This window comes from Carlito syrichta, unplaced genomic scaffold, assembly GCF_000164805.1.
Source record: "Carlito syrichta isolate Samal-C Ts95f unplaced genomic scaffold, Tarsius_syrichta-2.0.1 Scaffold288990, whole genome shotgun sequence".
Lineage (NCBI taxonomy): Eukaryota > Metazoa > Chordata > Mammalia > Primates > Tarsiidae > Carlito > Carlito syrichta.
Genome location: NW_007233086.1, coordinates 190,883 through 262,971, shown reverse-complemented (window position 1 = coordinate 262,971; position 72,089 = coordinate 190,883).

Sequence of the window (72,089 nt, the reverse complement as noted above, 5' to 3'; positions counted from 1 at the left end):
CATCAAAGCTGGACTGGTTAAAAAAAAGTGGTACATAGACACAACAAAATATTATGCAGCCATAAAGAAGGACAAACAAGGACTTTGCAGTAACTTGGATAGATTTGGAGTTGATCATACTCAGTGATCTATTACAGAAACAAAGAACAGAGTACCATATGTTCTCACTCATAAGCAGACCTTGAACAATTATAATACTATAAGAAAGGGACTGGCAGTAGTGGGAAACTGTCAGGGTGGGGGGTGGGATTGGCAGTTAAAGGAAACTGCTAGGGGAGGGAGGGGCACACTCCATCAACAAGGGTACCTTCATAATCAACGTTTGTACTCCTAACCCTGAATTGTACCCCACATGTGTATCATAAAAAGAAAGGAAAAAAAATGTCAGCTATAAAATTAACTCAAAAGATTGACCTGGATAGTAGCAAGCTCGACAATGGTGTAGAGGACAGCTCAGTGTCGTGTCTTTTCCATGAGCTTCTCCTGTGTTCTTTCCCTGCTTATACTGTCAGCTTCCACATCAGCCTGACCAGAGACCTTGTGATCCTCTACAACTCGGGTTCCTTATCTGTTAGATGGATCTGTCTTTCAAAGACTTCTCATCTCTATCTCCCTCTTTGTGTCACTGCAGACACACAAGTTGTAAATTCCGTCTTCTCACAATTGGGCCATGCAAGGACTTCAGGTTCTCTACAGTCTTCCTCTCCATTTCATTCCATGCCCCAAGAACGATCTTTCTTATGTACAAGTGTAAGAACTTGTTGTTGCTTAAGAACTTTCAGTAGCTACACAATCTGGTGTAGATGTTTAATATGCATAAAATTTGAATTTACCAGGCATCTGACCTAGCCTAAACGCCTGCTCTGTGGGACCCACCCATTCTACTGTGGGGGTGGGGGGAGTCAGATCCATGGCAGTGCCACATGTGGTTGGGCACTTCTCTTCTGTGCCTTCTTGCTGATTCCTGGTCATCTTTTGATGGTTTTGTCAAGTGTTCCCTTCTTTACAAGCCTTCCCCAACTCCCCCAGTTTGTTCTACAGCCTCCTGGGAGCTCGCTAACGTGTGGCTTCTATTAGAGTACTTCCTGTGGTACACTGTGGTTGTCTGTTGACTTGTTACAGTCTTCCCCAGTAGGTACAGAGTCCTCAGCCATGGTCAGATATATGGTAAGAATCAAGTGAGTATTTGTTGAATGACTATAAATAAAGAAAATTTCTTCCTAGAACACGGTTTTGATCTGGCTGAATTTTATTTCTCGTCTTCTGATTTCTCTCAGGACAATGGAAAATAGAAATCGGACCAGAGTGAATGGATCACATATGGAGCACAAGCTACCAAATAGAGTAAGAACAAAGTAGGCTGTCCCATACGTAGCAAGTCAGACTTCTGGGAAAATAATATAGGAAATGAAGGTGGAGGCTTCAGTTGACTCGAAGTCCTGGTGTTTCATTAATTTTTGCTGACAAACCCTGTCCCCCCACCTGGCTCTCTGGGTCTTCTGCTTACCAATCCTGTGGCCTGGAGGAATTCAGACTTTCTGTCTCTAATTTTGCATATGTAAGATGTAGGGAAAATGTCTGACATGCCTACATCAGAAGTTTGTTTTGATTTCCAAAAAAGAGGGACCCTGCTAGCCTAGTTTGACCTGGTCATAGCATTTCTAATAGTAAGTCAGGGTGGAGAAGAAATGCTGATTCTGTGACTGTTTGTCATATATTGACTAATGTTACACTTCAGAACATATGATTATACTTGAACTCATCACTGAGGTCGCCATTTTGTGTTTTCAAAGAAAAATTAAGAATGACCTAAAATACTGAGGGAAGTCTTTGCTCGTCCAAAGCTATCTGACTACTCTAGTTCAATCAGAAATGCAATCATGCAGGTATTTACAGTTTGTATTTGGAGATTAGAATTCATCCCAGGAGTGGTTTTTCCAGAAGGCATATCATGCACAAAATTGTATAAGATTTTGATGTAAAAAAAAGTGGTTAAACATAATGTATTTTATTATACGCTCACTTTTTAGTGCTTAATGTTGTAAAACTGGAGTTTAATTGAGAGTGTGATATAAATTTACTTTTTAAGAAAATCTATAGGAATTTGATTGCTATTATCATTACAATTATAAACAGTATCAGGCCAAGTTAACAGAGAAATCTCTTAAAACTAGATTTCTTTAAATAGGTAAGTAAAAATAACTAGTAATTCACTGCCAATAATTTACATGTAACTGGATACAAACGGCTTTTTGTTGTGTTTTCCTCATTTCATATTAGTGGCTGAGAAATGCTTCATGGCTGAGAAGTCAATATGTGAGTAATACTTATTAAACTGTTTAAAGTATTTGGAGTATTGAAATATCTTGAACTCCTTACCCTGTGATCTTATTTATACTTTCCATTTTCATTAGCCAGGTAGATAAAGCTTGTTAAATAAAGATAATCTTCCTGTCTTTTTTCTTATGAAATCATATTAATGAGACCTCCATTTAAAGTCATTTTTGGAAAGAGATGTGAATTGTTAGCTTTATAAATAAAGCTTGTTTATGTTTTTAAATAGGCTATGTTGCTATTGAAGATCACAAGAACTTGAAATGTCTTGAAATGTGAGGAATTTTAAGCAAGAAATTAGTTGTTTTACAAAGTTCATTCAAATGTGCATCAAGCTTTCTTCAAGCTGGGCTCGGTGGCTCAGCCTGTAATCCTGCGCTTTGGGAGGCTGAGGTGAGTAGATTGCCTGAGCCTGAGGGTTCGAGGCCTACCTGGGCAACTTGGCGAGACCTCATCTCTACAATAAATAAAAAAAAATCAGCCGGGTATGGTAGTGCGTGCCTGTAATTCCGGCTACTCGGAAGGCTGAGGTGGAAGGATCACCGGAGCCCAGCAGGTAGAGGCTGCAGTGGCCAGGAGTGGCCACTGCACTCCAGTCTAGGCGACAGAGTGAGACTCCAACTCAAAAAAAAAAAGCTTTCTTCATCCGCTTATGAATGAGGGTAGGACATATGCAATTTTCTGCAGCTCTCTTCCAGCTAATACAGGATTGTGAAAGAACTAAATGAATGTGTTTGTGTTGTCAGCTTTGAGTACCCAATGTAATAAACCCGGGGTTCTAATTGGAAACATAATTCTGATATGCTTCCTCTAGGAGTTTGGTTGTGTTACTTATTTTATGAAGCAAGAAATGATAATAAAATGTTTAGTTCTTTAATTAGGAGCCATTTGAATACCAATAAATTAAAGACACTTAGATGTCAAGGCAGTGAAACCTATGGAATGAAAAGGACCAGATAAGTAGTTAAGAGAATTTCCATGTGTCAAGTTGCACAAATAACAGCCTAGAAGTGAGGATTAATTTTCTCTCAGATAACACGTTATCTTGTTTTAATGTGATTAAAAACCCCTGTTGCATTCGATGCAAATCTTTCCTCTGAAGGCTTGGCTTCTATCAAGCTTGGGAGCTACTTGGGAAATAAGAGCGTGCTCTGTGGAAGAACTCTTGAGAGCTGGGATCAGCTTTGATCATCTGCTCTGGTTCCTGGAGAGGAGCTGGGTTTACACAGATGATCACTCCTGGCTTGACACTCTGCAGGAGGAGAGCTCAGAACCCAAGGAGGCTCAGACAAGGTCAGACTGGGAGACACTGGAGGCCATTTTTTGTGGTTTGCCTTAATGCTTTAGGTTTCATTTTGTTTATGTATCCTATCTTCTCCTGATGCCCCAAACATTTCCCTCTTTAGCCAAAGACTTATACTATATAAAAAGTCCTTCTATAAATAAAGATTCACTCTATCATGCATTCAGCAAATATTGATCGAGTATCTGGGAGGGAGCGGTGACTGAGGAAAGTGAGGTTCTTGCCCTCCTAGGACTCCCAGTGTTGTTAAGACTGGCACTCATGAGACCAGTGGTGGGGACTTTGAACGTGTGTTTCTTTCTTAATTACTTTCTCCTGCTGCATCTTTCTCTGATGGGATTTAAAAGTTGTGTTTAATCCTCCTGTTACCTTATGTTTGAATGCAATGAACATTTATTCATTCATTCCTCTTTCAACAAATATTACTTGACTCCATCATCTTTCTGACAACAAGGGACAGAAAGAGTCACTAGTCCTGCCTTCTGGCATCTTAGAACCCTAGTGTGGGAGATAACACCTGTAACACATTACGAGGAAATGCCTCTGCACAGAACTGTGGGAGTCCTGGTAAAAGATGACTCCTGTGGGCAGGTTAGGAAAGTCTCCATGGACACAGAGCCTGTAAACTGGGTTTTGTGATGAGTGAGGTTGTAACCATTTGGCAAGGGGAGAGAGGTTATCCCAGGTAAGACAGGAAAATAAAGCCATAGTGTTGGGAACTCAGAAGGAATCAACAAAGGAAGAGGGGACACTCAGTGCTGACTCCCTACCTTATTTATTTATTTTTGAGTTGTAGTCTCTGTCACCCAGGTTGGAGTGCATGATCATGGCTCACCACAGCCTCAACCTCCTGGGCTCATGTGATTCTTCTGCCTCAGCCCCCGAGTAGGTACATGCCACCAGGTCAGCTAATTTTTATTTTTTATTTTGTAGAGATAGGGATCTCTAATATGTGGTTCAGGTTGGTCTTGTACTCCTGGGCTCAAGTAATCCACCCACCCCAGCCTCCCTAAGTGCTGGGATTACAGATGTAAGCCACCATGTCCAGCCCCCACACCCCTTTGGAGGGGTGGGGGTTGGAGGTATGTAGAGGTATAATGAGAAAAAAAGTGTTAAAAGCAACAAGCAGTGTTTGTTGCCATGGACCACCACAGAGTCCATATGTATGCAGAAGCACCTTTATGGAACACACTTTGAAATCTAGAATGTTCCACAACAACCCCATCTCATGGTGCTGGTCCTCTGAGTTTCAATTCTCCTATGTATTATTCAGGGATGCACAACATTAAAAGCGACAGATATGGGGCCAAATAATCAAGAGTTGGGAGCACATACCTTGGAAAGGTAAGTCCTTATTTTGATACTGAATCTAGGCAAAACTCCTAGAATTTCAGAATGGGTTACCCATGTTGACCTTGTAAAAAGTTTACCAAAGTTCACCTCTAAGGAGCCTAGAGTGAGTTAGGTGTGATCAAAGCCAGCCAAGGCAGTAGCTTGCATAAGCATACTCACAGGTGCAGACCCATGTGCCCTCATCCTCCCTGGCTTCAGATGGATACCGCGGAGCCCTGCATAGCTCTAGTCAGAAGCCAGCTCCATGTCTCCCACCGGTGTTCTGTATTGGACTTTGTTTCCAACTGATAATGGGCTCACTACAGAATGCCCCACCTGCCCACAGGAAAAAAGATGCTGGAAGAGATTGATGGGTCCAAACTATAGAACCATCCTTACTCCCCAAACCTGTGCTCTTTACAAATTACAGTAGATGCAGTCACCTCACATCTCTGTGTAAATTAGAGGGAAGCTTGCTAAGTTGGGTCTTCTACTGGTGGTTCTTCCAGTGGGCACCAGCTTCTGTTTCTAGAGGAAATCATGAGATGAAGACAGAAGAGAGTGAGAGGGAGTGTTCTCTCTTATTTCAGCAGGCTCTGTGTTAGTGCAGATTACGTAAGCATTTTGAGTCACCTGTAAAATCATGCCTTTATTACAGTTTCTACTTATTTTGTGAATGGTATTGAGTTTATAAAAGAATAAAAGGAGTAACTACTAATGAATGCTTTTAGTGCACTTTCCTGATCAAATACATCTTGAGAAAATTCAGTTTTGCATCCACTAGCACTGTGCTCCTTTATGAAAACCAAAGGTGCAAACTTTAGAAGCAAGTAGGTACTGAGGAGCTTACTTGCTTCTAGAATTTCAGGATGGGATACCCATGCTGATCTTGTAAAAAGTTTACAAATGTGCTTGAGTTATCTGCATGATGCTTGGTGTTTTCTTCAGGAACATCAGACAGAGTCTTGTGCAATATGGCCTGGTGGGTATTTCTTACATGAGCTCACAACACAGCTGAGTTTCATGTCTTTCCTTTATAGTACTGGGACAAGTATTTAGGTCCTGAAATGATGCCAAAAATTTTTAAAAGCACTTCTTTTTTTTTTCTTCTTTTTTTGAGTTGGAGTCTCACTCTGTCACCCAGACTGGAGTGCAGTGGCCGCTCCCAGCCACCGCAGCCTCGACCTGCTGGGCTCTGGCAATTCTTCCACCTCAGCCTTCCAAGTAGCCGGAATTACAGGCATGTGCTACCATACCCAGTTGATTTTTTGATTTATTGTAGAGATGAGGTCTCACTGCCCAGGCAGGTCTGGAACCCGCGGGCTCAGGCAATCCACTCACCTCAGCCTCCCAAAGGCGCGGGACTACAGGCTGAGCCACTGAGCCCGGCTTAAAAGCACTTCTTATATCACATGAATAAAATGTACAAATGAAGGCAGTGTGTTTTGATATTGTAAAGTGAGTTTGAACAGTAGGCATCAAAATGAATGTATTTTTAGAGGTCTGCATCTCACATTTGCAAGGCTGGCTACAAAGGAGTGCAACATCCTCCTGCACCATGCTGCAGCAACCTGTGTATTTCAGATGTGTTGGCTCCACAGGAAGGAAGAAAAGGCTCCTCCTGTGTGCTCTAATAAGCATCATTTCAATATCTAAATTGTCCATCACTGCGAGAACAAAGTTTATTGTGCTTTTTTTTTTTCCTTCTTCTTCTTCGGTGGCTTGCCTTTAGTTTAAACCATGGGATTAAAAGAAAAAAAAAAGGAAAAAAGCCTACCTTTCCTTTCAAAGCAAGGTACAATCATTGATTTTCCAGGCAATGTTCCGCAAGAAAGTGGCTCCCCGCAGAGAGATCTACACCTTGGGCGGGCCCACAGCTGGAGGGCAAACACCACCTTTTGCCGGTGATTGACAAATGACACATAATGAGGAGAGAGAGGCCATTCCAGCTTTAGATCCCACTCTCTCTTTGACTTTTCAGGGCAACTGGGCAGGGCTGTTTTCATTTGGTAACTTTCCAGGTACAGCCAGGAAAGGGACCCGAGTGATGGTTGCTTCCCTCTTTCTACCATCCCCCAAAGCTCCAGTGAACAGTGCAGGCTGTGCTTTGTGAGGACACCCAACTGCTAACCAGCTACTGTTTCTCATTCCTCCTCAGGATCAAAATTCTGGAGGTCTGGAAATGGAGGCTTTCCAGTTCTGATGACCACAGTCAAGTGAAGCTGAGATCAATAGTCCCCAAAACTGGCATCTGTAACCGAGGAGTCCATTGGTCGCTGATGACTAAGCAGTTGGAGAAAGAGAGAGCCTAGTAAAACAAAAGTCACATTAGAGTTCTGTCACAGGTGAGCTTTAGGAAGTATGCTACATGGAGGGTATTTGAAATAATTTTTATATTTTATAAAATTAAGACATGCTTCATGTAAATCGTTTAGAAAACATGCAAGAAAAAACATCAATGACCTCATAAATGAAATAGCTGATGTTAATGTTTTGGGTTTCTTTTAGATTTTTCTGTGTGTATGTATCTCTGATTCTATATTTTCCACTGTGCCAATAGCCACATTTATATCTTCAACCCTCTTCAACAGAATCTATATACAATGCATGTCCTTGTACATTTACATTTATCTATCAATCTCAGTGGCTGCCAGATGTGGTCTTTCCTCCTAATTCTTCCACTCCCAGCAAATCTTTTCTCTCCTTGTGTTTTCAATCACAGCAGTTGACCAGGTCCCAAATCTTGGATTCATTCTCCACTCCCGCCTTTCTCTCCTGCTCCACTTCTAATGCTTCACGATACTTACTGACTCTGTCTTAAGTATTTAATGCAGAATCCATCAGTTTTATCTCCTTCTTCCCAGGTTGTATCATTAGCCATCATCATCTCTTACGCGGGAGACTGTGACTGCCTCATCACTGATCTCTGTGCTTCTGCCTTGGTCTCCTTCACCTTGGCACAATAGCTAGATTGAACCTTAAAAAAATCTAAATTAGACCATTCATTCTTGTGCGCCAAGGCCTCTGATAGCTTCCCATCTCATTCAGAGCAAAATCCGGAGTTTACAGAATGGCTAAAGTTGTTCAGGGTCTCTCAATGGGGATATTGTTGGCATTTTGGACAAAAGAGCCTTTCACTGTGCAAAAGGTCCCTCAGATTGTAAGGTTTTTGATATCCCTGCTCTCCCCCAAGTGCCTGTGGGGTCCCAGAGTCAGTGTGACAACCAAAAAAACTCCGATATATTTCTAAATGCACCCTGGAGGCAATACCACCCCGGTGGAGAGCCACCTTGGCCCCTGACACACTCCTCTCTTAGCCCACCTCCACAGGCCTTGCTGCTCCTCAGGAGGTAAAGATTTTTGCCATGTCCTTGCAGCTCTCTCCGCCTGGGGGCTTTCTTCCCACAAGGCATCTTCGTTCTTTTATGTCTTTGCACACATGCCAACTTCTCTGTGGAATGGCCTTCCCAGATGTCCTTGCTCTGCTTCAGTTTTGCTCTTTAGCCCTCAAACCTACTACATATTTTCTTATTATTCTCAGTCACTGTGATCTAGTGTTCTTCCTCACTGGAATGTAAGCTCCATGTGGGCAGAGACTTAATCTACTGTGTTCACATGCCTGTCCTGAGTATCTAAAGCAGTCCCAGCACATAGGAGGTACTCAATTAATAAGCGTCGTTAGAGATTTCAAAAATATAATTATTTTATATATTGTATGTCAGCAGAATTGACTAAGTTAATGCTTCTAAAACTTTTTCTTTTTTTTTTTGAGTTGAAGTCTTACTCCGTCACCCAGGCTGGAGTGCAGTGGCATGCTATGGCCACCCCAGCATCAACTTGCTGGGCTCTGCCGATCCTTCCGCCTCAGCCTTCCAGTAGCTGGAACTACAGGCCTGCACTACCACACCTGGCGAATTTTTAAAAATTTATTGTAGAGATGAGTTCTCACCATGTTGCCCAGGCTGGTCTTTACCCCGCAGGCTAAGGCAATCCTTTTGCCTCCCAGATTGCTGGGATTACAGGCTTAAGCCACCGTGCCCGGCCTCTTTTCTTTTCTTTTTTTTAATGTCAGGAATTGTTCTAAAAGATCCAGTAAGAGCTATGGATCCTCTCCTGAGGAAAGTGCATCTTTTTTTTTTTGAATTGGAGTCTCACTCGGTCGCCTAGACTAGAGTGCAGTAACCGCTCCCAGCCACTGCAGCCTTGCCTGCTGGGCTCTGGCAATCCTTCCGCCTCAGCCTTCCGAGTAGCCGGAATTACAGGCATGCGCTACCACACCCAGCTGGTTTTTTGATTTATTGTAGAGATGAGGTCTCGCCAACTTGCCCAGGCGGGTCTCGAACCCGCAGGCTCAGGCAATCCACTCACCTCAGCCTCCCAAAGACGCAGGATTACAGGCTGAGCCACCAAGCCCGGCGGAAAGTGCATCTTGATATGTGTGTACCTACATGTGCACACATGTACACATACATACAAATTTTTGTATAACTCATCCTCATCCTATGAAAATCATCCTTGTATATGTTACTTTTTATTTCATTTCAGCAAGAAATCCAACAACTTTTTTCACAGTACTCTTGAAAAAAAAAGTAAGTAAAACAACAATAGAATGGGTAGATTATCAATAGGCAAATGATTATTATAAAAAAGTATTGAAGGACTAGCTTTAATCTTGAAAACTGGAGAGAGGGCACTAGTAGCCTGAAACTAGGCTTCTTTTGCTTTGCTTGTTTACTAGTGGCCTGGAGGAAAAAATTAATATTATGTGCATCAAATTTACAGAGACAAAAATCAAGAAGAGTTCTGGAATCAAATCCAAAAAAAGATTTTGACAGGTTGAAGTCATGGGCCAGAATAAACACTGTGAGATTCCACAGAGATAAATACAAAGTCCCAAAATCCAATGGTGGACGGACGTACTGAAGAAGATGAGATGTAACAGAACTTGAGGGTTCCAGCTGACTGCATCCACCATGTGAGTCAACAGACTGTAGCTGCCAAAACAACTAATTAAATGTTGAGTTGCATAAATAAAGCTGCAGCAACTAAGAGGTACAGTGGAGTTCTTCTATACTCTTGGACCAGCTGATACCTTCAATGTTATGTCTAGTTTGGGGTGCCACCATTTTTGGTGGACCTGAACAAACCAGAGACGACTTAATCTAAATAATGAGTGCACTACAAACTGGAAACTGGAGTATTTTGCCTGAAGATTGGGAGACTAGGAGGTAACATGGTCATAGTCTTCAGTAGAAAGCTAACTCACTTGTAAAATGCATATTTTTTGAAAATACAATAATAGATAGATAACTTTCCAAGTTGAAGAAGCACAAGAGATTGACAGGAAAAAATAAGTCTCATCTCTTTCACATCCCCCAGCCGCCCAGTGACCTTTCCCAGGGGCAACCACAATGACCAGTTTTTTTTGTTTTCTCCTAGAGATTGCCCCATATTTATAAAAAACCTGTGTATGAGCAATTTCAGTTTTGGAGCTCTCTCCACTTCAGTTTAGGAGGAGACCTTCATCCTAAGATGTGTGAGGCTGTGTTTCATGTCAGGCTGACATGGCTATGCCGGACTGTGTATGTATGGACGTGAAGGAAGCCACCCGGGCTTGTGGGATGTTCAGGTCGTTGCAGCGTCTCCTGTTTTCTCCCTGGAGTAGTCTGACCCAGGATTTGAAAAGTATTAACCTCTTAGCTATTAAGAACATGTCTACACTTTTGAGTTTAATCTAAACATCTGAAAGATGTTGGGTAGTCTCTGGTGGTTCATTTCAAGTGCTTTGAAGTTTAAGAATTCAGCTGAAAGAAGGGAAAGAGAGGAGATGAGAACTTAAACAGTTATTTTATGCCAAAAAATTGTCTTGTGTACCTCACCAATGCCTTTATTAACCTTTATAATCCAACCCCATTGGATGTGCACAATCTCTTCTCCCCCTACTACTTATCCCATACTTTAGACTCAGTCTGGGCAGTTTCTTTAAGTACCTCAATATATATGATGTACTGCAGTGATGATGTCCTCCACTGATTCTCCTTCCTAAAACACCCTTCAATGTCCTCTTTGATCAAGGACTGCCAAGTCTACAAGGTACTCACCAATTTTGTCTTATTTCACAAAGTCAAAATACCTTATTAGATAAGTGACTAAATTATGGTATTTGACTTTGTGTGCTCAATTCTTAAACTACTTTTTATTAACTTCTTGGCTTTGAGCAAGTTTATCTTTCTATGCCTTAATTTTCTTGTCTACAACATATTGATTATGATGAGAATTTGTAGGGCTGTAATGAGGTTAATTGGCATATTCTAGAACATACCTTGTACATGACATAGATATTAGTGTGATTGTGAAGACTTTTCCTCATTTGAACTTTTCTACATCAGTGTACCCTGACTCGCAATCTAGTGGTTAATTAAATACTATGTTATTGTTTACTAACTGTTTTAAACATTTTTGGGTGACCCTTATGAATAGATTTTAAAATCCTTGAGGGCAGAAACTATGCATTATAATTATTTCTGGACACAGAGTGTCTGTTTTATAATTACTTAAGTAATCAGTTAATATCAACAATTAATCAATTTTCCATCTTAAATTAGTTTTAGAATTGCTTCTTTGAAGCTCACATTAGAACAGTTATAGGGCAGTGAATCAAAAAGAAATTCTAAATAAACTAAAATAATACAGTTATAGTGTCCAAAATAACATTTCCAGAAAGTCTGTATTTTCCTCTTGGCTTTATTAGAACCTGAAAATCCCTCATTTTTCATTATTTGAAAATTACAGTAAACATTAACAGTAGTAGGTAAAAATCTCATTTCCAGGGAAGTTCTTTTTGTTACTGGGTTCTGAACAGGAACTGCCTAAAATTAATCTTTGGGTTGTAGTAGAATCTGGCATTATAGAAATCTGAATACTGCACCACTCCCAGTGCCTTGTCCACAGGCAGAGTGCTTTTCATGAGAAACCTCATTTTTCCTTTTTAATGTGCGTTTGCATGAAGTCTTCTGGTTTACATTTTAAGAGGAAATGTGCACCATTATATATGTATAAAACATATCTGCAGAGACCTGTTTTCCTCTACTTGGACCTATCCCAGTCATTGAGCTTAAAGTTTGATCTTGTCCGTGCCTTGTAATGCAGTCTGTTGCCAGCAGTATAAAAATTTCATAGCTCAAGCCAATTTATTTAATATATAAAACATTTGTACTGACTTCTAAGGGCACGTCAGAAGAGGTATTTGTGGTTCAGGATCTTAACTAATTTAAGTAATACCCCTTAGAAAAATGAATGGGTAGATATTGGAAGAAGAGATGCTGATGAGCGCTTATAAAGTAGTGCGTGCTCGCCACTTTCTCCTTGTGAAGGGATCCCAGTTTGTTTTGTTCATACTTTTCTGCCAAGAACCTCAGGGGAAGGTGACGTTGGGTGGGCTGTGATTCCACCACCCACTGCCTCAAGTGCTGATGCATTAGGGGGCATGCAACTCGATTTGACCAAAGGAATTTGAGGGTAGGGGAGTGGCTGGGAAATTCGGAAAGACATTTTATCTTTTATGATAGAGTTCTGAAATCTACTCACCTTCCCCTCACCCCACCAGGCTGTGGTCATTGATGGTTTTGGTGTTTGCATCCTCTAAAGCCACCCTGCTCCATTCGGATCATATTATACGTGAAGAGAACTGTAGGGAAACCCACCCAGGGCTGTCAGGTTAATCTCTCCTGGAAGTCCATGTTATCTCTCAGTTTTCAGCTATGCAAATCATTCCTTAACATCTAAGTCATTTTTGAGTTTTCTATTACTTGTGACTGACAGCATGCTAAATGATATAGAGATATTCTGAATGTATGTACACAAGAATGTTAGTGAAATCATCAACACCCAATATTGGTATTAAGAGTGTGGGGTCTCTTTGAATGAATTCTTTGGAATTAGGATTGAGTTTCTGTCATTTACATTTGTTACTACTGTATCCAATCCTAAAATTTTGGGGATAATAACAAAATCAAAAGGAGACAAAGATAAAACAGTTGTTTATTGTCAACTATGATTATTCTTTTTTTTTTTTTTTTTTTGAGTTGGAGTCTCACTCTGTCACCCAGACTGGAGTACAGTGGCCGCTCCCGGCCACCGCAGTCTTGACGTGCTGGGCTCCAGTCATCCTTCCGCCTCAGCCTTCCAAGTAGCTGGAACTACAGGCGCGCGCTACCACGCCCGGCTGATTTTGATTTATTGTAGAGATGAGGTCTCGCCAAGTTGCCCAGGCGGGTCTCGAACTCGCAGGCTCAGGCAATCCACTTACCTCAGCCTCCCAAAGGCGCGGGATTACAGAGTGTGCCACCAAGCCCGGCTAACTATCATTATTCTATCAAATACTATCATGATTTACTTGTTGGCACACATTCAAGGGAATGGGCTCAACTCATAAAAGGAAAGAAACCTTGTAGCCTCTGGAAATCATTATCAAATTAAATCACATGATTTAAAAAATACTTATACATTCATGTTGTTTGAGATTTGAAATCTAAAGTGATTTCCATCCCTTTTGAGTAATGCCAAATACAATCACAAAGCAATGGCTTCTTACCCCACTGATAATTCTAATGCTACTTTAACTATTTGTTGATCAAGAAAATCCATAATGGAATTCAGCAAAAATTTTTGGTAAACTCTAAATTGATTTATTATTATAAGAGTGAGAACCCAGAGATAAGAGGGAGTCACATGGCTATGGAAGATATATTATTTGTTCAGTCCTAGGACCTTGCAATAATTCCAAGAGGTAGACTGTGAATACCTGGGGAAAAGGTTTCTGTGTGTGCAGCATTTTGTGTGTGACGAAGCCTATATGGGTTTTCATTTCCTCTCCTCCAAGAAACTTTTATATACATATTGTCAATTGCTGAGCATTACTGGGAGAAGAGACATCAACTTAAAGTAAAATGCTATTAGCAATGATTTATGCAACACTTACTGCAGCTGAGAACTTTCTTATTTAAATTTCCTTTTTTTGTTGTTTTGTTTTTTTGTTTTTTTTTGAGTTGGAGTCTAACTCTGTCGCCCAGACTAGAGTGCAGTGGCCGCTCCCGGCCACCGCAGCCTCGACCTGCTGGGCTCCGGTGATCTTTCCGCCTCAGCCTTCCAAGTAGCCGGAATTACAGGCATGCGCTACCACGCCTGGCTGATATTTTGATTTATTGTAGAGATGAGTTCTTGCCAAGTTGCCCAGGCGGGTCTCGAACCCGTGGGCTGAGGCAATCCACTCACCTCAGCCTCCCAAAGGTGCGGGATTACAGGCTATTTCCTAAAAATCTCCATGTGACAGATGAGGAAACTGAGAGAAAGACATGGTCTTGCCCACACCCTCAAGCTAGTGATAAAGGAAGTGATGTTGGGAGCTATGCCTCTAGGCCATGCCCTGAACTGTGGTGTCCTGTGCTCTGAGCACACAGACTCCAGCTGGGGCATTGAGACAAGAACGCGGAGCTTCTGATCTCAGGCTGGTCCATGCCTGTCACACCTGACTCTTCAAGTGAACACAGCTTCAGAATTAGAGAATGTGGGGGCGTGAACACCCTCAGCTGCACAGCAGAGCAGGTGCCAGGATTCATGCAACTCTGCCACTTTCTGACCATGTAACTTCACATAGTTTACTGAGCTCCTATTTCTATTTTGTTAGCACGGGAAGAATACAAACATCACCGTATATGTCATGGAGTTTGAGGAATAAGCCAAACTGTATACACTATAAAAATACATCATCATTATTTTGTGATTTTTAAGCATTCCTTCTGTGTTTCCACACCTGGAAACAGTAAGTTGTTACAACAAGAGACACCTATTGTTGTTTTTATAATTAATCCTACATAAAGTGACAAGATTGAGTATGTATTTATTGGGGAAGGGGTAGGAAAAAGGAAAAACTCATGGTCATTTGGGGAAACTTGATAACCTAGTCCTGGAATAAAACTTTGGGATTGACCTCAGCAGGACAGCCCAAGGGCTGTGCCACTGTGAAACTTAGAAAACACCTTTTATAAAAGGGAAGCATTCCATTTCCATTTTCTCATTTGTCAGATGTAGAGCAGATTTTAAAAGATACCTTTCCATTCTCCTTCAAAAAAGAAGAATAAATCTTATTAATGCATAATATGCATGAGACAATTTTATTCTTTTTCTATACTTGAATGAACAAAGGGACCATTTTTATAACTGGATAATTGCTTGGAATGGAAAGATTATGGAGAAGGTTACATGTAAAATAATCAAAAAAGCAGAAAATGAAATCATTTACAAAGTCAATTAGGAAAAATCCATTAATAAAAACATTCCATCAAAGTAATGAGGTCCAGATCTATTGAATTCTTTACCACATTGGTATTTCAAGTGTAATGTTAACATCTTTGTTTTTAAGTGCTGACATTTCTTTTCTTTTTTTGAGTTGGAGTCTCACTCTGTCGCCCAGACTGGAGTGCAGTGGCCACTCCCAGTCACTGCAGCTTCGACCTGCTGGGCTCCAGTGATCCTTCCGCCTCAGCCTTCCGAGTAGCCGGAATTACAGGCACGCACTACCATGCCCGGCTGAATTTTTTTTTTTTTTTTTTAATTGTAGAGATGAGGTCTCACCAAGTTGCCCAGGCGGGTCTCGAACCTGCGGGCTCAGGCAATCCACTCACCTCAGCCTCCCAAAGCGCGGGATTACAGGCTGAGCCACCGAGCCCGGCTAAAGTGCTAATATTTCACGTGGATAGATTTTTCTAGGATTGAGTGCAGTTAAACTCTAGGTCCCAAATCCAGCTACTTAAGGACATAACTGGTTGGATATTCAGTAACTTGTATAAAGATAGCATCAAATAATAATACAGCTCTGACCTAAGACACAGAAGTTCTAGGTTCTAGTACATACTAGTTCTATGAAAGCAATTATAGCATACTGTGTTTGCCAATTTCAACTTTATCATCTGCTAAATGATAATAACAATGTGTGCTTGAATTACTTTGCATTTATTATAAAGGTAAAATAAAATAGCTCCATAGTGCTTGGTAAACTTTAAGCACCAACTTAAAATTGTATTAATCACCTTCCCAAATGTTTTTACATATATCTCAAATTTTTCTTTTCATAATATAAATCATTGTTTGAAGTTTTTAATAAACAAAAACTCTGCTAACTCTTTAATAGAAGGCATTCTGAACGAGATGTGGGCTAACATGAGATGACTAGATCAAATGGTCATTCGCACTTTTTTTTTTTTAGGAGCACTTATACCGCCAATTATTTGAAAATCAACTTTTTTTGAAAATCAATTTTTAAAGCAGTCTATGAGCACTTAATATTGTTTGCTGTTGTTACTTAGAAGAAACCCTTAGCAGAATCTTTTGACTGTGAATTATTATAATGAGAACTATATCCCAAGAGCAAATTAATTCTAATATTCTTTATGTATATTCAGGGATGATCTGTATACTTTTAAAAAAAGACCCATAACTACTTTGGGCATTAAAATATTTCTATTATTTCTTCAAAATAAAACAAAAATTAAATTAGCAAGCCTTTTTCCTTTCACCATGCTGGCAGGCTAATCACATGAACTGAAATACAGAGAAGCAAGCATGTCTGGTTCTCATTTCTGAACTCGACACCAGATGTTGTTTTCAAGGTTTGCCTTCTTTAAAAAAGAAAGAAAGAAAGAAAGAAAGAAAACTTTCAGGAAGCCATTTCTGCCCAAGGTTGGGGGGCAGGAAATCACTGAAGAATAAAATTCTGAAGTTCATATTTTACTATTAAGTCATGCCTCTGAGGAGCATCTACAGTGTATATGTGATCAAAGGGACCTCTTTTGTAGAAATCTAGAATAGAAAACACTCACAGATGATCATGTCCTGGTAACCTAGAACACGGGGTAAAATATGTGTCCTGGCAGAAGTACCATGTTCCTTAGGGAGCACCCACATGTGCAGGGAAGAGGGAGAGCCCCAAGCAGAGGTAGGCCTCACAGGAGCCTTGGCAGACCTCCGTTTCTGCAGTTTGAGTTTGTGTTTCTAAAAACCTGTGCTGGGGACAAAAGTGAGTCACATGTTAGTGCTGAGTCCACATTCAGTCATTCATAAAATTAAAAAATATTTGCCTTAAAAAACTACGTCCAAGGTGTTGCCCAAAGGTCTTTCTTAGGTTCTTGTTAGTTGAAAGAAAATACAAGTTCTAACAACTGCTAACAAACCATTAGACCAAACAGAACGCCCAAAATGCTAAAAAACCTGAAGGTATATTCTCAACGTGAGGGACAAACCCCTGATTTACTCTTTCTTTAAAACAGGTTTTATGAATATGGTTATGACAATACATATACATCATTTGTTTACTAATATGACATCTTATTTGTATGTAAGGAAGGGATTTGGGAACTGTGAATAGGGCTGCATATAAACACAAAGAGGATCTACCGACTTACCACCTCAGCAGACGTGTCTGGAGCACTCAGTGTACACCAAGCACTGGGCAGTGGAGACCTAAGCTGTGTACATAAACTCAGAATCTGTAAATGAAGAGACATGAGCATGAAACCCAGCAGTAAAGCATCATGAGCACACTAATGGAGGCCTGGCCAGCCCAACGTTCGTCTTGTGTCCGTGCGGCTGCACCTACTGATCATACTTGACTTGGAGACACGACAGTGGCAAGTGAGACCCCACACAGACTCCTCCTCAGCACCTGCATACCCAGCTGTCCCGCAACCCTCCCCAGATGTTCTGTCTCACAACAGAAACGACATAGGTGAGCCTGAGCTGGACCCTGCCACCCTGGAGCCAGTTTTCTTCTGGTGTCCTCACCTCTGTGATGACACGTTCCTCCCTTTCGTTCCTGAAACCTCATTGACCTCTACCTCTCACAAGGGTCAGTAGATTTTGCTTTCCAGGTACCTTAATTTTTTTTTCTCTTCTCACGTCCTTCTCTTTTTAATATACTTTATCATCCCTTTTACTGGGCAGAATCTCTTATCTGATTTCTGATCTTCTGGTTTTTTTTCCCCTCTTTTTTAAATGGACAGACTGCTGGAATATTTATCTCAAGAAGAATATCAATCACATCACCCCCTGTTCAGCAGCTTTCCATGGCTCCCTAGTTCCTGTCTAATCCGACAAGATCTTCCCAGTCTGTCATTTGTGCCTACCATAATAGCCCTGATCGGCCGGGCTCAGTGGCTCAGCCTTTAATCCCGTGCTTTGGGAGGCCGAGGTGAGTGAATTCCCTGAGCCCGCGGATTTGAGACCCACCTGGCCAACTTGGCGAGACCTCATTGCTACAATAAATCAAAAAATGAGCTGGGCGTGGTAGCGCGGGCCTGTAGTTCCAGCTACTTGGAAGGCTAAGGTGGAAGGATCGCTGGAGCCCAGCAGGTCGAGGCTGCAGTGGCTGGGAGCGTGCCACTACACTCCAGTCTGGGCGACAGAGTGAGACTCCAACTCAAAAAAAAAAAATAGCCCTGATCACGCTAAGCAATGAATATAAATTGTATTTATGCCCAAATTATAATGGTGCTGAGCTACCCCCTGTGGAGAATATTCCTTAAACTTCTGGTCCTGATTATCTGACTGTGTGCATTTTTTAAAATGGAAAGCTGTTTTCAACTTGAATATTGGGTTTTTCTGGAGACTGCTATTTTCCATTCCATTCCATAACAGTGCTACAGGCCTTCTGCTACAGGCCTTCTTCTGCCTCTCTGACTATGTACTTTTTGCCTATCATTCCTTCTTGATTGTGAGAGACAGAAAGCAGGGCCCTGCTAGAAAACTGGAGAAAGGGAAGAAGCAGTACAGAAAAGTCAATCTTCTCTTGAGCAGATGAGCAGACAAGGAGGCAGGCGACAGGCCTATGCTGATAGCTGGGGCCCCAGTTTGCCACCTGCAGTTAGCAGTCGGACTCCTCCAGTCTCTTCCTCTCTGGTTTCCTCTTGTCCTGCCCACTGCAGGGAAAGCTCACAGGAGCATGGCCGTAGTGCCTTCATGGGACTCCAGCCCTTGTGACAAGGGGGGTTCCCTGGGCTGACTGGGCTCTTGCTCTCCAGGTGAATAGACTGCAGGATCTTCCCTAGACACACTGAGTCTTCTCTCTGCCTGAAGTGATAGCCTCCCACTTCTGCCTGTTATGGTCCTGCCAAATAAGTTCCATCTCATGATAGTTACTCTCTGACGCTCGTTTCAGCTTCCTAAATAGTAGGACCATATTGTCTTTGCCTAAGAAGCATTCCTGAGTACCCTGAGTGATGTGCATAATTCAAATGAGTTTTCTCATATGAATCAAGAAGGATGACAACTTCTGATTGTCGGCTAAAGTGGGATTGCCACGTAGTAACTACATAAAGAGAATTTATCATTCATCTTCATAGGATGAAAATACATAGTTCCTAGGCCAGGTGTGGTGGCTCATGCGTGTAATCCCAGCACTTTGGGAGACCAAGGTGGGAGGACAGCTTGAGCCCAGCAGTTCAAAAGCAGCCTGATCGATATAGTGAGACCTCATCTCTACAAAAAAAAAAAAAAAAAATAGCTGGGCATGGTCCCAGCTACTTGGGAGGCTGAGGCGGAAGAATCCCCTGAGTCCAGGAGGTTGAGGCTACGGTGAGCCATTATTGTTCAACTACACTCCAGTCTGGATGACAGAGTGAGACTCCAAATCAAAAAAAAAAAAAAAATGCATTGCTTGTCAGGCATAGTGGCTCATGCCTGTAATCACAACACTGTGGGAGGCTGAGGTGGGAGAATTGCTTGAACCTAGGAGGTCGAGGCTGCAGTAAACTATGATTGCACCACTATACTCTAGCCTGGATGACAGAGCAAGGCCCTGTCTCAAAAAATAAAATAAAATAAGATATTGGGGAAATGGATCTCTCTATGGAGTGTTGGCTTTTTGTCCTCTCTGTCCCTCTCCTCCCCACCCCTTGCTTTTTCTGCTTTTCTATACCTTTCTGACAGAACTAGGGAGTTCATTCATCCCATCCTGCAGAACACTATGAAGGAAATCTTACTTGCTCCTTAACACCATGAACTTTTTCTGAAGAATTTCAGTGTTCTCCCTGAAAAAAATTCTGGTAAACACATTTTTTTTCATGTAATACTAAGGTAGGTAAGCATTCCCATGGATTACAGAAATACCATGGGATTTTTTACTTACCTTAGCACTAAAGGTAGGTGGATACACATAATACATTGACATATGGAATGTGCAGTGGCATGAAGATATAAGAATTTTTATTTCTGAAGCAGGAAGAGAGCACAGTGATTGGTCTCCATCGTGTGGTGCCTGATTCAGTGTTATGAAAAGGAGGCGTGGTTTTTACTTTGTAGTAAAATGCAGAACTGCTGAGGGACTTGCTGATAATTCAGACATCAGATACTCATAGCATTTTTGAATGTGGTTCTTACTGCAGAGATCGTCCACTGCAATGACTAGGCAAGTCTGCTTGCTAGGATACGGTTTAAAACACGAAGGCTGTAATCCCGCGCTTTGAGAGACTGAGGTAAGTGGATTGCGGGTTCAAGACCTGCCTGGGCAACTTGGCAAGAACTCATCTCTACAATAAATCAAAAAATTAGCCAGGCGTGGTAGCGCGTGCCTATAGTTCCAGCTACTTGGAAGGCTGAGGCAGAAGGATCACCAGAGCCCAGCAGGTCAAGGCTGCGGTGGCTGGGAGCATGCCACTGCACTCCAGTCTGGGCGACAGAGTAAGACTCCAACTCAAACAAAACAAAACAAAACAAAAAACCCATGAAGGCTGTCTACATTAAGTTTCCAGAAGAGTGAGCCAGTAGGTTAAGGTGCGTAGACTACCTCCCTGGTTGTTATCAAAATTATAATATGTCTATCACTAGGTTCCTCAATAAGGCTGTAGGAAAGTACTCACTTGGGGCTGCTCTTCCCCTACAAGGAAAGGCTGAAAGTCTTAAGTGTTTGATGTGCCAGGAAGTACTAGAGTTTCCCCATCTATACTGCCAACCCTCTGAGGAAAATGACTCTAAACTGATATCCAGTTGCTGTGTAATGGGTGAGGGAAAAAGAAATCTTCCTGAGTCTCATGTTTAAATAAAGCAAGAAAAGAGAAGGATTAGAGAGGAAAGAACTGAAAGACAGCCCATGTACCTGTTCAGGCATTAAAATCTCTGTCCTTGGTGAATGTTTATCATTATTTAAGAATTTACACCTGAGCCCATGGGTTCATGACCCGCCTGGGCAACTTGGTGAGACCTCATCTCTACATAAAATCAAAAATTAGCCGGGTGTGGTAGTGCGCACCTGTAGTTCCAGCTACTTGGAAGGTTGAGGTGGAAGGATCACCGGAGTCTAGCAGGTCGGGGCTGTGGTGGCTGGGAGCGACCACTGCACTCCAGTCTGGGCGATGGAGTAAGACTCCAACTCAAAAAAAAAAAAAAAAAAAGATTTACTTAAAAAAGAAAAAAAAGAATTTACTTAAAAAAGAACACACAAGGGGACAAAGTGTTAACCATGAGGACATGAAATAAATATAATAGTGGCTGTTTTTTGTCTTGAACAAAGAATTCACTCTTTGCCATGGAGAAGGCAAGTGACAGACACAGTAAGCAAACAGGAGAGCCATGTCCTGCGAGGACATTGGGAGGACAGAGAGGATGGCTCTCTTCAGTACCACTGCATTCAGCACCACTGCATTCATTGCGTGTCTTCACACTCTTAGTCTCTGATTTTCTGTGGAAGTTGTGGCAAGAGTAATTGTACAAATAAAAAAAGAGCCATCAGATGTAAACTAAGCTGTCTCTGACTGCTTTGGAGAGATTGTCTCTGCAGCTGTTATTGATCCAAATTCTATCTGCTGCCTGAAGCTACTCTAGCAGATGTCTTTGAACACCCAGTCCTTCCCTGACAGCATTGTAGCTGAGGTTAGCCGAGTGCCTGTGGGAATGGTCAGACTGGTAGCATTACCAAGAATCTTTTAGTTTGCATATTTGTATTGACTTGCAAAAATTTTAATGTGGGCTGTATTCCTGAGCTCATGGGTCAACTATAGATGTACATTTATGTGCAATAGGCTTATATGCTTAAATGCAGATGGATTTGATTTAACAGTGCCCATGTCAGTGCTTGCCTTTGGAAGAAATGTAATTCACCTGGAGCAGTGTTGGTCTACACACTGTGCCACATTTGTAAGCAATCATTAATCTGTATGAGAATGGCAAAGCCAATGTGTAAGACTACAGGGCACTTAGGAATAAGCATCTCCTAGATGCAAGTATTATTTGTTAGGGCTGCCTTGGGTTATAAGTACAGAAAACACAACAAGCAGTGTGTGAAACCAGTAGGGGGCTTAACTTTTTTATATATAATAAGAAAATTGGTGTCTGGAAAAATACTGGGACCAAATGTCACCAAAGAAGCCTTGCTTTCCCGCTCTTTCATCCCTCCAGAGATTTTCCTAGCAATGGTCACAAGATTCTGCTGATGAGGCAGCATTGAATTTGAATACCTGGCTGGAATAAACTGAAAGGAGGAGCTAATATATCTGGATTATCCAGTGCACAACACAGAAGGCTCTGATCAGAAGGGTCTGCAAAGATGCGACCATAGTTCCACTGATGCTGCAGGGAAAATCTCCAACTGAGCTCTGCTGTGCATGTCTCTTCTTCCTCTGGAGAGGTTTGGTTTTGTAGCCACTTTTGCCACAGGCCCTTGTACTTTCTTCCTCTGGCAAAACATGTTCAGGGAAGTGTCGAACAGGAATGTCACTTGGTTGGAAACCATTTCGTTCTCCCCTTTTATTTAATAGTGGGAAAGAACGGGATATTTTTGGGGGTGTGATGCTGGAGGACTCGGGAGGATCTTCTGAAGCAGGGGTCACCCTCAATCTCAGCCTAGTACCCAGGTTCTTGACACCATCATGAAAAAGAATTCAAGGACAAGTCAGAGTGGAGCAAAAGCAAAGGAGGTTTATCATAAAGGGAAAGTACATACTTGAGAGGAAGTGAAAGGGAATCAACCCAATGGAGTTTGGGGGTTTTTCTTTTTATTGCTCTAAGTAGGATATCCGTGGGTTTTCTGGGAAAGAGGTGGGGATTTCCTGGAATTGGGTTCCCTCACCTTTTCTGTCCTTATTTGGTCAACATAGGAACTGTCATGGCACTGGTGGGAGTGTCATTTAGTATGTAAGGAGGGTACAATGAGCCTGGAGGTTGTTTGCAGGTCAACTCCATCTCTATGTTGGTCTTAGCTGGCTTGACTACGTCTTTTGTTTGTTTGTTTGTTTGTTTGTTTCAGTGTCTTCTCAGTTAATTGTCTTTGTAGTTGGTTGTTACAGTCCTTTCCTTATTAGTCATGTGATTTATTAACCGCTGCTTGTTATTTTTCCATCCTCCTGTAAACACTCAGTACTAATCCCAACTCAGGTGGACATCTGATATCCCTTCTTCCAGCCTTTTGTTTTTCTGTTCTGATTCCTTTTATTCCTTCCTCAAATCTAGGGAACCAGCTCCATCCCCTATTCCTGCCAAAATTCATCTTACCAAGCCTAAATATCATCCCATGAAGGCCAATATCTTCTGTGTTCCAAGATGACAGTCAACATAGGAGGCCCCCACCCATCTCAAGTTTGCCTGACCCCAAGGTTTGCCATTCTTTCTTTATAAAAGTTCATTTAAACTTAATTTTAACCTTCCAGTGAACATTTCCTCACAACTACTCCTATCTTAATAGTTTCACCTTGGTTATTATTGTTATTATTATTATTATTATTATTATTGAGTCAGGGTCTCACTCTGTTGCCCAGACTGGAGTGTAGTGGCATGAGATCATAGCTCACTGCCGTCTTGACCTCCTGTGCTCACACAATTATCCTACCACATCCTCCTCCCAAGTAGCTGGGACTACAGGCACATGTCACCATGTCCAGCTTATTTTTTGATTTTTTTTTTGGTAGAGACAAGTTTTTTCTATGTTGCCTAGGCTGATCCCAAACTCCTGGCCTCAAGCAATCCTTTTGCCTCAGCCTCCCAAAGTATTGGGATTACAAGTGTGAGCCACTGCACCGGGCCAAGTGGTAGCTGTTATATTTTAGAGCAGCTATGCTTCATGGCGCATTCCAAGTGATACTACAAAGGCCTAAGGATATTCTGAAACAATTATTAAATATCATGCCAATGACTGTGCTTGTTAGAGAATAAGGACAGGCGCCTGTTGTTCTGACTTTTCCCTTACAAGGTGCACGTGGAGGGGCAGGGAGTTTGGGGTCAAGCAGATCAGGGCTACAACTCTGGCTTTGCTGCCTTGGGCAAGTCACTGAACTGCTCCGAAACTTACTCCTTTCAAAGTAGTACTTTGATGATTAAAGATAGTACACAAATGAATACAGATTTTGGCACTAAAAACAAAACAAAAAACCAAAGTAAAGGTAACACATGTAACGTGTCTAGCAAAAATGCCTGGCACTTAGTAGATATGATTGTTTCTATAGATTCAACGATTGAGTCTCCTAAGACACACGTAGGAACCGGTGATTAATACCATGTTAGAGGAAAAAAAAAAAACCAGCCGGGCTCGGTGGCTCATCCTGTAATCCCGCCCCTTTGGGAGGCTGAGGTGAGTGGATTGCCTGAGCCCGCGGGTTCGAGACCCGGTTGGGCAATTTGGCGAGACCTCATCTCTATAATAAATCAAAAAAATCAGCCGGGTGTGGTAGCGCACGCCTGTAATTCCAGCTACTTGGAAGGCTGAGGCGGAAGGATCGCTGGAGCCCAGCAGGTCGAGGCTGTGGTGGCCGGGAGCGGCCACTGCACTCCAGTCTGGGCGACAGAGTGAGACTCCAACTCAAAAACAAAAGAAGAAAGAAAAAAGAAAAAAAAAAACCATCCCAAACTCTAAGAACTCACTATAAAGAGTTCTGTGATAATTCCCAGCCTGCATTTCTTTATGGTTACTTTGTGGCTAATGAGCCTATGAATCTTAGAATTTCCTTACTTTATCTGGAAAAAAAATAGAGCACTCTTTACAATTAATGCTCTTTTCCTCCTGGGATACTAGAAGAGTTACACTGTCAACATTTGCTAACTGGTTTGAAGATTCTGAAAGATGCTAAACATTAATTACACATAGTTACAAAATAGACTTCTTGATGGAAAAGTTTAAAAAATGAATAGAAGGGGGAGGAAATTAACAGCAGAAAGGAAACTCTATATTTTGGCAAGCTCTGAAACATGGAAACATTATTCTTTCATGGTTTTCCATGAATGGAATCTCTTGACAGTTTCTCAATTATGGCTTGTAAGTGTGGGCTTCAAAGCGATTCTGCAGTTGAGTTCACCTCAGTCAGTCAATCAATTACGTTTATTGAATTCCCATGGAGGGAAGGAGACTGAGTGAGGGGCCCATTTTCATTTTCCCCAGCACAAGGGCCTTGATCCCGAGAGTCTGTCATTCAGTCAGTCAGACCTGCTAATGGTCTCTCACTTTGAATCCTGGACAACAGTATTTTCTCTGCGTTCTTCTGAGCCATTAACTGCTTGCTCACCCATCCCCCCACCAAATTGCGACTCTTCCTTCCTGGGCCAGATGAAAACCCTTTAGGCTGGAAGCTTTCCCAGATTAATACCAGACCCCAATCTCATACCACCTCCTACCCAATGCTGCTCAACTTTATTTTATAAATATGTGTATTGTTCTGGCTGAACTGAACCAAACTGTAATCTCACCAAGTTTAAAGCTAGGCCCACTTAAGTGTCACATGGAACCCACATTCAGAGAGGTCTTTATGGCTTAGCCCAATCACCTTATTTTTTAGATTAAAATAAATCAAAACTAAAACCCAGGAAAGGAAAATTACTTGTCATGGTATAGTGAAAGGTAATAGGTTGGGAATGAGAAAAATAAAACCCAGAACTTGTTACTGGCTCAGCAAATTGCTGTTTGGACTCAAGTAGGTCACTGAACCTCTCTGTGCCTCATTTTATTTTAATCGGCATGATGGGACTCAATAAACATTGTCGAGTTACTGAGATTTTTAGAAATGAATGCAAAATGCTAGACAAATTAGTGGTGTTCAGTATGTTCAGTAAATAGTGACTGTTTTAGACTGTTCCAAGGTCACAGATGACATATGGCTACCAGAACTGGAACCCAGAGCCTCTAAGTTCGGCACTTATACTTTTCATCCCGCTGATGCAGGGCTTGTTCAAACTGTCCTGCAATTCCTCAGAGCAGTCGAAGGAGTACTGTGTCCCTGGGGGCATCCATAAACATCTCTTGGCCATGGTTATTTCCCAGACAGATTAGAATTCTTCCGAGACAGGCAGGTAGGAGGGATTTTGTTATTGTTTCTTGCCTCGGGGAAAGATTCCATCAGCAAAGTAGCAATAAAAATGTTCCCTCTATTAAGTGGAAATGATTAACACTCTTTTAGTTAGGCAATATTTTCCCACCCGTTTTTGAATCCGGCCTCACACGAACCAAGCCACACAGACAGGGAATGAGAAACCTAAGAAAACAGCAACAAATTGGTGTGGTGAGTGGATGTGGTTGAAATCTTTCATCTGGTTTGTCTCAACTGGTTGTGGAAGTTATATGGGTTTTGAGTAAAGCTGGAAATCCAAGCAAAATGTTATGAATATTAAGCCGCAGGTATCAAAGCTTGGAGAATCTGATGAAAAATGAACCAATGTAAACCAAAACACAGGGACATTACACACCTACCTCCTTTCCTGAAAGCCATATTCTGGCAGGAAGAAACACTTAACTTGTAGGAAAGGAAAATGCAGCCTCTAATTAATTATCACCTCCATGTTTATTTTTCAGTGAGTCAGTGGGTTGGAATGAAGAAAGCATATGCAGCTCAGAAACTCAGGCAGGAAGGAGTGAACCGGGACTCTAAGCTGACTATGCTGTGCCCAAGTTGGCTATTCCCGTGGAATCCTTGAGTAAAGGCGTTTCTGAATCCTAAGGACTTGCATACCTGCCAAATTAGTCCTCCATATATTTGTGGCGATTACTTGGGAATGGTAATTCCAGATGGAAAGTTATGGAGAATAAATCAGCACAGAAGAGAATATATGCTGCTTGCTTCCTTTGTAGAGGATCTCAGTTATACAGGCGGCAATGTTACTTGGTGTCTTGTTTTGACTCCTATAAATGAAACAGAACAGATATCTGAGAGAGAGCACATGACTGATCTTGTTTCTGTCAGGCCAGTGAGTGAAACTGCCAATGGGTGACATTGAGCAGTAACAAAAAGCATCTATTGTAAGTTCCAGAGTGACAAGTGAATTCTTTTTCCCCCTTACCTGCTAGCAGTCCTTTGGTCATCCCAAAAGGGTCATGCCTTATGGAATCTTTCAGACTGAAGAAACCCACAGGCTTGTTTTTTTTTTTTAATTTGGTGTTTTAACAAAGCAGTGGTGGAACTCTTAAAACTCATTCAGAAAACTCTGGAAGTTGTTTTGTCATGGACCTTTTTTCAAATGCTTCTATGTGACTACAAAACTGCAATTTCTCAGCCTAAAAAAACCTGAAGTTGTTTTTGAAATGTAGCAAAAGAAGATCCATTCTGAAAATTTTAGTGGCCACGTTCAATCATAATGAATGTTTACAATTAATAATACAAAATGTGTTCACCTATAAAGATCTTTTAAAATTAGATTTGTTTTAATGGCAAATACCTGTGAACAAATCATCACCTGAATGATTTAAAGCTCTTGCATTTAGTTCAACAATATAAATACAAAAAACAGATGTTAGGCCATTTAAAAGTCTCTAGTTAAAAGAAAAATCATGCTGAACAGTTAATGGGTACTCTTGAATTATTCTATATAAAGTAACACATGATAGCAGATTTGAATTTCACATTTCATTTGAGAGTAGAAGCAAATGGAAGCGGAACTACTGATGGATTCCTGAGGAAAGGGGTCTTGGAGGAACAGGGTGTGTATTGCAGTGGTCCCCTGAGAACCATCTTGCCCTTGCCTGTCCTGGAACAGAGAGAATGCAGGAAAGGAATTCTCTTGGGACAAAGTAGGTACAAGGATTTTGATTTCTTGGGTTAAACAGGCAACAACAGGTAACTAGCTTGCCAATGCAATTAAAATGGATTCTCACTCCGTCACCCAGCTCTTAATGGTTGAGTCATTGTCTTTCATACCATACATGGCAACATATGAAGTGACTCAGCACAATGCAAAACCCTGGTGAAAGCTGGCATCAAAATTTTTTTGAACATAAAAACAGGTGCAGTGCAAGTTGTAAATGGTTTTTTGTTTAGACCAGGGTTCAAATATCAAAATGGAAATGGGCAGTTATAGTTAAATGCACATCATTGTCACAAAGGCACCACTGCTATACGCTAGAACATGGAAGACTGTGTATGGACCAGAAAGGTCCCAACTACTCTATCAAATTACTTAGCTAGGGAATACTGGACTTGAAATAGAGGGTGGACATATGACTTCCTATATGACTTTAAATAGCAGTTCAATGGTGCTTTTAAACTATATCAACATTTTAATTTTATTTTTTATTTTATTTTATTTTTTTGAGTTGGAGTCTCACTCTGTCGCCCAGGCTGAAGTGCAGTGTCTGCTCCCGGCCACCGCAGCCTCGACCTGCTGGGCTCCGGCGATCCTTCCGCCTCAGCCTTCCGAGTAGCCGGAATTACAGGCATGTGCTACCACACCCGGCTGATTTTTTGATTTATTGTAGAGATGAGGTCTCGCTGCCCAGGCGGGTCTCGAACCCGCGGGCTCAGGCAATCCACTCACCTCAGCCTCCCAAAGGCACGGGATTACAGGCTGAGCCACCAAGCCCAGCTTTATATCAACATTTTTAGATACTCATTTCAAGATGGTGGTACGGGGACATGCTTTAGTATCCTACTCTTTATCCTCCAGAGACATCAGGAAAACAACCAATCTGAGTCCTTTAAGTAAAAGGAATTTAATACAGGAGATTTGTTCCCACATAATGGAAATGCAAAGAAGGACAATGGGACAGGGAGAGAAACAAAAGATCTAAATCAGCAGGGAGCCACTATTTCTAAGCTCTGCTAGATGCCAGAGGTAGAGTCACTCAGCTGTAGATCTAGCTTTGACCTTGGAACTTAAAAGTAGTCAGTGAGTGGGTGCAGAAGTCACAGAGAAAACAAAGCTGGCTGGCTTGGTGGCTCAGCCTGTAATCCCAGCCCTTTGGGAGGCTGAGGTGAGTGGATTGCCTGAGCCCATGGGTTTGAGACCAGCCCAGGCAGTTTGGCGAGACCTCATCTCTACAATAAATTTTTTAAAAATGAGGCAGGCGTGGTAGCCTGTGCCTGTAGTTCTGGCTACTTGGAAGGCTGAGGCGGAAGGATCTCTGGAGCCCAGCAGGTTGATGCCAGGGAGGCCATGAGCATGCCACTGCACTCTAACCTGGGTGACGGAGGGAGAATCCAACTCAAAAAAAAAGAGAAAAAGTCATTGCTAGAGATGCCAAAAGAAACAGAAAGAAGGAAGAGAAATAACCTGGTTTTTCCCCTCCTTTGATCTTCTAATCTTTGCAAGTGTCTGTTGTTAGCAAACCGATCCAGAAGTAGGCAGAAAACCTGGAAACTGAAGTTCCCTGAAACACCAAACAGAGAAGAAAAAAAGAGAAGCATTCAATCTTCCTTTATCAAATCTCTAAATACACATGTATGACATGCAAACATACATAGCTCTCTTGAAAACAAGGTGTAGCACTCAGAAGATCAAAACCTGTGATGAATTCATGGTCATTGAGAGTGGGTGGGAACAAGTTGAGCAGAGAAATTGTGGGTCAGAATGTGTAAAGGGGCCCACTAAAGTGGGCCATAGATAGAGGCCATAGGTAGAGGAAGCCAAGCACAGTGGGGTCCTCGGCATTGGGGAGGACCGTCTTTGGGAGTTCATTAGTAAGGAACAGAAATGCACACTGTGCTCTGTTCATCTCTTACTTTCAACCACAAAACCTAGACAGGAAGTCTGTCACCAATAAGGGACAGTGAAAAGAGGCACCCTGGCTGAAGAGGAAGGCAGTGCTCCTGACGGTTGGTGTTGCTTAGACAAAGAGGGGTACCTGTGACCATGACAACAGCTACTCCCTCGGTAAAAATGTCATGGCATGCAACCTACAGCAGCAGTTCCTACTTTCTGCCAAAGAAACACCACAAATAGATGCTTCAGACAATCTTACAAGAATCCTCAGTGATAAAGATGAATGCATAATCCAAAATGTAATCTAAATAAGAAACATCCAGAGCATAAAAGGAAGCTGTACACTCAATACCAAAGTAAATGGTTAGTAGAGTAACCAGAATAGAATTCAAAATAAGTAAAACTGGGCCAGGTGTGGTAGCTCATACCTGTAATATCAGCACTTTGGGAGGCTGAGGCCAGAGGATCATGTGAGGCCCTTGGAGTTAAAGACCAGCCTAGGCAACATAGTGAGACATCATCTCTACAAAAATTAGAAAAATTAGCCAGGCACTGTGGTTCATGTCTGTAGTTCCACGTTGATAGGTCCAAGTGGGAGGATTGCTTGAGACTAGGAGTTCGAGATCAGCCTAAGCAACATAGTAAGTCCCTGTCCCTACAAAAAATAAAAAATTAGCTGGGTGTGTTGGCATGAACCTGTAGTCCCAGCTACTTGGGAGTCTGAGTCAGAAGGATCGCCTGAGCCCAGGAGCTTGAGGCTGCAGTGAGCTGTGATTGTGTCATTATACTCTAACCTGGGCACCAGAGTGAGGTCCTGATTCAAATATACATATATATTTTAATATATTTATGATGATTCATGTCTTAAATAAGAGTATTGTGGTTATTAAATTAGCATGGGTAGTTATGAAAATAAAAGGACAGAAAAATCCAAATGTTTCAATATTCACACTGAATTTCAAGGAGATTGAATGAAATGTCCAGAGTGCGAATTTTATAAATTTTTTTTTTCCCAGTAATTACTCTTCTACTAAAAGTAAAAAATTTCAGTTTAAATCTTGGCTTTTTGAAATGAGACCAACTAAAAGCAAGTAGCCCAACAAAAAATATAATGCCTACATTTTTGGTAAAAGAAATGGTAATATGAAACCCATTAAAATTAAATTCTCTCACATCAGCACACAGCAACAACTGAATGCCACCCTTGTGAAAAATCATTTTTTCAAAATCATGTTTTGCCTTCAGTGTTTTGCTTCTCAGTGACCTCTAGGGTGTGTGTGTGTGTGTGTGTGTGTGTGTGTGTGTGTGTGTGTGTGTGTGTGTGTGGTGTGTGGTGTACATCAAAGTCAAACCTGTAGATGAAGGGCCTCATCCTGTCATCAGTTTTAACCCAAGCTCCCAAGACACCTTGGGAGCTAAGAGCACAGCAGGATGGATTTCTAGTTATCAGAAAAGTCTTAGAAGTCGATGCAGATGAGACCCACAGAGATGTCTTGCTAGAATGATTAATATGAGTTTTCCCTTTTCCTAATATCCTAGCAGCTAAGCTCCCTCTTCTACTCACTTTCAACCTGGCAGGCACCATTGTAACTCCAATTACTACAGTAGAATTTACTGTACTTCATCAATTTTAAGGTACCTGTTTTTATCATCTTTAACTCATAAGGCATCTTATATCTAATGACATGTCGGCTTAATTAGCAACTTTCTTTTTTTTTTTTAAGTTGGAGTCTCACTCTGTCACCCAGGCTGGAGTGCAGTGGCATGCTCACAACCACCTCAGCATGGACCTGCTGGGCCAGTGATCCTTCCGGCTCAGCCTTGCAAGTAGTCGGAACTACTGGCATGATCTACCATGCCCAGCTAATTTCTTTTCTTTTTTTTTTTTTTGAGTTGGAGTCTCACTCTGTCACCCAGACTGGAGTGCAGTGGCTGCTCCCGGTCACCACAGCCTTGACCTGCTGGGCTCCAGTGATCCTTCCACCTCAGCCTTCCAAGTAGCTGGAACTACAGGCGCGTGCTACCACGCCCGGCTAATTTTTTATTTATTGTAGAGATGAGGTCTCGCCAAGTTGCCCGGGCGGGTCTTGAACCCGCAGGCTCAGGCAATCCACTCACCTCAGCCTCCCAAAGGCATGGGATTACAGGCTGAGCCACCGAGCCTGGCTTAATTTCTTTTTTAAAAAAAATGTATTGTAGAGACGAGGTCTTGCCAAGTTGTCCAGTCTGGTCTTGAACTTGCGGGCTCAGGCAATCCATTAGCCTCGGCCTCCCAAAGTGCTAGGATTACTGGCTGAGCCACCGAGCCCAGCTCTTTTTTTCTTAGTACATAAAAATGGTGCATCTTACAATCAAGGGCATCTTGGAGTCCATGATAGTTGGATGTTGTTCACATGCTTGCTTTTCCTAATGCAAAGATGTGATTACTTGTCTTGGTAACCATTTGCCCTCATCCATTGTCCTCTGAAGGCGTGTGTTTGAGTAGTTTTGTATGCTGGAATTTTAATGCCCAAACGTTTCCAATGCATGTTTTATAAAATGTTGTAGAGATGTACTGCTTAACCTAGAGCACCTAGCAGAATTAACAGGGGAGTTTTTAAACAATACAGGCAACTGAGCTCTCCTTCCAGCTTCTGGTTTTAGATGCAACTAAGAATCTGCAGTTTTAGAAAGCTCCAGGATTGATTCTGATGATTAGAGAGGTTCCAATGAAACATACTACAAGAACAAAAAACACGCTCTTTAGAAAGCACATAAAAATGCTTTAATATTTAACTATCACTGTCTTAAAGCCAGTAATGTCTACCAAAAATTGTGGGTTTTTTTTAATATCTAAAATTTTTGTTGTTTTACTTCATTTTACTTTATTATGGAGATGTGGGATACAAGTCAGGATTAACTACACAATTAGGCTATATGCAGGTGAAGTTTGATCCTCCAACTGGTCTTCATTTCCCCTAGTTTAGAACCAGGTACCCTTTGTGTCATTGTTTTCTAAATGCAATCTACATTGTAGCTCCAACAAATTTTCCCAGCATCAAGTCAACTTTATGATCTAAAAGTATTTAAAAATTAATTTTCAATGACTATCAAAGTTCAAATAAAATTTTACCCCAGAAAATTATTTCAATTTGCATTGAGACTTGAAAATCAATTCAGTTCAGTTGAGTGCCCTTTCTATGCTGTCTTCATGATTTGTGGTACACTGATTGCGCTGGACACTGTGAAATTGTACTGAGTTTCCTGAAATACTGGGCTTTATTTATTTAACTGTGGTAGGCTTCATTGCACACGAGGAGGCATGATTGAATAGAAAGAGCCAGGAATTATAGGACACCTACCATTAACTGCATGAACTTAGGCAAGTCACTTAATTTCTTTTGGCTTCAATTTTTCCATCTGTAAAATAATTAAGTAGGATTACATGACCCCTTAGGCCCCTTCCACCATTAACATTATCTGGCTTTTGTGGTCTGAATGGAGGCAAAGACATATTATATTTACAGCTTACTGGCAGGAACTAATTAATTTGCAACGTGAAGAGGCAACTTTGCTACTAGTGACCTTGAACTATGATAATTAAGTGCACTCATCAATGCATTTGAGGGAAAGAATTTCAAGTGAATTTAACTTAGAGTAAGGAAAGATTAGGAAATTAGAGAAACTAATTTGAATGAGCTTTTATTTTTTATATAATCAATATTTTTTATTATGATATTGTGGGGTACAGTTAAGTGTTAGGTATACAAATATGCTTTGTTCAGGCAACCTTGTTGATAAGAAGTGTCTCCCTGTCCCCAGACAGATGTTTACTACCATTAATCCCATCTCCCTCCCCCCCCCATAGTTTCCCACCACTGTCAGTCATTTTCTTATGGTAATATGTTAGATGATCAAGGTCCACTATATGAGTGAGAACATGTGATACTCAGATCTTTGTTTCTGTGAGAGGTCACTCAGTATTATAGACTCTAGTTCCATCCAGGTTGATGTGAAATTCATGATTTAGTTCTTTTTTGTGGCTGCATAGTATTCCATCATGTATATGAAAAAAACAAACAACTCCATTATAAAATGAATGAGCTTTTAAAACAAAGTCATTCCTAGGACAGAATTGGACTTAGAAGGTATCTTTCAAAAGAAGAAATTTGGAAGACATCTTCTCGATCAAGTGAAAGAAATAAAAAATTTAATGCAGATCTAAAAGTGAGAGTGGCTGTATCAGTTCATCACACTGCTAGAGCCAGAGAGAGGGCCTTTTCCCCCTCTGCCATAGCATCAGTGCCAGGATTTTACTCTGGACCAGCCTGAACCAATCACTGAAATCAGACAATCTGCATGTCCTGATTGACTTTAAATTACTGATCCTTCCTCACTCATCAGGGATTAGATTAGCAGCTAGATTAACATCAGCCAGAGTCCACCCCTGGAACTAGCAGTGAGGTTAATTCCATGCAAACCACACACCTGCTGCACACTGGGGAAAGCTGACTCCCCAAAGGTACACCTACTTGGCTACTCTTAAGAAGGGGAAGACTGGAACAGATGCTTATTTGTCCAGTCACAAACATCTATTTCCAAGCTGAACATGAATTTTTGCATGAAGCTTAGAGAAAAATAAGAACCTTGTGATCCCAAGGTTTTGCTGTGATGTAGAGATTAACAAAGGACACAGAAGTTAAAATATTAACCAAAGATAGGAAAGGAAAGACAGCGTACATAAACTTGGTCTAAAGTGTGTGACAATAGCAGACAGATCAAGCGTCTGGATCAGAGCACCAGAGTACTCAGTTCACTATAGCCGTATGACCCTGTCCTCCATCTGTATTAAAATCGCTGTAATAATTTTTGTGTCATAAGGGTTTTTTTGGTGAGTATTACATGAGAAAATGCACGCAAAATGTTTTCTAGAGTTGGCTGCAAATGTTTCATTTTTTTAGTGTTTAAAATTGGTTATTTATTTTAGAGTTGTAGGGTACATGTAAGGATTTGCTCCATAAGTGAACTGTGTACAGGTGAGGTTTGGGCTTCTAGTGAGCCCTCTCTCCCCCAGTAGTGGATATGGTACCCAGTGGTGTCAGCTGTAGCAATATATTGATTGAACTGATGGAAACACCAAAGGTGGCCATTCTGAAAGAGCTCCAAATTAGGGTAAGGAAAATACTTCTTAGCAGCAATTATGGCAGTGAAAAATAGAAAAAAAAAATGCCACGATGCTACACCTAAACAGTCATTGTGCCTAAAACTAGAAACCTGCTAGTTCCTTGCAAAATGACTTGAGTTTGTGGCTGACTGGAGTATATTGTTGTGTTTGGGGCATACCAGACTCTTCAGAAAAGATATGGGTTAATTGTACATTGATCAGTAAAGAACAGCAGAGCAGGAAACTGAAGGATGGAGTTGTGAGAGAAGAGAAGAAGAAAAATGAATCCTTTAACTATCAGGGAAATCTTCCTAACTGTGAGAATTATTTATCTCTCTAAAAAGTGAACCTTGAATATAAAATTGAATATCTAACTTACCTGAAACTAGGCGGACTTAAAATAGGTATATAATAAATGTGTGTTGGATAAACAAAGCTTTATAAATCATTGTGTGCTAACTAATTTGGCAAATATGAATTAAGTAACTGCCAGACCCTATTCTAGGAGCTTACATATATTAGTGAACAAAGGAGACCAAAGTTGCTGCTTTCATGTAGTTTATATTTTTTATTAGCTAAGTAATTGTGTAATTTCAGAGTCCTAACTAAGTAATTGTGTAACTTCAGAGTTCTTTTCTCTTGGAAATGCAGATTATTTGAGGGAATTTCAATTTCCTATATGCCAAAAATCAAGTTTTTTGTCTTAGCTACAATCCCCAGAGTTTAAATTGTATGCAATATCATTGAAATAAAAATAAAAGTAAAAGTCTGTTGTTGACACAATATCCACAATCAATTTGAGTTTTAAAACATCTTCACATTTTGTTTTGAAATTCTTGCAGATTGATTGACTTCTTGATGTTCATTGTTGCTACACTGAGATGTGGCATGACTTCATTTGTGGCAGATTTGGGAGCAGCGGCAGCCCTGCTAGAGGGGGCATCTCTGGTGTGGCACCTTTTCCTACATGGGGACAGCAAGTGTTTCCTAAGTGGGTGTTGGTTATAAAGTCTGACTTATGTCAGGGTTAAATATAGTGTTTCTCTAACATCTGTGACAGAATTCCTTAGTAAGAAAACTGTATTTGTTTGGAAAATATACTATCTTGATAATTTTTCTTGGGAGTAGAAAGTTCATTCTGAGGGATATGAGGGAGGAGTGCTTGTTATTCCAGAGAGGTCGGAGCAGAGGAAGTAAGAGCGCCTGTGGTGGGTCTTGTCAGACGGTGGTGTTCCCACGGCCTTGGAAAACTTCAGGGAAGCAAATGCATGAACTTGTTGGTTCGATGGTTCTTTTGCAGAAACCAGCCGGGAAGCTGAATTCTGGATCTAGATGGGCAAGGGCTTGAAGGCAACATGTGCAGACTCTGGGAGGAGGTCGGAGTGTGAGATGCCAGAAATCAATGGAGAGCTGGGAACCTCCAACTCGTGAAAATGTGCAGTCTATGCCAGATGTACCTGAATCTTGTGCTGGGAGCATAGGCGAGGCCAACGGAGACTCGATGGCTGGTTGATGGCTGCAGGTGGAGGCAGGGAGGCCTCCAGGTGACATGAGTGAGTCACTACAACTAGCCATCTAGCAGTACACCTCTTCTCCACTGCGGAGGAAATCTCTCTGTCATTTAGACAACTGCCGGGAAGGTCCTTGGCTGAGCATTTTGTGTTGGCATTCGAAACATGGTAACAGATGCATCCTGACCCTTACTGACTTTCTTGAGGATTGATAACAGCAGCTGACATTTATTGAGCAGTTACTATATGTCAAGTGTGTTGACATTTTATATGCAATAGTCTTTCTAATCCTTTCATTCACCTTTGAGGTAAAGTTTTACTTTCACTTTAAAGACAGGACCTGCAACTTATAACGGTTAATTAGTTGTGTGGTCTGCCAAGATCACACAACTAGGACGTGGTGAAACAGATTTTTTTGTTTGTTTTTTGAAGTGGGGATTTGGACCCTGGTGGTCTAACTACAAAACCTGCACTTTTAGAGACTATGTTTATTCACTTGCCTGCCCCACAAATGCCCGATGTTTCCTATTGCAAGATAGAGAGCAAGACTTGTTTAGGAAATAATTCAGTTTCCAGATCAAGGAAACATTACCTAGGTCTGAAGAGTGGTTTCCAGCCTGTAGCTCACAGACTCCTAGAGGGTCATATAGCTATTTCTAAGATGGCATGAATCCATATGTGCTCTAAGTACTTTCTAGAAAAAATACAAGTGGTCACATAAATCTCAGTCATCAGACACTGAGCACCCAACACGCCAGCCTGGCAGGAAGTTCTGTCACACTTTCCTGGTCTCCTTCCCGGCAAATGTGTTAAAGTCCCCAGGTTTTGAGCAGTGAAGCAGGGGTCACCACTGGCCACCACTGCAAGGCCCTGCCTGTGGTCCCTTTGCACCCAGTTGCTCTGGCCCCTGGGTTGCTGGGGTCCCTGTAGTCTCAGTACCTACCAGAACATGGTCTCAAGTAAACATCTGCTTTTATCCCTCTAAAAAGTCCCAAGACTGCGTGAACAATATTGCTGTTGTTAACCCAGTCACTGTTCGTGATTTTGGCAAAACACCTCAATTTCTTTGGGAACACACTTTCTCCTAGTTTCATTTGTCTGTATGGGAACAGTCTTTCCTAAAGCAGACACGGGATTTGGTCCTGAACAATAGAGACCTTCCATTCCTCAGACCACAGGGACTGGCAGAGAGATGAGCAGGAGACGCGAGCTAGGCCAGTAAGACCCAGGCAGGAGTTAGGGGTACATCAGGATGGAGGCCCTCTCTGCTGGGGACAACAGGCCGAAGCTACTGGGAACCAAGGGAGCCCTTGGGAGAACGAAGCCATCCCGGAAGACAGCAGAGCAGAGAGATAGGCAGAGACAGGGAACACCGTTGGAGCTTTGGTTTCAGACCTGTGTGGACTTTCCAGAGGAGCTCACAGATAAGCCTTTGTGGTGATCTCACTTTGCATCACAACAGAGTCGTCAAAAAAAAGAGTCTTCACCAATATACTGAGCACTATGCTTGGATAATGTCAAAGAAGAACGTTTTAAAAAGTAACCAACACATGCATTAGAAGCTCAAAACAATACTCTTCCACATACATCTTACATATACAGCAGAAAGTTGATTCAAACTATATGAAAATAATATGTTCCAAATTAACGATATCTCCAGAGTTTAGACAGAGGACATGATAATAATGCTAATAACAACCAATTTGACTCATTCCTAACATTTTCTGGATGAATTTTTTTGAATTTTTATTCTGCTATATAAATTAAGAAATGAGATGCATATACATGAACATTTTAACCATTACAATGTAAATCTTTAAGACATTTGTGTCTTGCCAAAATAAACACACAAAAACCGTTGTGTGGCTGTTTCAATTGTTTGAGTCATAGCACCTGTCAATGTTGCTTATTTGTTCCTACAGTGTGATGTCTTTGTTGCATGTTATAACAAATTGCCCTTCAATCATTACAGTGATGTCTACGGCCGTGCCACCCTAAACACACTTGATTTCGCTTAAAAGTGGATGGTTGTACACAAAAATTGAGAAATTCCATTTTTGATGCCTTCATGGTTTTAGCCTCTCAGATAGATGATGTATAATTTCAAATGTGTGCAAATGATGTTGTAACCTTTTAAAATAAAACATTTACTTCAAAGACAGTGAATTTATAATAACTCTCTGACATTGTGTTTCTTTACTCAACAACGATTACATAGAGTTCTTCTGATGTTTTTCATTTTTGGTAGAAAGCATTTTCAGCCTTCAAGAGTTGAAACCACTAATGGGAAGGATTTGGTGCCTTGCACAGTAAACCAGAGAGACTCCCGCAGGAGTCACCCACTGCTAAATCCTTCACAGGGTTCAAAGTCATGCCTTTGGAGGCAAAAGTTGTCTCTTTTTTATTTTTTATTTTTTTGAGTTGGAGTCTCACTCCATTGCCCAGGCTGGAGTGCAGTGGCATGCTTGCAGCCACCCAGAATTAAACTGCCGGGCTCCAGTGATCCCTCCACCTCAGGCTTCCAAGCAACTGGAACTACAGGTGCATGCTACCATGCCCAGCTAATTTTTTAATTTATTGTAGGGATGAGGTCTCCCCAAATTGCCTGTACTGCTCTCAAACCTGCAGGCTCAGGCAATCCACTTGCCTCGGCCTCCCAAAGTGCTGGGATTACAGGCTGAACCACGGAGCCTGACCAAAAGTTGTCTCTTGTAAATGAAAGCCTTTTGCTGAAGAATTTCACTTCTTATACTATACATTCTTTAAACTTCATACTTTCAAAAAAGAAAACATTTCAGGTTCCTTTCAGAGAAAGTCAACTATCTTCTCCTGATCCTGGTCGACGACCAGCATCCAAGATAGCAGCATGAGAACAGGCACATTTCCTAGCCCAGACAAATACAAATTAAAAAAACCAAAACCAAAATAAAATAAATCTATTCATCACCCTCTGAGGAGAATACCTGTGATTCAAAATTAGGTAATTTTAGGATTAAGTTTTGTTAGTTTCCTCTCCCACTACTCTGTAGAGGGAAAAGTTGATCCATAGCTGTTGATCCATGTATCTGCAATGAGGACTGAGTTGTTTTCATCCCTGAACCACAGGAACTGGTCTTGTGTGCAACTGTCCTGCCTGATCCATTTGCAGGCAGGACAAACGGTCACAGTACCTTGATGGTAACTGCTTTGGGATGAAAACCCATTTATCTGGCTAGAACTAGAAGAGTGGGCACATTTGGGACAAAACATTGAAGATAAGATGTTCTAAACAGCAAATAATTTATGCAGAAAATATTTTTTACATAATGTGAGTGAATTTTTATTTAAAAATTTACTATAGTTCTTACAGGAATTATAAGATAAAAATATACCCTTTGCAAAAATATCAGAAAATACATAATTTTTTTTAAGTAAGCACTTTCAGTAATCCCAACATCCAGCGATAGCCACTTTCATGTTGGCATACATCCTTGCAATTTTTTTTTTTTTTTGAGTCAGGGTCTCACTCTGCCACCCAGGTTGGAGTGCAGTGGCATGGTCATAGTTCACCACAACTCCAAACTCCTGGGCTCAAGTGATCCTCTTTCCTTAGTCTCCTGAGTAACTGGGACTACAGGCACAAACCACCAGGTCTGGCTAAAGTTTGAGTTTTTTTGTGTGTGAAGATGAAGTCTCGCTATGTTGCATAGGCTGGTCTCGAACTCCTTGGGCTCATGCAGTCCTCCCACCTCAGCTTCCTAAAGTGCTGAGATTATAGGTGTGAGCTACTGTGCCCAGCCTTATAAATTCTTTAATGCATGTACACACATGGGTGCACACACATCCTCCCCTCCCTACATACACACACAAATATAGGATTGGAACAAATGCTTTTAAGAAGAAAACTAAGTAGAAGAATTGCCTGAATCCAGGAGTTCATGACCAGCATGGGCAATATAGTGATACCCTATCGCTACAAAATCAGTCAATCAAAAAGAGCAAAGAAGAAAACCATTGATTTGGAAAATCACTTTGCTATGATATTCTAGGTCATTTTGTGGTTATCAGTGGAGAATGATTACTCCCTAGGGAACTCACACTTCACTTTGTAAACCATGCTCAGGAACATGCATGGAGACCTACCCACTGTGATCACACCCCCAGCCCGAGCCTACAGGCAGCCAGTGTGGGAAGCTGGTACTCGCAGATCTATCCACTTCCTGGAAACGGTGCCAATGCTGCCCGTGTGGTCCTGCATTATACTCCGTGGCATAGCAAAAGCAAACACGTGCCCAGCAGCATGGAACCTTGTTTACTCTTCCCATGTTTGTCTCACTGTTTTCTACTCTCTTCTTTTTCTCGTATGGAGCATCTTGGAACACAGCACTGACACAGCTGGAAAATGGCTTCTTGTAGAAACTCCTCTCTCAGCCTCCATGGCTACCTTCTGGGTTTCTTCCTGCTTCTCTATTTTTTCTAGTTCTCTTTGTTGGCCCTTATTTCTCTGTGGACCCTGGTAATGACGTTTTTCCTGTAGTTTTGTCTCTGACTCTTCTCTTTCCTTCAGATTTCTTCAGTCTTTTTATTCTGCCATCATCTGTTCCTAAGGCTTTAGATACTCTTTTTAAACATTATTTCCAAATATGTTTCTCAAATATCAATTTCTTTTTTGAGCCCCCAAATGGAGCTTTCAGCTGTCTGTGGGGGGTCTTTAGTCAGGTGTCTATTGAAACTGGAATCTACCCTGGAAAGTAGAGTCTGAGTTGACAGTTTATTTTGGGATGTAAACTCAGGGAACAGGAGTCGGGGACCAGAAAGAGTAGAAAGGGACTGGAGGAAAAGTTATGTTAAGGCTGTGTTACCATGTAGGCCTTCTCAGAAAGCCTTCTAAAGACTACTCAGAATCTTCTACACTGGTAAGGAAAGTAAGACGCATCCTTCCTTGGTAGCCTTCACCCATCTCTTATCAACTGTCCTACTTAGTGTTTGTTCCCTCAAGCTCTGGGTGCATATATGTGAGAATTAGTGGCTTCCAGGTCTTGGGCATCCCACACCACAGTGTCCGAGAAGCCTCTGGAAGGAAGCCAGGATTCCCCAGTTTATAAATGAGGATGAGCAGAGTTGGCAGAAAGTGGGTCAGAACCAGCAATGAAGGTCTGTCATTATGTGGTTGGGTCACAGTGAGGAGTGGGAGGTGGTACCCACCTCGATCCTGACAGGCTGCAAAGAGAAGCCATTATTTTCCTGCCTAAACCAGTTCCTTCTTTGCCAACCCTCTTGGGTGAGTGGGAATGTCACCTGAGCAGCTTCTCATGCCAGGAAATCGGAAGTCGTCTTTATCTGTTTCCCTTCTTCATGATCCACATTCAAAAAATCATAGAACCCTGATAATTCACCCCACACCTGTCGCCAGACCAGAACTCTCCTTTGTACACAATTCAACTGGTTAGTCCAGTTATTAGATGTAAATCTGTAGCATTCTCTGTATGAGCTGCCTGTACTCCATGTAGGATATAAAGTTATAAGAAACCAGTGGATGGAGGGTGAAGGAGGTGTTCAGAGCTTTTAAAATTATTTTTGCATAGCTAAGGAGGCTGGAAAATGGCAGAAACAGGGCTCCCCCTGGTCTTCTGACTGTGGACCATTCCTCTCCTGCTCTGTTGTACGCCTGCCATTCATTATGTGTGTTCTAGTCATTGAACTAGGAGAAAGACCTGGCCCAAACCAGAGAATTTGTTCTGAGCATTGTGCTTTTTCAGGGCCTTATATTTTGTTGTATTTACAATTAGTCTCTACTCCATAAACTGCGGCTTCTTTTCTATATTTGAATAGATAATGCCTAATGAAGTACTTGCCCTTTGGAGAGCCCCAAGAAATACTATTAATAGTTTGATTTAATTGAATTAAAATTTGTTTCTTTTTTCCTGGATAGATTAGTCCTTGTTAGTCTTTAAACTATCAACTATTAATGGCAACTATTAAGTGCACAACTTAAACAAAATGTCTCACCTCTTGTATCCAATACTTGACATTATACACCCCTGTTTCATAGATCACAGATTTCAGATGTTCCTTGTCAGTGACAACAAATACACCTCTCCTCGTTGTTAGAAATTCCTCAGGCCCTCCTGTGTGGCCAGACCTTCACCCATCAGGTGCTGGATCCTGGATATGTCCCTGGGAATCCAGGGGAGGGGCTGTGGCAGTTGTGATGGTGGGTGTTGGGCAGGAGGGTTTAGGTGGTGGCTTTTTACATGTAGGACCCTGGGGGGATCAGTTCATGTAGACATTTGGGGAAGGGTTTCCTTTGGGAATATTTCCATGTCTTGCTATATTTTTTAAAAATACCAAAAAACATTGGACTAGAAATTTTGGAATACATGTGCTAGATTTGGCTGTATCATATTTTGTTGCATAAACTGAGAAAAGTAACTTAACCACTTTGAGCATCAATCACTCATTTGGAAAATGGTCTGCCTCATGGAGCCCTGTCTGCCTCATGGAGATATTGAGAAGACTAGAAAAGATAATCTATTTGATAGTGTTTTAAAAACTCAAAATACATTAAAAAATTTAATATAATATCACTATGACACCACTTTCTTAAATATAACTAATTTTTTAACTTTACATAGTTAAAATATATTTTAAAATTTCTTTTAATTCTATTTTGAATCATATTCTCAAGATAATATGATGATTTCTTTTGTTTCTGATATGGATAGAAATGTTTGCTATTGAGACTAATTCATGCAAAATATTTTATATCCTTGTAATGAATTACTCTTGGCAGAATTTTTTTTTTCTTAAAAATCTTGGTTTACAGTATTTGGTTGCACTTATCAAAACTTGACAAATTAAAACACACACACAAAATGCTCAGACCTGTACCATGTGCTTCTGCACTTAGCCACTGTCTGGTGATGAGCCCTCATGAAGAGCGGTGACACACGTTTGCACACACAGAGAAAGGACAGACCTGGCAGAACAAGATGGCCCAGGATGCTAGCTAAACACGCAAAGTGAATTTAGGATTCCCTAAGCTCTGCTGTAAAGAGCATGGCCGTGCACGTGTGAATTTATCCTTCTGTAGTCAAGAATTATTAAGTTTCTGGGAACTTTGACGAAGAGATTTTTTTTTTTACTTGTGTCTTTCTCAGTGTGCAGTATGATTTTTATTAAGGTGTGCATAAGTTTTTAAATCCTTATGTTGCTGAAGACTTTTGTTCCTTCCTAACAAAACTATGATAAACAGAATATTTTAAACAAGGAAGCTACAGTTGCTATGTAAGTTTGAAAATAATTACCCACCTTTGCAAAAGAAAATATATTTTCAAATGTCTTTGTGGGCTAATTTCATGTTATACATGTCAACAGAAAGAAAGAAAGCTTGTAGGCTCCTTTTATTTCTTTGAAGACCCACAGTTTATCACTCTTTCTTTGACACGTAGTCATTATGCTGTTTATGAAAGTCAACTGTAGCTCCCTAGGAGGTGTCTAAGAGATTTCATAGTAAGGTATAAAAGCTTCTTCCTTAGGAAATTACCTCAAAAGCATGCAATTTACTAACCCCTAGAGACATTTCATTCTCTAAATAGCTTCAAGAGAGCTCTTCTTATGTTAATTATAGCTGAAACTGGACTTAAGCATATCTGGAAAATATTGTAAAATTACTTCAAAACTTTCCTTTTTACAAAGGCATATGTTTTTGATCAATTTATAACACTTTTACAATGTACATTGTAATAAGATTATTACATAGTATTACAGTGTGATAATAAGTGTAATCAAATTCCAGATCAAAACCTGTGAGTCCATATCATGCTACAGACACAGTATCAACTGAGAATAATGAACAAACAATTACAAAGAAACATTTAATATTTCTTCTCTAGTTTGTACATGTCTTAGCAAGACTCATTCATTCATTTCACATATAGGTGTTTTTTTTTAAATGCTAAACAAAATTAAAACTCCAAGGTTAAGATACTTTTTGCTTCCACTGTCCAAACTTTGTCAACAGAGACTTTTACCTATTGTTAACCTAATGAAACTGATGCTATTTTCCAACCCCTGTGCTAAGAAATGATTATAAACACCATGGTCAAACCAGAAGGAAGCCAGTCACTAAAGTGTTTACAAAAGGAGACATCTTTCCAAGTTGACAGACAGCTCAATCTTCTGAACCAGTGCCTGTGGGTCACAGCACTAAAAAGACAAAATACATTCTTTTTGTCCCCCTCATCCTTACTTGAAAACAAATATATAACCCTAAGGAAAGAGCCCATTCCAAATAATCTGCAGTTCGAGGTGACAACTGGAGTTGTGTGCGAAGTTCTCCCACCACAACTAGGCAGTTTGCTGTGTCATTAATCTTTCGTTCTAAGACACCCTTTCTTTGACTGATTTTTTTTTTTGCCTTGCAGATGTTGAAAGTGCTTTCAGGTCAGATGTAAATACAGATGCATCATCACTGACAGGCCTGTCAGTCTCCCCTGTCTAAAACGCTTTTTGGCACTTAGGGTTTTGAGACTCATAGTGATGCCTTTTCACCTTAAAGTATAATGTCCTTTTATGGCTGTTACTAGCCTTCCTAGGGAAGCCTGATGCAGTGAAGCCTGCAGTTCCTGCTTATGGCTTGGAGTCTAGAGATATATGCTAACAAAAGGTATAAAATCTACTGAAAAACAGATGATTCTCATTCAGGAAATAGTCCTGGAAGAACATGTATTTACAAAGACTATACTGAAGTTAACTCAGCATTTTTCAAGTTAGGTTGTGCAGATTCGTCTCCCCAAACAGCTTCTGGAGATCGAAAACAGTTGTCTAGCTCAATAAATCTCCACAGACTGCATTGTTGAAGCAGACACTGTCACGGTGGAAATCAATGAGGATGATTTATATTTACAATTCAGAAACTTATTTTTTAAATGGAAGAAATACTGGGAGTATTTCTATTGTGCATAAAAACTGCAGTAATACTACAAGTAACTGCAAAGTATTTATTTACATAAATCTTTCCTTGTTATTTCCTTCTTTCTAATCTTGCTAATATTTATTTGACTACTTGGCAAAGTGACTCTGACTTCATTCAAGATGAGAACAAGGTTGAATGAGTGATACCACCCACGTGGTTCCTAATAACAAAACCGTTGAGGGTTTGTTTTTTTTTTTCTTTTAGTATTTTTTACTTGTTCATTATGAAAATTATGAATCATTTACATAATTTGAGCTGTTAGTACAATTACATAATTGGAACTGTTAGATTCAAAGACAATTGTTAGTTGTTCACAAAATTGACTGTATTTATAAACATTTTATTGTATTTTTCAAGTATCCTAATATTTGGAATTAGATTTGACAGTCTGGCTGGGAATGAGTAACTTGTCAAAAAGAGGCAGTGTAAAATGGTTCACAATAATTTCCTCTAGATATTTATAAAATCCAAACCTGATTCTTGTCAAATGATTAGTGTCTGAGTTTGCTTTTGTGTTAAAGGTGTTCATTTACACTAAGAAAGAATTCATGTTTTTGTAAGTGGTTATCAAATTGTGGTCTTAGGAGGAATCTTACATGGGAATGTGTTAGAAATGCAAATTCTTGGGCCCTACCACACCTAATGAATCATAAACTCGGAGTGGAGGCCCAGCAATTGGTGTTTTAACAAGCCCTCTAGGTGATCCTGATACTCACCATAGTTGAGAACCACTGGCTTAGATAAGTCAACATGTATCCCAGCACTGTTGTTTCAAGCTTATGAGTGATTTACAGTGACACTACCATAAATCTGAATAAAATCCACACAATTTATTTGTAATTATCATTTGGATATTGTGGAGCATGAAGTCAAATTTTCAAAGTGAAACAAAAGTTTGATACTGATTTAAACAAAAGTCTAATAATGGTGCTATGCCACCACTAAATCCTTTTCTTTTCACTTGATTTGAGTTTATCTAAGGGAAAAAAAGATGACTCTGACTTCCTGGAAACAAAGTGAGTTATGTACATACTAAACATTTAGATTCTTATTTTAATTTATTTTTCTTTCTGTACAACTGCCTAGTCTCTATGTTTATTGTTTGCCATTGTCAACTGTCTGCCAAGTTATACAATTTAAAAGTGAAAGGAGATTTCACCTATACAGAGACATCTGTTAGAAAAACTTGTATAAAAATCACTCACTTTCTAGAATATTTCTAGAATTTTCTATGTGAGGAGAGCAAAGAAATCTACAAAGACATGCATGGTTATTTGGGGGATTATTTTTATTGATGCATAATAGATGCTGGCATTTTTGCAGGACAAGTGATATTTTAATTCATATAATTTGTACAGACCAAATCAGTATACTTGGGCTATCCATCACCTTAAAAATTTGTCTTTTTAATGCTAGAAACATTTGAGTTATCCTTTTCTAGCTACTTTAAAATGTATAGTAGATTATTGTCTATGAGTTTTGACAATTAAGTTAATGAACTCTTCACTGCACGCTTACATTGGCAGCGTCGTACAAAAAGCTTGGTAAGGTTTCATAACATTGGTGTATCAGTGCCTCACCGCTGTGTTTGTGCTGATGTGTGGCAATTTCTTGTTGAGTGGTATTCATTATTTCTGCTGAGTGTTTTTGTGTGCTGTCGTGAGAATGTTGGAGCTTGAATTAGAGCAATGAACAAACATTACATTTCTTGTTAAACACGGCAAGAGTGGAAGTGAAATCAGGGACATGTTAGTCCAAGTTTATGGGAGTAATGCCATGAAGAAAATGGCAGTGTACAAATGGACGTCTCTGTCTCAGGGAAGAGAAAGCATCACTGATGAAGAGAAGTCAGGATGGCTAGTATGAGCAGCACTGACAAAAACGTGGCAAGAATTCGCTGAATTGTGTGTCAAAATTGTCAGCTCACTGTGAGAAGTATAGCAGACCAAATACACATTGATAGAGAAACAATCTTAGCATGAGAAAAGTGTGTGCAAAATGGTCCCAAAGGAGCTGTTGCAACATGGCACTACACCTGCTCACAAAGCACTGTCTGTGAGGGAGTTGTTAGCCAGTAAGCAAATAACTCTATTGAGACACCCTCCCAACTCACCTGATCAGGCCCCCAATGACTTTTTCTTTACCTGAAGATAAAGAAAATATTGAGAGGAAGACATTTTGATGACATTCAGGCATCAGGGTTAATACGACAATAGCTCTGAAGGCCATTCCAAAAAAATATTTCCAAAATTGTCTTGATGGATGGACTAGGTGTTGGTGTTGGTGCATAACTTCCCAAGGACTGTAGTGATATTCAGCAATGAGGTATGTAGCACATTTCCTAGAATGCATTCTCAAACTCAATTGGCAGACCTCATATTTCTATAAACTATAGTCATCCTACTGATCTACCAAACATTAAGTTTTATTTCTTTTATAAAATTGTGTTATTTGTACCTATTAATCAACTTCTCTTCATAATCCCTTCTCCCTACACTTCCTGGCCATCAATCTACTCTCCATCTTTATGGATCCACTTTTTAAAAATTCGTCCATATAAGTGAAAACATGTGATATTTATCTTTGGCTTTATCTTGGCTTATTTCACTTAACATAATGACCTCCAGTTCCGTTTATGTTGCTGTAAATGATAGAATTTCATTCTTTTTAATGACAAAATAATAGTCTGTTGTGTATGGGAGGACCCCCAAAACCCTGGAATATATTTATTAAAAAATTATGTATCTATTCTTACATGTTTAAACTTCAGTCAGCTTCAAAGTCCTCTCCATTTGAGGCAATACACCTATCAAGACAATTTTCCACTGTTCAGAATAGTTTTTGAACTTGTCAGTGTTGATGCCTTTTAGTGCTTCTGCCATTTTTTTGTTTTACTTCTTCCACATTGGCAAAACGTTTCCCATTGAGGACTTTTTTCACTTGGGGAAACAAAAAGTCGCTGGGGTGGGGGATTGGGTGAAAAGGGAGAGTGGGGCATGGGGGTCATGCTGTTCTTGGACAAAAACTGCTAAACACTTACTGGGTTGTGGCTAGATTGTTCATGTAAATCACCTAACATGAAATACACAAACGCATGGAAAGAATCTAAAAAAAAAAAAAAATTCACTGAATTCAAATGCAGCATCTCACAACAATACTAACTGGTATACTAATACTGATGGGTTCCTAGAACACTTACTTAGCAGGGGAAACCTGTACTACAAGGGGCCCATCCTCCAAAAAGATAAGTCCAGTTTTGGGGGGACTCCCCATATATATATATAAAACATTTGCTTTATCCATTCATGAACTGATGGACACTTAGGTTGATTTTATATTTTGGCTGCTATGAATAGTGCTGCAATAAATGTGGAAATGCAGATATCTCTTTGATTACATTGACTTATTTTCTTTTAAGTAAATACCCAGTAGCAGAGTTGCTGGATCATCTGGTTGTTCTATTTTTAGTTTTTTGTGAGTAACCTCCATTTTGTTCTTCACTGTGGCTGTACCAATTTACATTCCAACCAATATTATATGAGGTCTCCTCTTTCTCCACATCCTCACTAGCATCCATTATTCAGTCTTTTTGATAAAAAGCCATGTTAACTGGGTGAGATAATATCTTATTATAGCTTTGGCTTGCAGTTCTCTGAAAATTAGTGATGTTGGGCATTATTTTCATATACCTATTGGCCATTTGTATGTCTTCTTTTGAGAAATATCTATTCAGATATTTTGCCCATTTAAAACTTTGAATTATTTGGGTTTTTTGTTACTAAGTTGTTTGAGTTCTTTATATATTCTGGATATTAATTCCTTGTAAATATTTTGTCCACTTCCATGGGTTTTCTCTCCACTTTGTTGATTTTTGTTTGTTTGTTTTTGCTGGGCAGAAGCATTTTAGCTTGATATATTCACAATTGTCTATTTTTGCTTTCCTTGCCTGTGCCTTTGAGGTCTCACAAACACACAAAAATCTTTGCCCATACCTATGTCCTTGAATGTTTTCCCAATGTTTTCTCCTAGTAGTTTCATAGTTTTAGGTCTTAGACTTAAGTCTTTAATTTTAAGTCTTTAATCAATTTTGATTTCATTTTTGTGTATGAGCTAGAGGTCCAGCTTCATTTGTCTACATAAAATTGTCCAGTATTAATAGCCCAACTTATAAGAGAGACTGTCTTTTTTGCATTTATAATCTTGGTGGCTTTGTCTTATGTGAGTTGGCTGTAAATGTGGGATTTTATCTCTGTTCTCTAATCTATTCCATTGTTTTATGTGCCTGTTTTAATGCTGATTTGGCTACCATAGCTTTTAGTAAATTTTGAAGTGAGGAAGTGTGGTGCTTCCAGCTTTGTTCTTTTTGCTCAGGATTTCCTTGTTTATTCAGGGTCTTTTGTGGTTCCATACAAATTTTTGGAATTGGCTTTCCTGTTTCTGTAAAGAATGTCATTGGTATTTTGATAGGGATGCATGGAATCTGTAAATTGCTTTGAGTAGAATGGCCATTTTAACAATATTAATTGTTCCAACTCAGGAGTATGAAATACCTTTCTATTTTTATGTTGTTTTCATTTTTTTTTAAATCAGTGTTTTATAGTTTGTATAGATTCTTCACTTCTTTGGTTAAATTGATTCCTACATGTTTTATATTCCTTGTGGTTATTGTAAATGGGATTTCTTTCTTGACTTATTTTTCATATTGATTGCTACTAGCAAATAGAAATGCTATTAATTTTTATGCTGATTTCATATCTTGCAACTTTGCTAAATTTGTCTACCAATTCTAAGAGTTTTTTGGTGGAATCTTTAGTTTCTCAAAATATAAAATCATATCATCAACAAACAAATATAATTTCACTTCTTCCTCTTCAATTTGGATGCTCTTTATTTCTTTCTCTTGCCTAATTGCTCTGGTCAGGCCTTCCAGTATTCTATTAAGTAAAAGTAGTAAAAATGGTCACTTTCATTTTATTTCAGATCTTAGAGGAAAGACCTTCATTTTTTTCCCCATTTAGTACAAGGTTAGCTGTAGGTTTGTGGCTTTTATTATTTTGATAAATGTTTTTCTGTTCCCAGGTGATGAAAGTTTTATCATAAAAAAGACATTAAACTTACTGTATTTTTTTAGGCATTGAAATAAACACATGGTTTTTGTTTTTGTTAATGTGATGTATTACATTTATTGATTAGCACAGTTGAACCATCCTTGAGTCTCTGGGATTAATCCCTCTTAATCATGGTCAATTATCTTTTTAATGTCTTTTCAAATTTGGTTTGCTAGTGTTCTGTTGAAAATATTTGCATCTCTGTTCGTGATGATATTGGCCTGTAGTTTTTGTTTTTATTTTTTGTTTTGTTCTTCTCTGGTGTTTGTATTAAAGTAATGCTGCTCTTGTTGAATGAATTTGGAAGTATTCCCTTCTTCTTTAAGTGGTAGAATTCAGTAGGGAAACCATAAGATGTTGGGCTTTTCTTTGGTGGGAGACTTTTTGTTACAGCTTTGACTTTGTTACCTGTTATTGGTTTATTGAGATTTTTTCTGTTTTTTCATGAGTCAGTCTTGGTATCTTGGTAGATTGTGTGTGCCCAGAAATATGTCTTTTTTTTCTTAAGTCAGAGTTTCACTCTATCCCCCAGGATGGAGTGCAGAGGCATTCTCATGACTACTGCAGCCTTGACCTGCTGGACTCAGATGATCCTTTTGCCTTAGCTTCCTAAGTAGCTAGAACTACAGACATATGCCACCATGCCCAGATAATTTTTTGATTTACTGTAGAGTCAAGGTGTTACCAAGTTGCCTAGGCTGGTCTCAAATTTCTGGGCTTAGGCAATACTCTCATTTCTACCTGTTTGTTTTTCTTTGCGTCTTCTTTACTTTGTAATAAATAAACCCTACAATTGATCAACTAAAAATAAAAATCAATGAATTAAAACTTACTTTCAGAGAAAATCACTTAACAACAAAAGGAGAGAGTAAGAAAGAGAGGAGTTACAAAACACCTCTACCTCCCAAAGTGCTGGGATTACAGGTATGAACCACTGCACCTGGCTCATTTGTTGACATATAGTTGTTCAGAATAGTTTCTAATGATTCTTTATATTTTTGTGCTCTAGGTTGTTATGATTTCTTTTTCATTTCTGATTTGATTTATTTGAGTCTTTCTCTTTTTATTAAACTAGCTAAAGAATTGGTCAATTTTGTTTATCTTTTCAAACAACCAGCTTTTTTTTTTTTTGAGTTGGAGTGTCACTTTGTCGCCCAGACTGGAGTGCAGTGTCCGTTCCTGGCCACTGCAGTCTTGTCCTGCTGGGCTCTGGCGATCCTTCCTCCTCAGCCTTCCAAGTAGCCGGAATTACAGGCATGCGCTACCACGCCCGGCTGATTTTTTGATTTATTGTAGAGATGAGGTCTTGCTGCCCAGGTGGGTCTCGAACCAGCGGGCTCAGGCAATCCACTCACCTCAGCCTCCCAAAGGCGCGGGATTACAGGTTGAGCCACCGAGCCCGGCCCAGCTTTTTATGTTATTGAATTTTGCATGGTTTTTAGTCTCAATTTCATTGAAGCTCCTTTATATTTTATTTGCTCCTTTTTTCTTGCTGCCTTTAGGATCTTCTGTCTTTGACCTTTGAGAGTTTGATTGTTATATACCTTGGGGTAGTCTTATTTGGGTTAAATCTATATGATGTTCTCTGTCCTTCCTGTACCTGAATATTTATATTTTTCTCAAGTTTTGGAAAATTTTCCATTATTTTTTTGAATATGTTTTCCACCTCTTGCTCTTGCTCAACTCCCTCTTGAACACCAATAATTCTTAAATTAGATATTTTGAGATAATTATCTATATCTTGTAGGTAATCTTTGTTCCTTATAATTCTTTTTTTTTTTTTTCCTTCTGACTGTGCATTCTCAAAAAGCCTGTCCAAGCTCACCGATTCTTTCCTTTGCTTGATCCATTTTGCTGTTTAGGGCCTCTAATAATTATTTTAGTTCAAAAAATGTGTTTCTCAGGTCCAAGATTTCTGTTTGAATTTCTAAATGATTTCAATCCCCTTCTTAAGTCTCTTTGACAAATTTCTGAATTGTTCTTCTGTGTTACCTTGGAGTTTTTTTTTTTTTTAAACTGCTATTTTGAGACCAGGTGCAGTGGCTCAAGTCTGTAATCTCAGCACTTTGGGAAGTGGAGACAAAAGGATTGCCTAAGCCCAGGGGTTCAAGACCAACCTGGGCAACTCGGTGAGACCTCGTCTCTACAATAAATAAAAAAATTAGCTGGGCATGGTGGTGTGCCTGTAAGTTGGAAGGCTGAGGTGGAAGAATTACCTCAGGAAGAAGAATCACCAGGTCGAGTCTGGTGGCCATGAGCTTGCCACTGCACTCTAGCCTGGGAGACAGAGGGAGACTCTGCCTCAAACAAACAAACAAACAAAACAAACAAACAAACAAAAAACCCCTGCTATTTTGAATTCTTGGTAAGAGAGCTCACATATTTCCATTTTGTTAGGATCAGTCACTGGTTCCTCATTTTGTCCATTTAGGAAAGTCATAGTTTTCTGCTTATAGTTGTTTTTGTGGATATACATCTATACTTTGCATTGAAGAACTAGTTATTTCTTTCCAGCTTTTTTGTCTAGTTTGACTTGGTTTTTATTGTATATATTTGCTTAGAGCTTCTTATTTCCCTTTTAGCTTTAAGTGGTGCCTTAAGCCCAGTTCACCTTGGTTCTAGTAGATGATCAGAGTACTGTCCTTCCTGAGTGGGGGAGGTCCCAAAGGGTATATTCCAGTAGTGTGGGAAGGTAGGCTAGGTGTCTGTTCCCAGGAGACCTGTGGAATAAACTTCCTACAGCATGGTGCTGCTAAACAGTAACTCTAATTTGGCATCTATTCTAGCCAAGTTACAAAGCAGTTTCTAGGGCTGGAGATTGTAGTCCTGCCTCCCTCTTTGTCTCTGCCTGTTCTCAGGGATATTTCTCCTTTCAGGGCTTTGTGATGCTTCCTGTGAATTAAGGCAAGAACAAATTTCCTGCCAGGGAAATCGAGATGATAAATAAGCTGGTTTTCCACCTCAATCTCACTTTTTCCAGTGTAGAAACCATGATCTCAGGGTAAATTTTGTGTGCATTTGGGGTTAGACAGGATGGGCAAGGGTACCACCGACATAGAAGTTTGATTCTCTTATTATCCACTCACCTTTTTTTCACTTTTGTATGGTCCCGGAAGTGTCTCATCTTTGTATCTGAGTTCTGGGATATTGCTAGTGATAATCCTGGCACTATATATATGTTTTTGGTTTTCTGTGAGAAAGAGTGATGCCAGCTTGCTTCTATGCCACCATTTTGTAAACAGAAGTCCACATGCATGATTTTTGAAGTAATATCTACTCTTGGAGAGAGACCAGTTAGTGTTTTATAGATGACAGATAACCTTGGGGTTATTGTGTATAGACAATTCTATGATTTAGAATTCTGAGGTAAAGAAGCGGGGGGGGGGGCAATAAAGCAATGAAGGAAAATGTTGAAATGTAAATTTTAATAAGCTTAAGGGAAAAGTAAAGGATTTCACTGGAAACCAAGAGAGGATTGTAGCAGAACTTGCCACTCGCTAAGGGAAATGGTAAATTCCATTCTTTCTTTCACATCTGGAGCTAGGCTAGTTATGTGCTCTTCACATTCAGATGATGACCAGCAAATCACTTCTTTCAGGCTTAGAGACACAGAGCATTCTCTCCTGAACTTGGTAGAAAAATCCATGAACTCGGAATCAAAAGATTGAGTTCTTTTTTCTGCTCTTTACCTCTAGCTTAGAAATTCTGTGTAAATAATCCAATAACTCCTGTCTCTGCCCCAACTTATGAATTTTAATTTGTTCTCTTTTCCACCAAATGAAAGAATGTACCAGATATCTACCTGTGATTCAATCGTTCTCTAATTTTCTTTTTCCCATTGCCTGGCACTTAGAGTCAAAACTATAGATAATTTCCTAGATGAAATTAACGAAATTAAGTTTAATATAACTTCATATTGTTTTGTGAAAAGATAATGATTTTGCTATTTATTAGAATACAGTTTTCTGAATATTATTTCCAGCACAGGGGATGGATTTATAGTGAGCCACCCACACTCTCATTCTGTCTTCCTTATGAACAACAGCATGTATTGACTGGCGAGGGTTAAATGTTGAGCTTTCAGTTATGAATCAGAGGAAAGTCCCATTAAAGTTCACATTTATGACTTTGACCTCATTAACACTGAACTTTAACCTCTAATCAGCTGAGCTAACCAGCCACAAATCCTTACCAGTCTAGGATAAAAAAAAATTCCTTGACTGTTCAGTCCAGTTGCATTTAACAGATGCATGCATTTGGATAAGACACTTAAACTCTCAGTTTCCTCAAGTGTAAAATGTACACTATAATTTCACCTTGCAAAATACCTGTGAGTTTCTTTGGTATAATACATTTAAACCATGTAAACTGGATTATAGTCTTTAGCAAATGCTCAAGATTTGATCGTTGAATGGTGATAGAGATTGAATTGAAAAATTAAGATTGGCTAATTAATGTATAAAAAGCTTAAAATAACAACCAGATTATATCAACACACAAATGTGGATACAGACATCTCATGTTAGCAGCTAGAAGAAATGACCCTAAAGGCAGACTGACCCTAAAGACTGCCCTTTCCTCTCCTTGCTCCATAAGTAAGCAAATGCAACCCGTCAGAATGCAACCAACTTGAGAGCAATGTGTCCAGGATTCCCCAAATTGTTATTTCCATTCCCCTATGAGATTTCCCAAGTATTTTTGAATCTCAATCTCAATGCAGAGATGAGCTATTGAGAAGGGGTCTATATAATAAGAAATCATGTTTTAAGCTAACTTTAATTTGAGAGAGGTCTTCTTAGTTACCTCCATTTCCTTCTTTTCTCCATCTTCTTCTTCGGAATACCCATCACAACAGAGATTTCTGCAGAGAAAAATAATGCAAGTATGTAGTTTGTCCACAAGATAGTTGGAAGGATAGTTCGTCCACTGGATAGATAGAAGGCTTTCTAGGCATATTTGCAAAAGAAAAAAAAGGAAACGTCTGCTTGCAATGTTAACAGAAACTATGTATATAAGTCATCTTCCATCTTTTTTTCCTTACTGAGTAGGAACTATTATCTAAAAACTCTAATTTACCAACTGCTGTTGGAGGTGAGGTATTTCTTTTCTAAACCTGCAAGTCTTTGAAAGTAAATGTGGGCTGGGCTCAGAGGCTCAGCCTGTAATCCCGCGCCTTGGGAGGCCGAGGTGAGTGAATTGCCTGAGCCCGCGGGTTCGAGACCCGCCTGGGCAACATGGCGAGAACTCATCTCTACAATAAATAAAAAAAAATGAACCGGGCATGGAGTACGTGCATGTAGTTCCAACTACTTGGAAGGCTGAGGTGGAAGGATCACCGGAGCCCAGCAGGTGGAGGCTGTGGTGGCCGGGAGTGGCCACTGCACCACTCCAGTCTGGGTGACAGAGTGAGACTCCAACTCAAAAAAAAAAAGTAAATGTGTTCATTTCTGTGTTCCCCAGGTAGGTCCAGCCCTTCAGAACCTAAGAGAAAGCATGATCTCCACAACACAACCTCTAGTCAAAATACATGAAGGTGGTAGGGTGAGAAATTGTGTCCCAAGTAAACTAGAGCAATCAAAATGTATTTTAGTGCTTTTTCTTACTTGGAAAAATTTTCTTAAGCTCAGATCACCATCATCAAAACCATCTACATCATTTATTTTTTAAAATGTAAGATAATACTCATGGATAGCATTGTTAAATTGTATGTTACAAGATATTTTTGGCTGCTCAAGGCTCTGGGGCTTAGAGGCTGTGCTTGGAGGAGTTATGATTACAACTTTCCCTCTTCTTCCATAACGTGTTCATTTGCTTGTGGATCCTGGATATTGCTGTAGAAGTGAACTGGGTGGGAAAAGAAAAGTTCAAGGATGAAAGCCACATGTAGTGGCTAGGCTGTTTGGGGTCAGTTTTGCAGGAATGGAGTCCGTGATACTAAGTGCATCCTAAGATAAGGGAGTCTGGCCTAGGTTTGATGTGGAGGTGATGGGTGGCCAAGAAGCTGAGCAGGTTAGGTGTTCTAGCCTACTGCTGAAATCGGAATCTATGCTGATCAGGTCATACTTTGATGTTGTAGATGGACCCTGGGAAAAATATTGCCCATTGTGCTTTGAAAGTGTTATATTATTAAAAAGCTCAGATGGGAGTTTTGCCCACAGGTCATTTGCCCACTTACTTCCATCTCTGCCATCACTACTGTACTGGCCATTTTACCATCATCTTTTTTGTTTGTTCTACTTCAGAAAACTTTAAACCGGTCTTCCAGTTTCCACTCTTGTCCTGCTACAACCCATTCCCCATTAAACAACTAGAATCAGATCATTCTTGTTCAAAATCCCTCAGCACTTTCCATTTTGCATATGAAGTGCAAACTCCTTGCTGTGACCCACAGGTGGTTTGATAGCTGCCTGTGTCTTGATTCATCTCCCGCTCTCTCCTCAGGTACACGGGCTTCCTCTTTGCCTCTTTCATGGGCCATGTCCTTCCCATGCCAGGACCATGCTCACTGTCCCCTCTGCTGTGAATGATCTCACCATGGGTTTCACGGGGCTGGTCCAGTTAAAACGTGACCTTATCATCATTTCCTAGTCATCCCACCTAAAGTAGCTTCTCTCCACTTCCAGTTACTCCATTTGCAGTCATTAGAGTCTGAAGTTTTATTTATGTTTATATACTGACTGTTTCCCCCTCTAGTGTAAGATCCACAAAGGTTGGAATCCTGACACTCTTGCTTGTCACTTGATTCACAGTGCCTAACCAAGCTGGGCATATATAATACTAGTCAATAAACATTTGTTAACGTTGAACCGTCAGAAGTAACTTTTCAAGAAATGAAAATTAAAACCGCACTGAGATACCATCTAACTTCAGTCAGGATGGTCATCATCAGTAACTCAAAAAACAACAGATGCTGGAGAGGATGTGGGGAAAAGGAACACTTCTACACTGTTGGTGAGAGTATAAACTAGTACAACCTCTGTGGAAAAGTGTGGCGATTCCTAAAAGATCTAAAAATCGACCTCTCATACGACCCTGCCATCCCCCTACTGGGAATATGCCTGAAGGAACTCAAATCACTCTATGAAAAAGATACCTGCACGCGCATGTTTATTGCAGCATTATTTTCAATAGCAAAAACATGGAACCAAGCATGCTGCCCATCGAAAGAGGACTGGATTTTAAAAAATGTGGTACATATACATGATGGAATATTATGCAGCCATAAAGAAGGACAAAATTATGAACTTTGCAGCAACTTGGATGCACTTAGAGGCTATAATACTGAATGAGCTATCACAGAAACAAAGAACTGAGTATCACATGTTCTCACTTATAAGAGGACCTTGAACAACTATTGTAACACTATAAGAAAGGGATTGGCAGTAGTGAGAAACTGCCAGGGAATGGGGGGTACACCTCATCAACAAAAATATCTGCATAATGAACATTTGTATACCTAACCCTGAATTGTACTATTCATATTTAAAATAAAAAAATATAAAAAGAAAAAAAGAAGTAATATTTCATATTTATTGAGAGACTGTTGGACATCAGGTAAAGTTCCAGTTGTCTAGTATACACAGGCTTACTGAATCTCCTCCAAACCCAGCAGCATAAACATGACTGTCTCCAGTAGAGATGAGGATTCAGAAAGTAACTTGGTCACAGAGCTAGAAGTGGCAGATTTGGATTTTGATTCTCTGTGTGACTCCAAAGATCATGCTGTCTCCAGTACAGACCATTTGTGTTTTCATCAATCAGACATTCATTTGACAATTATTTAAGGAAAATTTTTGCATTGGAGATATTGCACTGGGTCTGAGGGATAGAGTTTTGAACGAGATATAATTCATTGCTTTCAAGAGTCTGAAGCAGGGGCTGACAAATCTTTTCTATAAAGGGCCAGATAATAAATAGTATTTTTAGTTTTGTAGTCCATATAGCTTCTGTCTTGACTACTCAACTCCACAGTTGTAGCAAATAAGCAGCCATAGAAAAAGATGCAAATGATTGAATATGGTTGTGTTTCAAAACTTTATTTATAAAAACATGTGACAGACTGGAATTTAGCCCAAAGGCTATTGTTACCAACCTGTGGTCTAAAGGTAGAAATATTAAAACAGATGATGGTAACTGCATTCCTTGAAAAAGAAGTTACTTTGGAGATCACGTAGTATTGATGGGTAGAAACTTTTTAAGGCAGATAGAACGAACATCTCAGTCCAAAAGAAGAGCATTTGTCAGTGTGACTTGAGACCATAACTGAAAATTGCAAATTATGGCAGAAGTGTGGCAATTGTGAATTATGGGTGTATAGGGCAGTGTGGGTGTACCAGTGTGAAATTAGGCAAGAGACAGAAAAAGTAGACATGCTGTGAAACACCTCATGAGCCAGGTTAAGGAGTTTTATGTCATCTCAATGACAGTGAAGTGCCACTAAAGTACTGTAAGCACCCAATCAATACAATCAAATTAATGTGTTCAAAGGAGCACTGTGGCTACCATGGAGCAGGGCCACCGCTGGAGGTAGGGAGGTTAGTTAGGGCTCATTCAGTGTTGGAACTGTTAGATGAAACCTTTAATCAATAGAATCGACGAGTCTTGGCTGACTAGGTGGATGTGTCTGGAGCAGAGTGAGTGGATGGGAGAAGGGTGAAGGAACCTTAGGATAGTGAGCAGGGCCAGGATATAAACTTCCAAAGTGGGAAAAGGAGTTTGGATTTTATTTTGAATGCGAGGGAGACCTACTGAAGTGTCTTGAGTAGAGGAAAGACATGAGTATTTACACTGTGACAAGATCATCCTGGCTATTTTATTTAGAGCATAGATGATAATGGGGCAATGGTGGAAGCTAAGAAACGAAGGAGGAGCTCCCTATTGGAGCATCTGTGTTCTGCAGAGCTGTGCTTAGTGAGTGCATCACGGCTTTACAGGTTTGCAAAACTGATAACAAAAAGTCTCCTTTTTAACAGAATCACACAAAGAATGTTTCATTTAAACATAAATATATGCGCAAAACTCATAATAGAAAAGATAAAATTCAAAGAAAATTTCTGGTAAATTTAAGACTTTGAGTTATTTTCACCAGACAATTGTGTTTATTATAACCTTTTATTCAACAAGCAACTATAAAGCTGTTTAACTCGTCTTTAAGAAAAACCCTCAAAAAACAAACTATCCCATAAATTCTGACTTTTGCTGTTTTCCATGTGCAAGGTTATAGAAAATGTCTCATTTATTTGGGTTGTGATAAATGAGCAACGGAATTAAAATAGAAGCAAACCTATCATAAATTGATATTTCATATATCTGAATTCCTCTGAGATCTCTAACTTCTCTGACAAATTTGGCTCCACCATGGTCCTGTGAAGTGGATTGACAGAGCCTGACAGGAAAAGTAAATCCTCTTCTTTCAAGTTGCAACTACTGCAAGGATTGAGCCATTTGGTTTTGAAAGGAAATTTATCCTTTTGAATTCCTTATGCCATAAAAGACATGAGGTCTTCCACGGAAGCCAAGGTCTTCAAGGGTACAGCATCTGGAAGTCATTGCTGAGCAACGGCCCAGCTTTCCTGAGCAAACATTACCTTTCTTCCTTCATCTTTTGTACTGATATAAAATTCAAAAGTTGGAAGAAAAATTTAATTTCGATCATCAAAGAGCATTTACTTGTGAAATTTGCATCACAAGTTTCTTCCTTCCTCAAAAAGCCTAAAAGATGAAAATAAGGCCAAATCAGAATGTGATTAAACTAATCTCAGAGGATTTTTTTTTTTTAAGTTATCAAATGTAGGTAGAGATGTTTAGAGCCAGTTAGTAGGCATGCAGGTTAGTCTCCAAGGCTGAAGGAAAATATGGATGCGTTTTTCCATTTGAGACCTGGGCACTTAAATACTATTCAATGCACAGTAAAGTGTCATTGGTTTTTAGGCAAAACATATATACCTTCAATGAGAAATCAGATTTTCCACAGCAGTCACTTGATAAAGAGCGATTTTTTTTTGAAATGATGGTAGTCATAGCAGTTTCATTTTCAGATATTTTCTTCTGGTGCTGGGGGATTTCAGTTTTTGTGATAAGACTGTGTTAGAAATTTTAATTTTTTTGTAGACACATCAACTTGAAGACATTTCTGTTAACAGAAGACACAAGACAAGTACACAAATACATGTGCTCAAAAACCTTTTAGCACCTAATACCAGCTAAGAAGTATGGTTTCACTTATGATTTCCATGAAAAATGTACACATCTTTTCACAAAGAAACATTATGATAATTCTTCTAATTGAGTGGGTCAGATGATAATAGGAATTTTTTTTGTAGTGCCTAATAAGGTAACCCACTGTTCTAAGAGCTTTACATGCATTATTAGTTCATTTAATCCTCAAAGCAAGTTTATGAAATATGTATTATTATCATCCCAGTTTTATGGATGTAGAACCTGAGACACAGAGAAGACAAGTAACATGCACACATTTACCATGATAACAATCAGAGTGAGGACGTGTTTCCATACAGCCAGACTCTGCCACTACTTCATGTTGACTCCAGCAAATTTTCAAGTGGTGACAGGGCAAAGACTCAAGCTTCCTAGAATCTATTTCCAATTTCCCCAAGATTATCTTTGTCAAGTTTCTGCATCTCTAACTTTAAAATGGTTATAATGTGAGTGTTAGAGAATTAACAGAGATTATTTGGGGATATATCAGAATTTTAAGAATTGGTTTAATAATCTGTTATTTACTATTTTGTTTACCACTTATTTGTCACTTGCCATCAGTAAGAACACTTATAGTAAGTGAAAATCTCAACTTTGAAAAACTGTAGCCCAGGACTCCCACTGTAAAAAATGTATTCGAAAGAAAAATATGAAATGAAAGCAAAGCTATATACTACATATATTTTTAATAATTCATTGAATTATTGTATGATTATTTTTCGAAAGGCTGTATAGCTCTCTTCTTAACTGTATAGCTCTCTGAATTTTTACTGACTGAACACATTGTGTAACTAGTATCCAGATCGAGAAAAAAAGAAACAGAAAATGATTGGCATCCCAGAAGGCCCCCTCGCACTCACACCTCACTTTCAAGAGTAATCACAATCTTGATGTCTTTTATTATGGATGCGTTTCACTTGCTTTTTGTCTGGGTTCTTCTATTACATGAAGCTCGTCTTGTGATATTTGCATATACTGTTGTGTGTAGCTGTAGATCAATTATTCCAAGCAAAATTGCTAAATCAGAGAGAGAGAGAGAAAAAGAGAGAGAGAGAGAGAGAGAGAGAGAGAGAGAGAGAGAGAGAGTATTTAGCTTAATGGGTAGTGCTGAGCATTTTCCAAAGTGGTTGAATGAATTTTCACTCCCACCAGCAGTTTTTGAGCATGTCAGTTGATTCACATCCTCACTAAATGCCAAAGAGGATATTCTCCATTTTTTTTTCATTTTGGCTGTTCTACTGAGCATGCAGTGTTTTATAATTATAGTTTTATCTGCATTTTCTTCATGACTTAATGATATTTTCTTATGTATATTGATCATCTACCTATCTTGTTTTGTGTAGTATATATTCAAGAATTATTCAGTTTTTCTATTGAATTGTCTCTGTGTCTAACTGATTTGTAGATTTTCATAGAATTCAGATAGGTGTCTTTTGTCGGCTATAGTATAGCAAACCTTTTCTCTCATTCTAAGGTTTGACTTATTACTTTCCTAAGAGTGGTTTTAGAGAAACAGTATTTCTTAATTTTCATAAAGTATATTTTAAACATTTAAAAAATTGTTTTGATTTATGCTTTTCAGTGTCCTATTTTTAAAAAATCTTTACCTGGTTCAAGATTGCAAGATATCCCCTGATATTTACATCTTAATGCTTTATTGGTCATTTAGGTCTACACTTCATCTAAAATTGGTTATTTCTGTGTGGTGTGAGGGGGAGGTCCAGATGCATTATTCTGGTACACACCTAGCAATTGTACAAAAGCCATTATTCAAAAGAGCCTCTTTTTGCTTTCTCTGCATTGTTGTCTCTGTTATAGGGTAGGTGACTATGTTGACAGATGTTTCTGTACTCTCCCTATTTCCCTACCATATCAGTCATCTATTCTTGTGCCAAAATATTTTCATAATTATTATAGCTTTATTTTACATCTTGATATGTGGTATTATAAGTCCTCCAGCTCAGATTCTCTTTGTCTTCAAGATTGCCTTGTCTCTTTTTGTCCCTTTGTGCTTCTTCTCAAATACAATTTTAAAAATAGTTCAAAAATTTCTGAAAAAAGTAATATAAGCATTTTAATTAGGATTGCCTTAAATTTATAGATTAATTTTTGGGATAACTGAGATCTTTATAATGTTAATCTTCCAATTCACTGATAAGGTATAATTCTCATTTACTTGTTTTTTCTTTAATTTTTCTCAATTATGTTTTATAGCTTTCGAGATAGAGATCTTAGACATCTTTTAAACTTTGTTCCTAAGTGTTAGTGTTGTTGATGCTAGTTGTAAGTGAGATTTTTTTTAAAAATTGCAACCTCTGAGTCTTGCTAATATTAGACCACTGATACTGACTATTTTTTTTTTTTTGATTTGGAGTCTCCCTCTGTCACCCACCCAGGCTGGAGTGCAGTGTCACACTCATGGGCACCCCAGCATTGATCTGCTGGGCTCTGGTGATCCTTCCACCTCAGCCTTCCAAGTAACCAGAATTACAGACATGCACTACCACGCCCACCTAATTTTTTATTTATTGTAAAGACAAGATCTCGCCAAGTTGCCTGGACTGGTCTCGAACCCGTGAGCTCAGGCAATCCACTTGTCTCAGCCTCCCAAAGTGCTGGGATTAAAGGCTGAGCCACCGAGCCTGGCTGACTATTGCTATTTTATCCTGCAGTCTTGATAAATTGGTTCCGGTAGATGTTTAGTAAGGTCATGGTATTTTCTATATGAATGGTCGTGAGATTTGTAAATAAGGACAGTTTTGCTTCTTTTCTTTTTCCAACTTAGTTGCTGTCATTTCTTTATATTGCATTGCTGCTAGAATTTCCAGGACAATGTTGAATAGAAGCAGGGAGAGCGGATTTAATCCTTTTGTTCCTTAGGTTAGGAGGGAAATCGTCCAGTCTGTCACCATTAATTATATGAGTGTATGTTTTTCATAGATACCCTTTATCAGATTGATCAATATTAAATTCCAACTGTGCTGAGAGTTTTTTCTTTTTAATAAAAAGAAACTTAGATGTTGTCAAATGCTTTCTATGCATCCTTTAAAATACTTTTTTTCTTTTTAGTTTGCTAATATGGTGACATTGATTGATTTTTAAAAGTTAAACAAAACTTATTGAGTATGATGCATTATTCTTTTTTATATAATATTTGATTTGATTTGATAAAAATTTGCTTGGAACTTTTGCATCTATGTTCATGAAGTGTACTGTTTGGTGGTTTTCCTCTCTTATGATGTCTTTTTTAGGTTTTGGGATCAGGATAATGCTGATCTCATAGAATAAGTGAAGAACTGTTCCCTTTGCTCCTCAGATTTCTGGAATAATATGGGTACAATTGGTATTATTTTTTCTCTCAAATATTTGGTAGAACTGACCAATAAAACCATCTGTGCATGGAGGTTTATTAAATTAAATTAGTTAATTGATTAATTAGCTAACTTATATGTGAAAGATTTTACCTATATGTTTTTTCTTTTTACATCTAAAATACACACTAGATAAACTAATTTTCATTTTTGTGATAGATATAGGACTATTTAGGTTATCTATTTTTTTCTTAAGTGGACTTTGGTAGTTTGGTGTTTTTAAAGGCAATTGTCCATTTCATCTAAGTTGCCAAATTTATTTGTATAAACTTGTTTTCAGTCATCCCTTATTTTTCTTTTAATAGTTGTAATAATGTTATCTCTCTCATTCCTGATATTGCTAATTTGTCTTTTCTTTTTTATCTAATGTGACTGGATAGAGATTTATCAATTTTATTGATATTCTAAAAAACTGCTTTTGGTTTTTGTTGATTTCTACTCTGATCTTTATCATTTTTGTTTCATTTGTTTTTTTCTTATTAGGTATTTTTGACAAATTTTAGTAGAACTTAAAAAGTTTTCAGCACTTAAGTAGTAGAATTTAAGGCAAGATTTCCATCCAAAAGCAAGAAGCAAACAAATCATAAGCCATCTTCTTAAAGACGGGGAAGCATATAGCACTGGCAGAGTTCTGAGGTCAAACATACTTTGGGTCTGACTTTTGCTACTCCATTTAAGATAAATGGGTTGAATCCCACCATTAAAACCTCTGAAGTGGGCTTAAAAACAAATACAACAAATTAAATCATACATATACATTACATATGCATGTATTAAAAAATATATATATATAAAACAGTTAATAGTGAAAAGTACACAGAATAGATAAAAGAATACATTAAAATATCATTTGCAACCCTACTGACAAGAAGTCATGCCTTAAACATACCAACAAATTGCATAGTGCCTCATATGTTTTAAAGCTCTGGTATTAGTTGCATAAATTTTTAGGACTGTTGTCCATTTAACAAGTTGACTCATTTATCATTTTGAAATGGCCTTCTTTATCCTATGTAACATTTTTCTGTTCTGGGATCTACCATGTCTGAACTTTGGCAGTTTTGAGATGTGTATGCATATCTAAGGCAGGAAGAGAGGGTAGAGGTGTGAATCAGGCCAGAAAGATAAGTAGGGTGTTTTAAAACATTTTTTGTAATTATGTTTTATGTCCCTTGTTGGCCCATTAGCTATGATTCATTGTTCTTTCAGTGGTTGCTTTAGGGTTTATAGTATACATTTTCACCCTATATCACAATTTAAAATTCAAGAGCTATTACAACCTTTCATATATAGTGTAAGGGCTTTAAAAAAGACTACTTCCATTTCCCTTGCTTGGTCTTTGTGGTGCTATTGTCATGCATTTCACTTTTATATGCATCAAATGCTCACACTATTTGTCACTATTTTTGTTTAAATAGATATCTCAAAAAGTTTTCAGTAGCAATACCAAGCTTTTACATATTTAGTGATGTCTCCCCCATTTTTAATGCTTTCCATTCCTTTGTGTCATTCATAAATACATTTGGTTTCACTTTTGTCTGCCTGAAAGACTTGAGTGTTTCTTGTAGTTCAGGTCTGGTGGCAATTAATTCTCTCAGTTTTTGTATGTCTGACATCTTTTCGTTTGTATTTTTGAAAATAATTTTGCTGGTTATGAAATTGTAGGTTGACAGTATTTCTTTCAGTATTTTAAAGATGTTCTTCCATAATCTTCTCAATTGTATTGCTTCCAGTGACAAACATGCTGCTAACTTTATCTTTGTTTTCTATATATAATGTGTATCTTGTCTTTGCTTCTAGGACTTCCTCATTGTCAATGATTTTGAGTAATTTGGTTACAATGTGTGTTTGTGTAGCTTTCTTTTTGCTTGTGATGTGAGGCTGCATTAATATTATTGTATCTGTGAGTTTATAGTTTTTTAAAAAATCAAACTTGGAAAAATGTTAGCTATTATTTCTTGAAGTATTTTTTTTTCTGTCTCTTTCTCCTGTTATTTGAGGCCTTCAATTAAAAACATATTAGGCTAGCCGGGCTCGGTGGCTCAGCCTGTAATCCCGCGCCTTTGGGAGGCTGAGGTGAGTGGATTGCCTGAGCCCGCGGGTTCGAGACCCGTCTGGGCAGCGAGATCTCATCTCTACAATAAATCAAAAAAAAAAAATCAGCTGGACGTGGTAGCGCATACCTGTAATTCCGGCTACTCGGAAGGCTGAGGCGGAAGGATCACCGGAGCCCAGCACTTGAGGCTGCGGTGCCGGGAGCGGCCACTGCACTCCAGTCTGGGCGACAGAGTGAGACTCCAACTAAAAAAAAAAAAATATTAGGCCACTTGAAGTTATTTCACAGTTCACAGATGTATTATTTATTCTTTTTTCCTTGTATCATTTTGGATACTTTCTATTGCTATGCCTTTAATTTTACTATTTTTATCTTCTGCAATGTGTAATCACTATTTATTCTAAACAGTATAGTTTTCATATCAGACATTGTGGTTTTCATCTCTAAGTTTGATTTGTTTTGTCTTTCTTTGTTTTCCACACCTCTACTAGCTTTTTGAGCATATGAAATAGTTAACTGGATTTTTTAAAACGGTATTTTATCTTATTTTCTAAATTTTAGATTCAGGGTATATACATGCATGGTTGTTACAAGTATGTATTGTATAGTGGTGGAGACTGGGTCTCAGGTGGCCCATTCTCCAGATGGTGAACACTGTGCCCCATAGATGGTTTCTCAGTCTTAACCTTACTGGTGTCCTCAGTGTCTATTATTTCCATTTTTGTGACCATTTAACTCCCACATCTGAGTGAGAACACGCGGTATTTTGTTTTCTGTTTCTGAGTCAATTCACTAGGATGATGATCTCCAGATCCATGTATGTTGCTGAAAAGACATTTCATTCTTTTTTTAATGACTGCATAGTATTCTGTGGTGTATATATAACACATTTTCTTTATCCAGTCAGTTATTTGTGGGCACTTAGGTTGGTTCCCTGATTTTGCTGTTGTGAATAGTGCTGCAATGAACTTATGAGTACAGATATCTTTTATTATATTGATTGATTTTTCTTTGGGTAGATCCCTAGTAGTAGGACTGCTGTATCAAAAGGTAATTGAATTTTAGTTTTTTAAGAACTCTCCAGAGTGTTTTTCATAAAGGGTAAACTAGTTTACAATCTAACCAACAATGAACGAGCATTCCCTTTTCTCTGCAACTGTGCCAAATCTGTTGTTCTTTGACTTTCTATAATGCCATTCTGACTCGTGTGAACATATCTCATTGTGGTTCTAATTTACATTTCTCTGATGATTAGTGATGTTGAGAATTTTTCCATATGTTTATTGGCTTCTTGAGTGTCTTCTTTTGAGAAGTATCTATTCATGTCCTTTGTCCACTTTTTGATGTGGTTATTTGTTTTTTTCACGTTGAGTTGTTTGAGTTCCTTGTAGATTCTGGATATTCGCCCTTTGTCTGAGGCATAATTTGTAAATATTTTCTCCCATAAAAACCCTAGAAGAAAATCTAGGGAACACTTTGCTGGACATTGGCCTAGGCAAGTAATTTATGACAAGGATCCCCAAAACAATTGCAACAAAAACTAAAATAGATAAATGGGACTTAGTTCATTGTTTTACTATATTTGTCTTCTGAGTCTGACATCTGTGTTTGTTCTTATGGTTTTGATTGATTGAGTTTCCCCCTATAATTGGTTATATTTTTCTCTCTTCTTTTCGTGTCTAGAGATTAGATGCCAAACACTGTGGATTTCATGCTTCTAGGTGTTGGGTATAGTTATATTCCTAAAAATATTCTTGAGGTTTGTATGATCCTTTGGAGTGTTGGTTTTAAGATTTGTTAGGCAGGACTAGATCAATTTTTAAGCTAGGACTAATTGATCTCTACTCGTGAAGTAAGACCATTCTGAGAACTCTACCTGATGCTCTGTGAACTGTGAGTGTTTTCTGTCTGGTTGGTAGGGACAGACAATATTCCTGTGTGAGTGCCAGGTTCTGTTCCTTCTTATCCTTTTTTTTTTTTTTTGAGTTGGAGTCTCACTCGGTCGCCCAGACTGGAGTACAGTGGCCGCTCCCGGCCACCGCAGCCTCGCCTGCTGGGCTCCAGCGATCCTTCCGTCTCAGCCTTCCAAGTAGCCGGAATTACTGGTGTGCCCTACCACGCCCGGTTGATTTTTTGATTTATTGTAGAGATGAGGTCTCGCTGCCCAGGGGGGTCTCGAACCTGCGGGCTCAGGCAATCCACTCACCTCAGCCTCCCAAAGGCGCGGGATTACAGGCTGAACCACCGAGCCCGGCCTTCTTATCCTTTTAAATAGATCTTTCCCTAGCTTTCGGAGGTTTCCTCACATGCATGCACTTATCAACACTCTGCTGAATAATCAAGGGAGCTCTAAAATGAGCTCAAGAGTTACTTTCTGTGCAATTATCTCCTTTTTTTTTTTTGTCTGTCAAGCCTTTATCTCCCCAGACTTTCAGCTTTACTTTCTCAACTCAGCCAATCTCCTAGACTCCACCCAAGTTCTCCCTCCCTGTGTCTATTAACTCTCCCCCACAGCAGTAAGCTGGTGCATCTGGTTCACTCTGCTTGTTTCCCACCTCTCAGCGATCAACTGTCTTTTGTCAGTTGATGAACATTATTGAAACACCATCGGTTTTTTTTGTTTTAAGCAGAAGGGTAAAAACCCAGTCCCTATCATTCTATTTTGGCTAAAAGTAAAAATCTCATTCACAATTTTATAAAGAAAGAACTGATATATCCCAATTTTCAAATAAAATAATTTATTAATTTTTTATGATTGCAAGAACTATTTTAAAAAATCTGTCATATTCTTCAATCATATCATCAGCCCAAAACTTGTTCATCTTTCATCTCAAATATTATGCCATATCTCTTGTAGTCAGGAGGTTTTTTCTCTGAATTGTCATTACTCTCTTTACCATATTCATAGATTTTTCTTGTCACTTCTACTAAAGTTTGAACTGTTAGGAGGAAGACTGAATTCTTATTCTTTGTATCTGCCATGTAGCATACAGAGTGCTTAGTACACGGTTGTTGCATGATTTTCAAGGTAAAAAAAGTGATGTCTGTAATGTGGGATAGCATAAGTAGCAGAAACATCTGAGAACTAGGATACCCCTTCATAAGTCTTATGTTTTCATTTGTTATTTAGAATAAATAGCTATATTTGTTTTCTAAAGTAGGAGCACAATTAATAGATTTCCCCATTAGTAAATGACTAACTAGTCTGTTTGGAAACACTTTATATTAATAGAAGAGAAAAACATTTAGCTTTAAAGATCAAAGCATGTGAAACAAAAATGAGATCACTATCTCTGGTCCCTGACTCTTAACTTTAAATTACTCAATATGTTCCTGTGTCTCAGTTGCCTAATTCAGTGATCATTGTTAACATGCCATATGCTCTGCAAACAGAAAGAAGAGTCTGCTGCTGTCAATAGGAAGGAATTCCCTTAGAAATCCTTTGATTGTCAATCATTAATACTACTGGAGTTTCTTCGTAGTCTAAACTTACTTTGCATGTGCCAGCAAATCTACATTATAGTAGAATAAACTGCACTACAAATAGCATGATACACATGTATATACCATGTACCAATACACCAATCTGGAATTCTTAGCACTTAGGCCTTTGGACAGATTTAGAGCAAATAAACGTATATATTCTTGCCATTTTTCCAATCCCTTTGTGTGATGGTAATAGACTGAGATGGTATATATTTAAAGGCCAATGCCAAACATTATTTTTATTAAAATGGCAAATAATTTGAAGGCAGAAATCAAACCCTTTTCTTCTTCTTTTACTGATTGAATTAATTTTCTCTCTACTGTTCCCAGTGCTAGCATGAAGAGAAAGTAACTCCACATTTAACTTTTTTTTCAGTTAATAAAAATTTGTTGAGTAACTGTTATATGCCAGAGATTTTTTTTCTCCATGCTTGGGGTTAATTATAAACAATTATTCCCTCTTTGCCCTCAAATAGTTTGTACCTCTAGTGAGAGGATATAGACAAAAAATAAATATTTCATGTTGTTTTACATGCTGTAACGGAGAAGCATACAAGTAACAGGACAAAAGGGGGAGGAGTTTATGATCCAAAAAGGCTCCATGAAGGAGATGATTACTCAGACTCTCTAAGAATAAGCAGAACTTTATTAAAGTACAGGGCCAGGAGGAATCTAGGCAGAGCAAATAATCTAAACACATAAAAACCAAGAAGCGTGACACTTTCTGGCTCTCTATGAGAATTGCTAGCAATTTGGTATGGTTAAGGCATGGAGCAGAGGAGAAAGAAAAGGAGGTGGGACAGATGGATATAAAAGGGAAACTTAAGAGATGAGATTAGAAAAATAGGCAGGGGTTGGGGAGTGGAGATCTTGTATTTTATTCAAAGAAGTTTTGCTTAGCAGGATTTCTCAGCAGAGAGTGCTTTTGACATTTGGACCAGGACAAGTCTTTCCTGTTCTGGATTTGCCAAGCACTGCAGGGTAGTCAGGCTTTCTTCCCTCCACCCACTAAATGTCAGTAGTAATCAACAGCCAGTGGTGATTTTAGGAACAGAAGTAATTTATATTACTGAAGTGAAGTTTCAAAAGTTTTAGAAAAATCATTATACAAATAACATGATTATGAGAACAATTAGACAACAAATAAACCAATTGGGAGCAAATAGAAATCAATCTGAGTTTGTTCAACCCAGGATATCCAGTTAGCATTGTGCTATGTGTCCTTTCTGTTTTAAAACATTCTGTATGTAAACATCTTTCTAGGTCAATCAATATGCACACCATATGTTTAGGTGGATACTATTATAGTACTTTTTAAAATGACTGGCCTTTTATCGTATTATTGGTTAAAATATTTCATCTTTTGCTAATTAATAACAAATACTACCCTCATCATCTATTCAATTCTTAGACAAATAATTGAACTGGTTTTGGTGTATTTTAACTAGTTCAATTTTTAAATTTTAATTTGTAATGCACAAATTTGGTATATTAAAAAGAGTTGTATATATTTATTTTATAGTTGGACACCATATTGAGCTCTAGTATTAATTTTTTTGAGTTTTAAAATGGATTCCCTTGAAAATATTATGTAACACATTGCATTATCTAGAATTTTGCTATCTTCTATTTTCTTTAATGATTTTTTCCTAATAGTATTGACTAGAACATCTAAAACAATATTAATCCATAATGATTGATAATTCTTATTTTGTTATAATATTTAATCATAAATCTCTGGTATTATGCTAGTAGTGGTGACTATTTGAGATAGCTATTTATTATATTAAGGGAATATATATTTCTTCTTGTGTTACTGAAAATTTTATTTCAATCAGCAATATTTTACCAAATATCTCTTCAGTTTCTATCAATCTATTAGTAACTTTTAAAATAGTGTGCAATCTTTATAGACATTTTTCTAGATCAATTTCTAATTTAGATATATTGTAGATATTGGGGCATATGATTTACTAACATTTATTTAAGATTTTGAACCTATAAGTAATTGAGCTAAAACTCTGATTTTCTTTCTGTATTTCATTTGTGAGTTTGGTGTTGAGTCTACTAGCTTGGAGTTGCAGACTAGCTCTTAGGCTACCTTGAATAATTACAAGTAGCTTTTTCAACTTCCTAACTTTCTTGTCTATTTTAATTAAATTAAGCATATTCACAATCAGACTCTTAAGAAAAGGAAAAGAAGGCACTTTGTTTTAGACCAAAAGGAAAATGAGAAAGTGGAACCAAATAGTCTATTTCCCTATTCATGCTCTGTGGTCTGGAGGTAGGAGACTCACAATTTTTCCGGAATGGATGTGGCTTGGAACAGGTGTTAATG